The 70,556-nt window shown below is 40.8% G+C and overlaps 5 protein-coding genes across 5 annotated transcripts in view; 4 read left to right on the top strand and 1 right to left on the bottom strand.

The window, feature by feature from the left end:
• The window catches only part of col10a1a (collagen, type X, alpha 1a), a 5,587-nt gene extending 4,611 nt beyond the window's left edge, over window positions 1-976 (top strand). The window contains exon 3 of the mRNA XM_063007452.1: window positions 1-976. This exon is cut by the window's left edge and continues 1,268 nt beyond it. Within this exon, the coding sequence (XP_062863522.1) occupies window positions 1-576 (576 nt within the window). The 3' untranslated portion in view covers window positions 577-976.
• A 6,921-nt stretch (window positions 977-7,897) lies between these two features.
• On the bottom strand, window positions 7,898-11,344 carry marcksb (myristoylated alanine-rich protein kinase C substrate b). The gene is made up of 2 exons (XM_063007522.1): window positions 11,100-11,344; window positions 7,898-9,319 (listed from the first exon to the last, which is right to left on the bottom strand). The coding sequence occupies exons 1-2, from the start codon at window positions 11,163-11,165 to the stop codon at window positions 8,738-8,740; spliced, it is 648 nt and encodes a 215-aa protein (XP_062863592.1). The 5' UTR covers window positions 11,166-11,344; the 3' UTR covers window positions 7,898-8,737.
• Window positions 11,345-16,640: 5,296 nt separating this feature from the next.
• On the top strand, window positions 16,641-29,889 carry fyna (FYN proto-oncogene, Src family tyrosine kinase a). The gene is made up of 13 exons (XM_063006714.1): window positions 16,641-16,823; window positions 20,404-20,511; window positions 20,721-20,977; window positions 21,988-22,084; window positions 23,493-23,591; window positions 24,135-24,238; window positions 25,488-25,637; window positions 25,732-25,896; window positions 25,986-26,165; window positions 26,978-27,054; window positions 27,303-27,456; window positions 28,573-28,704; window positions 29,070-29,889. Exons 3-13 carry the CDS (start codon window positions 20,731-20,733, stop codon window positions 29,276-29,278), a joined length of 1,614 nt encoding a protein of 537 aa, XP_062862784.1. The 5' UTR covers window positions 16,641-16,823; window positions 20,404-20,511; window positions 20,721-20,730; the 3' UTR covers window positions 29,279-29,889.
• A 3,724-nt stretch (window positions 29,890-33,613) lies between these two features.
• On the top strand, window positions 33,614-68,824 carry si:ch211-266g18.10 (titin). The gene is made up of 87 exons (XM_063007866.1): window positions 33,614-33,852; window positions 35,290-35,484; window positions 35,615-35,719; window positions 36,197-36,289; window positions 36,837-36,941; window positions 37,038-37,157; window positions 37,243-37,362; window positions 37,444-37,563; window positions 37,962-37,991; window positions 38,081-38,107; window positions 39,825-42,077; window positions 43,624-43,689; window positions 43,770-43,913; window positions 44,651-44,698; window positions 44,803-44,844; window positions 44,954-45,001; window positions 45,137-45,220; window positions 45,296-45,343; window positions 45,455-45,538; window positions 45,645-45,692; window positions 45,796-45,882; window positions 47,409-47,495; window positions 47,605-47,691; window positions 47,972-48,019; window positions 48,095-48,142; window positions 48,258-48,344; window positions 48,444-48,530; window positions 48,689-48,736; window positions 48,840-48,926; window positions 49,030-49,077; window positions 49,190-49,237; window positions 49,313-49,357; window positions 49,482-49,529; window positions 49,634-49,684; window positions 49,787-49,831; window positions 49,916-49,960; window positions 50,115-50,165; window positions 50,279-50,368; window positions 50,460-50,570; window positions 50,685-50,726; window positions 50,815-50,862; window positions 50,950-51,000; window positions 51,104-51,214; window positions 51,561-51,617; window positions 52,037-52,090; window positions 52,176-52,232; window positions 52,377-52,478; window positions 52,564-52,620; window positions 52,759-52,815; window positions 52,908-52,961; window positions 53,047-53,103; window positions 53,256-53,312; window positions 53,392-53,445; window positions 53,583-53,639; window positions 53,807-53,860; window positions 53,952-54,005; window positions 54,140-54,196; window positions 54,347-54,403; window positions 54,482-54,535; window positions 54,621-54,677; window positions 54,830-54,886; window positions 54,978-55,031; window positions 55,117-55,173; window positions 55,284-55,340; window positions 56,965-57,018; window positions 58,345-58,401; window positions 58,497-58,550; window positions 60,085-60,141; window positions 60,237-60,290; window positions 61,825-61,881; window positions 61,977-62,030; window positions 62,116-62,172; window positions 62,311-62,409; window positions 62,495-62,551; window positions 62,704-62,760; window positions 62,910-63,011; window positions 63,294-63,344; window positions 63,476-63,628; window positions 63,706-63,753; window positions 63,849-63,896; window positions 64,272-64,319; window positions 64,399-64,443; window positions 64,631-64,678; window positions 64,866-64,901; window positions 65,114-65,155; window positions 65,251-65,289; window positions 65,805-68,824. The coding sequence occupies exons 1-87, from the start codon at window positions 33,834-33,836 to the stop codon at window positions 65,888-65,890; spliced, it is 7,923 nt and encodes a 2,640-aa protein (XP_062863936.1). The 5' UTR covers window positions 33,614-33,833; the 3' UTR covers window positions 65,891-68,824.
• On the top strand, window positions 55,382-56,459 carry LOC134325006 (protein TonB-like). The gene is made up of 5 exons (XM_063006990.1): window positions 55,382-55,418; window positions 55,575-55,631; window positions 55,767-55,868; window positions 56,239-56,292; window positions 56,377-56,459. The coding sequence occupies exons 1-5, from the start codon at window positions 55,382-55,384 to the stop codon at window positions 56,457-56,459; spliced, it is 333 nt and encodes a 110-aa protein (XP_062863060.1).
• Window positions 68,825-70,556: the final 1,732 nt, after the last annotated feature.

The following is a 70,556-nucleotide window of genomic DNA, read 5'->3' as shown; positions in this document are numbered from 1 at the left end:
GCTGGTCTTGCTGCTAAGGGAGTTGCTGGACCTCAAGGTCCTCATGGACTTCCCGGTGCTGATGGTGCTCCCGGTGAAACTGGCCCATCCGGTCCCCCAGGCCCACCCGGTCCTCCCGGTGAGGTTGTTTTTGCAAAGGCAGAGGAGACATTCAAGGGGGAGCCATCTTTCATCAAGACCCCAATGTCTGCCTTTACCGCCCTAACTACATCACCCTACCCCCCAGCTGGTAGCCCTATTAAGTTTGAGCAGATTGTTTACAATGCGGAGAATCACTACGATCCCGAGTCCGGCGTCTTCACCTGCCAGGTTCCTGGCGTCTATTACTTCTCGTACAGCATGCACGTGAACGGGGCTAACGCCTTGGTGGCACTCTATAAGAACGAGGAGCCGATTATGTTCACCTACGATGAGTACAACAAGGGCTTTCTGGACCAGATGTCCGGCAGCGCTGTCCTTCAGCTCAACGAGCAGGACACCGTTTACCTTCAGATCCCCGATGACGAGGCTAACGGCATCTTTGCCGCCGATAACGTCCACTGCTCCTTCAGTGGCTTCCTGATCGCCTCAACGTGATAGGTCAGTAAAGTCGTACGCCAACTTCCGAACCCTCTTGCTATTTCTCAACGAGAAAAAAATTAGTTCAGTTAATAAACAGGTTCTTCGGTTTTTGAGAAATAGGAGCATCTTGACTTGAAATTTTACCAGACAGTAGGTGCTAAAGGAAGGACATAACTTACGTAACAGGTTATCAGGGCTTTGGTGGGGTGGACAAATGGTGTGGAGTTCTGTGGTGTCCTGACCATTTCTTGTGTCTTTTGTTATATTTTTCTGATCTCAGAGGGTGACTTTTATTTTGTCTGGTTTTCTGTTTTTTAAACCTTGTTATTGGACTGTTTTTCCTCACATTTCTGCATCTGACTTGAATATCGTGAAAAGGTCAAATCGATCACGACAAAACGTTCAAAACAAATCCAAAGCAACTTCAAAAATGTTCAAATGTTTTATGCATAAAAAGTAACTGTGCTTTGTAAACCGTAACAACAAATAAACTGTCTTTAAAAATTACCTTGTTGTGTCTCTGACTTGCTTTAGGAATTGTTTAACTTGGTTGGGGTCACAGTAGGTTTAGAGGCTAGCCTAGGAACACAACTCGGACCAGGAGTCAGTCTATAACAGGGGACAAAGGTGACCGAAACAGTTGAAACAGAACTGGTGCAAATGTTGGGTTCCAACCAAGAAGAGTAGCCAATCACCCAATCATCATGGTTTTAGAAGTGTAACCCAAAGGTAACCCAAAAGGAAGCATCCAGACAATGTGGTGCTAATTGAACCTAGATCCCAACCTACCTGGTGGCCACCTTGCCAACTTGCATACACTTCTTCTAGGGGTAGCACAGTGGCACATCAGCAAAGAGCTTGGACCACCAGGTGTCAAGAGTTACGCTTGTTTAAGCCCTGATGTTGAGTAAACAGGGGACAAAGGTGACCGAAACATTTGAGAACTCGTGCAAACATCCTCTAGAGGCAGCCAGTCCTTCACTGAGGACAATTAAGAGTAGCTGACCACCCAACCATCGTGGTTTTAGAAGTGTAACCCAAAGGTAACCTAAAAGAAAGCATCCAGACACAAATTCCAGACAATGTGGTGCTAATTGAACCTAGATCCCAACCTAACCGGTGGCCACCTTGCCAACTTACTTGTGCTACACCTCCTCTAGGGGTGGCACGGTGGCACATCAGTAAAGAGCTTGGACCACCGGGTGTCAGGAGTTATGCTTGTTTTCCACGCATCCATGTGGGTGTCCTTCAGATGTTCAGGCCAACCATACTTCACTACCGTGGTCATAGGCCGTGAGGAAGTGAGTAAATGTGGTGTCCTGGGATGTATTGGCACCCTGACTAGGGTGTATTCTTGTCTTCTGCTCAGTTTTTCCAGGATGCACTTCTCCACAGACACAGACATAAATGCACCCAACCGCAAGTCTAGAGAGCCAAGGGTGCTTGTTTCTTTGGGTCCCAAGTAGGCAAAGATCCCGGAGATCCTAGGGGTGTAAAGGAGCCCCTGCGGAGAGTCTAAGATGCTCTGAGATGCTCGTACTTGTTGTTCTTGGAACAGTTTAAGTGAAGAAAGCCAAAAGCCACCGCGGTTTGGCGATGGTATTTCTTGCTCTACTCTGAGCGCATGTAAATAGTCTAAATATTTGGGGCGGGGTGAGGAGTGTCCCTCGGTGAGCATGTTAAGTTTGTCTCATCGAGGTTTCGTTTGGTCAAACAGTGGAACAGAAGCCGCAGGGTGGAGTGTGGAGTTTAATCGAGGAAGTAGTGGCCACAAGCCACAGGCAGTTCAAGGCACTGCCATCATGTGGTGCATTTAAAGGACCCGGGGAGGGGGGTGGGGGCTGTTCCTGTCTTAGCAAGGTGAAACCACCAGTGCACTAACTTAGGAGAGGAATCCTGGGTGAAAACACGCCCGTCTTGTGGCCGCTGGAGTAAATGAAGGATAAATCTGGCCGAGCAGAAAACGTCTGGGTATAAATTTGGCTGCGTTAGACCCAAAACACCTCGGCGTCCTCTGCTGTCACTGAATTTATTCCTTCTGGATTAGGATACGCTTCCATCTTTTGATAAAATATACCATTCTTTTTCTCTAAGCACCTCTGATGGTCAGATTAGTTTGCCACAATCTAAAACCAGTGGGTGCAGGGCAGTGGACAGTGGTCTCCATCTTCAGTCTCTGGTCATTGGTTTATTTATTCATCTATTTTTTTTTTTTATTAACAGCTTTATTCTGGTCAAGGCTGCTTGGGGTCCAGGATCCCACAAACACAGGGCGCGAGGCAGGAGGTCCTTCCGGACTGGGTGCCAATCCACCACAGGGAATCCTTATTAAATAATATTTTGGGTATTTTTAAGAGCAGCAGTTTATCAGAGGACAGATTTTTGACCGGGGTGACCACTCGGAAAACCAGAATGGACAAAAGTATTGGGACACCCTGTTTTATATCTGAATTCATGTGTTTCAGCCATGGCAACTGCTAACAGGTGTAATAGATCAATTATATAACTGAAAATTTATGTTTCCAACTTTACCGCAACAGTTTAGGGAAGGCCCTTCATGTTCCACCCCCTGTGCATGAAGAAAAGCTCAGTGCCCAGCCATACAACCATACAAATGCTGTCATCTTTTGACTGAATGTGCACAAATTCCCACACACAGACGTAAGCGGCTGTTCTAGCTGACATAGAGGTCTGTTTTAATTTTCATTTTTTTTAAACGAAACGTCCAACAAGCTAATGATCAGGTGTCCACATACTTTTGGCTGTATGATGTACACATCCGTTACATGTGTATGTAAACTAATCCAGCACAAAGACAGACAGCACTGCCCAGTTAAACCAGCAGCGGCTGATCAGTACTGGGCAGCAGAAACCAGTTCATACTGACGTGCAGTAACTCATTTACGCCACACGGTGTCGCTGCAGGTCACTCACAATCCCGCTGTATAACATAAAATTGATGTTTTACCATAAAAATATGCGGCCAAAACTATATGGACACCTAACCATGAGCTTGTTTGTTATCTTATTCCAAATCCATATACATCAGTATAGGGGTTGCCCCCTTTTTGCAGCTAGAACAGCCTCCACTCTCCACTCCTCCACTATCGATCTAATCTATCTATCTGTCAAGGCTTACTGCACGATTTTGGACCACGTCTGTGGTAATTTGTGCCCGTTTAGTAACAAATAGTGTTTGTGTGATTAAGTCCTGATATTAAACTTAAGGTCCAGGCATCCCGCTCCATACAAACAATTTAGTGTGACGTGCAGTAATAAAAGGGTGCAGAAACCTTCTTGTCCCACTAAATCCGTCTCTTATTTTTGTAGAAGTGCTTCCACTGTACGCATCACTGCTGAATCAGCGCCACAGCTCTGGTGTGGGACTCCAGGACAGGACAGGAGGATAAATCCAATCAATGTGACGCTCTGACACTGAAACCTTCATTTAGGTGCCAGTTTGACTGACGTGGATCAAATCTAGTCTGAGACTACATCACAAAGCGGAACACATCTGCTGTAACCTAGAAAAATAATCGACCCTGGATGCTTAGACGACTCTGCGGTCTGATATACACAGGATAAGAATCTGTGGGGCTTTCTTCTTGCATGGTAGACTCTAGGGTAATTCCAGTGGCTTGGTGGGTAGCACCGTCACCTCACAGCAAGAAGGTCCTGGGTTTGATTCCCAGGTAAAGCAACTTGGGTTCTTTCTGTGTGGATTTGCATGTTCTCACAATGTCTGTGTGGGTTTCCTCCAGGTGCTTTGGTATAGCACCAGTTTATCAGAGGACAAATTTCTGACTGGGGGTAAAAATTTGTGCTTTTTAATAATTCCAACTATTCAGTCAAAAAACACTGTCCAAAGACTGGTGTGTAAGTGTGTGTGTTTGCTCTGTGATATACTAGCGACCTGTCCAAAATGTTTCCTACCTTTCGTCCAGTAAATGGCTCCCACCAAGATCCTGACCAGGATAAAGTGGCAATAAAACAGGCAATGAATAAATGAATGCATGTAGAATCTACTTTCATTACTGCAAACATGAATGTCTAGACTAATCACCATCTAATTAGCAGAGAAATAAAATTTGGATGTCTTAAGAGGACAGAGGTGTGCAGCATAGTATTTATACATCTGTAGTGATGCACCCGGGTCAAATTCAATGCATAAATTTACTATATTTAATAGTACGATATTTAATTTGTTTATTTGCTGAAACACAGAAACAATTAAGTAAATATTAAAAGCACCAAAATCTTTGCACATTTGTTTTAATATTAGACGTGCACACCAACTTGTCCAGGAGTGTCGAAACCTCTTCTTCCACACAAGACTGCAGATTATAAATGATAAATTATTATAAATGATAATTATAAATGATTAGAAATTTAAATTTCAGTAAAGAAATGGACCAGAGAGGCTAAACTAGAACTACAGGACTGTTTTGAACACACGGATTGGTCTGTTTTTGAAACTGCAGCTGCAAACCTGGATGAACTGACGGACACTGTAACATCTTACATCAGTTTCTGTGAAGAGGTGTGTGTGCAAACTAAAACCTTCTGCACATACAGCAAGAACAAACCATGGTTTACACCCAAACTCAAACAACTGCGTCGGGTCAAGGCGGACGCCTACAGGAGTGGAGATAGGGCCCTGTACAACAAGGCAAGAAACACACTAACCAGGGAGATCAGTATGGCTAAAAGAAACTACACTGAAAAGCTGAAAAAACGTTTTTCAGCCAACGACCCTGCTACAGTGTGGAGAGGCCTTGGAGAAATCACCAGTTACAGGAAACCTCCCCCACCCATAGATGCAAATAAAGACCTTGCAGACGACCTCAACGACTACTTTTGTAGGTTTGAAAGTGACCACTTCACACCCATCAATCTACCCACCTCATCTGCATCTGTTATTTCATCTCTGACACCACCACCACCTTCCCCCCCAGTCACCCAGGCTACACTTGAGATAGGTGTGAAAGATGTCAGCCAGCTCTTCCGGAGACAAAAGACCAGGAAATCGTCAGGCCCGGACAACATCTCTCCCTCCTGTCTCAAAGCCTGCGCTGACCAACTGGCTCCAATTTTTACACGTATCTTCAACAGATCCCTGGAACTGTCTGTTGTTCCCTCCTGTTTCAAATGCTCCACCATCATCCCGATCCCCAAAAAACCCTCCATAACTGGACTGAATGACTACAGACCGGTAGCATTGACATCAGTAGTCATGAAGTCATTTGAACGATTGGTGCTAGCCCATCTGAAGGAAACCACTGGACACCTACTGGACCCACTGCAGTTTGCATATAGGGCTAACAGGTCAGTGGATGATGCAATCAACATGGGCCTTCACTACGTCCTGAAACACCTCGACTGCCCTGGGACTTATGTAAGGATCCTGTTTGTGGACTTCAGCTCGGCTTTCAACACCGTCAACCCTGGAATTCTCTCCTACAAACTCTCCCAGCTCACTTTGCCCCCTGCCATGTGTCAATGGATTACCAGCTTCCTGACAGGCAGAACACAGCAGGTGAAGCTAGGAGAAGTCACTTCTCACACTCGGACAGTCAGTACTGGTACTCCTCAGGGAAGTGTTATCTCACCACTGCTCTTTTCACTCTACACCAATGACTGCATCTCCAGTGACCCATCTGTGAAACTCTTGAAGTTTGCAGATGATACTACAATCATTGGTCTGATTCGCGACGGAGATGAATCTGCTTACCGGCGAGAGGTCGACCAGCTGGTGCACTGGTGCAGTCAGAACAACCTGGAGCTTAACACGCTCAAGACTGTAGAGATGACAGTGGACTTCAGAAAACACTCACCAGCACGGCTCCCACTCACAATTTTAGGCAGTCCTGTTTCAACTGTGGAGTCCTTCAAGTTTTTGGGCACTATCATTTCCCAGGACCTGAAGTGGGAGTATAACATCAACTCCACCATCAAGAAAACGCAACAGAGAATGTTCTTTCTGCGGAAAATGCGAAAGCTGGGACTGCCACAGGAGCTGCTAAGACAATTCTACACTGCGGCCATCGAATCAGTTCTGAGCACTTCCATCACAGTCTGGTTTGGTGCAGCCACAACACAACAAAGGAACAGACTGCAGCGACAGGTGAAGTCAGCTGAAAAAATCATTGGTGCTCCTCTCCCCTCTCTCCAGGACTTGTATACTTCAAGAACCAAGAAACGGGCAGAGAAAATGATCACTGACTCCTCACACCCTGGACATTACTTTATCCAACCCCTCCCCTCCGGCAGGCGCTATAGATCCATCCACATTAAAACCACCAGATTTAAAAGCAGTTTCTTCCCACAGGCGATCTCCCTACTAAATAAATAAATGACTAATAATACATAACACGTAAGCGTAAAAATATTCATCTGCTGCCAAATTGACTACACTGTAGTACTCATCCTACATGTTGTGCACTTTACTGTTTTGTAAATATTTCAGATGCTGCTAAATTACATATCTGTATATTGTGTGTATATAATCTTATAGTTTGGATAATTTTTGTGATTTTGTGTTTAATGTTTAATGTATACGTTGCTTGTACACTGTATCGTACCATTACTAGAGAGATACCATCAGCCGGAAACAAATTCCTTGTGTGTATCCACATACCTGGCCAATAAATCTGATTCTGATTCTGATATAATGCATATACACTGATCAGCCATAACATTAAAACCACCTTTCTTCCATTTTATCAGCTCCACTTACCATATAGAAGCACTTTGTAGTTCTACAATTACTGACTGTAGCCTGCTTTCACCCTGTTCTTCAATGGTCAGGACCCCCACAGAGCAGGTATTATTTAGGTGGTGGATGATTCTCAGCACTGCAGTGACACTGACATGGTGGTGGTGTGTTAGTGTGTGTTGTGCTGGTATGAGTGGATCAGACAGAGCAGCGCTGCTGGAGTTTTTAAAATACTGTGTCCACTCACTGTCCACTCTATTAGACACTCCTACCTAGTCGGTCCACCTTGTAGATGTAAAGTCAGAGACGATCGCTCATCTATTGCTGCTGTTTGAGTCGGTCATCTTCTAGACCTTCATCAGTAGTCACAGGACGCTGCCCACGGGGCACTGTTGGCTGGATATTTTTGGTTGGTGGATGATTCTCAGTCCAGCAGTGACAGTGAGGTGTTTAAAAACTCCAGCAGCACCAGCACAACACACACTAACACACCACCACCATGTCCGTGTCACTGCAGTGCTAAGAATCATCCAGCACCTAAATAATACCTGCTCTGTGGAGGTCCTGTAAGAGTCCTGACAGTGAGTATAATTATAAACACACCAGACGAGAAGCAGACGGTTCTTTTACACCCTTTATTTTTGTGCCTGTTGAAATCGAGACGTATGCAAAGTTACATTCCATTTAAAAACCAGGTCTGAATATTTACAGAAAACAGGAATCTATTGGATTGCACTAAAGGATTTCTGGATTTACTTGCACAGTATGATCGAGGGGAACAAATCTAGCTGCATTAGTTATCACAGGTCTGGTATTATTTTGTTCTACACGATCGTTAGAAAAGGGAGTGGAACGTTACCTACGGGACTGAAAAAAGTTTAAAAAGACGTGACGAAAGCCTATACAAGCACACAGTGCTGCCCGACCGGAGAGCGGCGCTGCTGGTGAATCGCACGAGCACCTGAACGACCCCGATGAGGCACGCCGACGCCGTTCGCTTTGTTTTCTTTGTTGTTTTTGTTGTTTTTTGTAGCACCGCTTTCTGAGCATGCACTGTCAAAACCTAAATCATACGGCACCATCTAACATCGCAACTTCCTAAAACAATGTACATGTATTAAGGTATAAAAAAAAAAAGAGACGCATTAAAAATAAAAAACGAAATACTGCATCACAATCACACGTCCACACGCAATACTGTAACAAACACGGTCGAGGGATTGAAGCACGGTGCCCTTCATGCTACAATCACGGATCCTTCCTTGTTCGGAGCGCCACGGAGACACACTGGATGGATGGAAGATGAACGGATGGATGACTGGATGGATGGATGAGTGAGTGAGTGGTCACAGGAAATAAAAACAGCTTTAAAAGGTCAGTGGGTTTTGTACAGAGAAAAGTCTCAGTGGTTTCGCTCCTTATTACTTCATTTAAATTCTCCTTCTCCTCCTCAGAACCCCGTTACTCCTCGGCAGCCGGCGGGGCCTCCGTACTCTCGGCGGGCGCTTCGGCGGCCGCTTCAGCTGGTTTCTCCTCCGTCGACTCTTCAGGTTTCTTCTCCTCGCTCGGGCTCGTTTTCTGCTCCTCCGCCGCGCTCGCTTCCTCTGCGGCGGGTTTCTGCTCCTCTGATTGAGCTTCTCCTTCGGCCGCTTCAGGCTTGGCCTCGTCCGTTCCGGCCTCCTCTGCTTTCTTCTCGCCTTCCTCGGACGTACCGGCCGCCTCCTGGGCGTCGGCCTCCTTCTTGGCGGACTTCTTGAAGGAGAAGCCACTCAGCTTGAACGGTTTCTTGAAGGAGAAGCGCTTCTTCTGCTTGACCGGCTCGGCGCTCCCCGAGGCCGAACCGTTCTCGTCGGGTTTGCTCGCGTCTTCGCCGTTGGCCACCGGGGCGCTCTCGACCTCGCCTTCCGCTTCGTTTTTTTCGGCCGCCCCTTCTTCTGGTTTCACCTCGCCATCGGCGGCGTGCTTTCCGTTGGCCTGGACCTCCTCGGCGGCGCCCTCTGCTGTCGGGGAGGCATTTCCGTTGGTCTTAGCGTGGCCGTTTTCCTAACAGGAAAGGAAAACAATACGATTGAGTTCTTCAAACTGGCGTCAAACATTTTTCTGGTTGGACAGCCACCAGAAGGCTCTTCAAGGGTTCTTATTGATACTGGACATTTAAAGAGGTCTACATGAAGAATTTTGGATGGCAGAGCCACTTTAGGAGAATACATTTAGCACTATAAAGATCTTTAAGTTTAGACATCTTTGGGTTTTTGAATGCTGTGTTGAGAAACACTGAGGTGGTCCATCTCAAGATGGGTTCTTGAGAGCCCATTTTGGCCACTTTACACCTCAAAATGGTTTTGAACGATGGTGGGTGGATGGTATGAAAGCTGTAGAAGCAATATCAAGACCAGCGACTGGCCCTGATGACTAGTAGGTGCGAATGGCTTCTCAAAAATGCCCCCCAAAAATGTCTGGATGGCAATGGGTCTTGGGTAGAACCATTAATACCAAAGCGACCCATCTGAAAGAGGTTTTCTGCCACTTCAGAAGAATCACTGCATCTTAAATTGCTCTTCAAATCACATTTATACAAACAGTGGAAATGTCTGAAATGGTTCTTTGTGGAACTATTTCCACCCAAATCAGGGGTGCAAGAAGCATGGGGGGGGCAGGGGGGGGCCATCCATAATACAGATACAGGCTTCATCTAGCAAAGAAATGGTCCTACTGAAGACTTAGTCATCTAGAGATTTTGTAGGCGTGTTTTGAGAAGCCGTTTGCACCTATAGTCATCAGGGCCATCAAGAACGTTCTAACCAGTACTGAAGTCAACCACACCAATGGGAATTTGCACCTTAAATTGGATTGACTTGGATAAAAACACCCCATAAAGAAGAAATTAAATGCACCTTTAAATGGAACCCTGTCTAGAGAGTTAAAATCACTGAACTAGGCTGGACTCCAGACATGTAGGACCACACATGGGCTCCACTCCAATGCAAAGCAATCAGAAGATAAGTTCTATTAAAATTTGCGCAAAAACTGAGCAGAACCGCAGATGGAAGGCAGCAGATTCATCCCAGTGTTCCCAGCTCGCCACGTGTGTGAAGCAGAACATGTTGGGTGTCTGGATGGACCCCCATGATGTCTGGTTGGGGGAATGCAAGATGGAGGCTGAAGCCACAGTAAACGCCGCCGTTTCACCAAATTGCTTTAAATGACCCCAAAACGATCCGGTCTTTGGAGCAACACAAAATCTAATGCACTGATGCAAACACACCCGCTGCACTTAATAAAAAACAGTAATAAAGAGACTTATTTGGAGATGGGGTTTGGGATTGAGATGGATCAAGGCGTGGTACTTTTCTTTGCACGACGCCAAACGGATCGAACAAAGCTGCCGAGATGATCCAGCTCACAAATCCTACATTTATACACATTTAAATCCTAAAAATGCATGTGCACAAAAAGAGCAAAAGTTGTTTGGATTTGGAGAATGCACAGCTTATTAAAGATGAAACAAACTGGGGGATAGGATGCAACAATGCGAGTTGAAATCCACGCCACGGCGGAGCGCAAAAAGCGCACATTTTGGAACAATCCGCAAAATGAGGTTAAATTGCATCCAAAGGCAAAATGCACCCAATGTTTGGTATTAAAATCATTTAAAACATTTAATCTGGTTAAATGATCAGACTGAGCGTCTCTCGTTCTGTGAAGATGATTCCATTGTTCTTTAGGATCCACTAGATGCTCCAATACTCCCAACACACACATTTACATATACACATATTTATATATTTTATATGAAACTTAATCTATAAGTAAGTATTATTACCTGTCCGTTTGCTTTTTCTGCCGCAACTTCCTCTTTTGCGCCGTTTTTGGCCACTTGCGCTCCCATGATTTCACCAAATTCAGCCGCAACAAAGAAACGCGAATGAATGAACGAACAAAGAGCGTCGGACCGCCGGCTCCGTCCCCACCGCGTTTCACTCAATTACACCCAAATTACCGCCCAAACCACAAAACAATTCACCCGGCCCGAGAGTTCACAGCTGAGGGAGAATAAATAAATATTTCCGTTTGTAATTACAGAGCAGGAGATGAGAATAAAAGCTGTAATGAAATCGCTGCTTTTGTTAATGAGATGCGCTGAACAACGCCCGAAATTCCGTCAGCGCACAGAAAAGCGCTGTGGACCAATCAGAAGTCTGGGATTCAAAACTGGGCGGGGTTTTGGAGCATAGTGGGCGGGAAAATCCTGCACAGCAACTAGTGATAAAAGCCTGAAAATATATATAGTTTATTTTTTATATTTTTATACTCTAATAATAATAATAATCTAGAATTATAATATAATAAATTGACCACACATAAAAGTGGTAGCTCAGAGACTCTTAAGGTACTGGACTGCCACCGTTGGACCCCTGAGCGAGGCCCTTATCCCTCAACTGCTCACACTGCATCCTGTCATAATTGTAAGTCCCTTTGGATAAACGTATGTAAAATGTAAAAAAAAAGTTAATCAAACAAGAAAAATACAACAATACATTAAAATAATTTAACCACCATCGCTTTATCCTGGTCAGGGTGGCGGTGGGTACAGTTTACCAGGCGAAAGTTAGGAAACACCCTGGATATTTTTGTTTGTTTGTTTGTTTATTAGGATTTTAACGTCATGTTTTACACTTTGGTTACATTCATGACAGGAACGGTAGCTACTCATTACACAAGATTCATCATTTACAAGTTTATATTAAACACAGTTGTGGACAATTTAGTGTCTCAAATTCACCTCACTTGCACGTCCTTGGACTGTTGGAAGAAACCGAAGCACCCGGAGTAAACCCACGCAGACACGGGGAGAACATGCAAACTCCACACAGATAGGACCCGGACCGCGCCACCTGGGGATCGAACCCAGGACCTTCTTGCTGTGAGGCGACAGTGCTACCCACTTAGCCACCGTGCCGCCCGGATATTTTTGTAATCAAAATATAATGAAATCACCACTCATATAAAATGTTAGCTCAGCAACAGTGGACTAGTAATCTGAAGGTTGCCGGTTCAAGCCCCACCACAGCCAAACTGCCACAGCCAAACAGTTTCCCTCCTGAATGATAAATGATAAAATCTGATCAGTAGTGTTGGGTCAACATTCAGGACATATCTATAAATATCCCAAGTGGAACCAGGGGTGGGTACTAGGACCATAAAAATCTTGATATTGCAATAAAGTAACATGAACAGCTATTTATTAAACTGTTTTAATAATTTAAAGAACCATTTCTATCTTTCAAGTGGTAAAAATGCTGGTTACAGTGCTCAAACTAGGGCACTACTGGATTAGTAGTCAAAAGGTTGCTAGTTCAAGCCCCACCACTACCAGGTTGCCACTGTTGGGCCCTTGAGCAAGACCCTTAACCCTCAATTGCGTAGAAAATATGTACTTCGGATAAAAGTGTCCGCTAAATGTTGAAACTGTAAATGTAAACACCTGATTATGATACCATTTGAGAAGTTTCCTCCCAAGACTGTGGGAATCTGTGTCCGTTTGGTCAAAACATGACGCCATTTTTACGACCATCAGGTCATTCCAGAGCTGTCGAGTGGGACTGAGGTCACTACAATTTTTCCTACTTAAAAAGTCCACAATCCAGACCTCGGTTAGCACCTACATTTTAAAGTTCTTAAAGCAGAAACTAACCCTATGTAGGAGTGTTCTCCAAAATAAAAGCTTCTCTAAAGGGTACAGATCCAGGGCCTAGTCTGTTCAACACGTGGGCTGCCTGACTGGCATTGCTCCTGATGATAAATGATGAAATCTGATCAGTAGTGTTGGGTCAACATTCAGGACATATCTATAAATATCCCAAGTCCAAAACCCCCCACTGGCATCCTAAATACACACTCCTCAGACGTACTATTTAGTGAGGAAGTTTGTGGTTTGAGACATAGCCAGCGCTCTATTTGAATGCTTTTGTAGTATTTAAGTCTAACATAAAAACATATTAAATGAATTAATGATCTTTTGCACTTTATTTAAGCAAACAATCATCACACCTAATACAGTGCAGTGGTTTCTTCTCAACTGTCAGTTATGCCAATTAAATTTGGCATTTGAATCTCATACTGGGGGCCAAAAATTAGCAACTTGCAGTTTTGTCCATATACAATTATACAATCTGAGCATTTAAGGGTTAAAGGTTTTGCTCAATTGCTAGCTCACTACCACTGAGATTCAGGGATCCGGGGTTTGAATCTCAGCAGTGCTATTGGCCTTTGGGAGTTGCAATTGTCAGTGCGCTCTCAGTGCAGGTCCCAAGCCTGAATAGAAATAGGAGGGTTGCGTCTGGAAGGGCATCCAGAGTAAACACTGTGCCAAGTCTGAGCCAAGTATGCAGACCAGATCCACTGTGGAGGCCCCTATGACTAAAGTAGCCAAAAAACACAGTCATCAGTCATTTCTATGCATGTTAGACTACATACCCCCAGTGTGAGGTCCTATATTCAAAAAATAATAATAATAATAATAATTATATATATATATATATATATATATATATATATATATATAAGCTAAAACATGTAATATACACGTTCTGTGATAAAGACGGTACATACTAATGATCATGTAGTGTAGAACTGGTAATTATTTAAATAAACACTAAATTTATCCCACATCTTTAACCAAACCCCTCAAGGAGCCAGAAGGGAACCAAGTGGTAATGAGCAGTGGACCTGAAGCTTGAGGAATTGAATCCTTGGTCCACCAAGCAGCCACTGTTGGGCCCTTGGGAGAAGAAAACACTTAACAATGCCCGACCCCAGCTTGTTTAAAACCAATAATTTATTTCTTCTAAATATATTGTATATATAACAATAAATTTTCATCTTTTTCTGTTCGATTTTGATCAAATCACACAATTTAATACAGCACCGGCACGTTAGTAAATCGTTTCTCTACAATAACACAAGGGCTCTTATTTTTCAGCATCAGCACAAGACAAGCCTTGTCTGTTTTTCAACAGCACTTCATCCAGACTTCGACATTAGCATGCGTAATGAGCCCAGGGAATCGATTCCCAAGAGTCGACTCCCAGTTGACTAGTCTTAAAGAATGAATCGGGTCCAAAGCTTTTGAATCGATTTCTCATTAGTGGGTTTGTCAACATAGAAGGTGTAGATTTAATGCCACATAAAATGCCACATAAATACCAACAAATACAGTTAGTACTGGTTATTTTATTCAATTTAAATCAAACAAAAGCACTTCAGATCATCAAAGCTCTCAAATGTCTAGTTTGCATGCAAATGATTCCTAATTCATCCCAAAGCAAAAACCCAGCAGCAAAAACATACGTTTACTTTATACAAAAGAGTTTACACATGAACAAAATCTATTATAATAAACAATTGTGTCTATAAATTATTCATTTATTTTGGCACACGGACACAACGGTCTGAATTAACTGCAGCGTGGCACATTCACTTACTTATTCACCAGTTCACTTACTTACACACGCAAAAAAAACCTAGGCTAGGATCGATGCTATGCTGTTCTCATGTCTTTTAGTTTGCTTACCATGTGCTTCAGTTTTAGGGTGTGGGTGTTGTAATACGTGGACCTGGGTTCAGTCCTGGCCTTTGGTCACTGTCTGTAAAGAGTTTGGAATGTTTTCCATCTGCCTGCATGGATTAACTTCCAAAAAAACATACAGAAGGTGTATTGGCGGTTCTAAATTGTTCCCCAAGCGAGCGAGCGAGCGTCGCACTGTATATGATGCTTTTATCCAATTTATTTGTGGCACTTTGAGTGAGTGAGTGAGCTTAGAGGTTAAGGTATCAGATGGTTGTCGATTCAAGTCCCACCACCACAAAGCTGCCACTGTTGGGCCCCTGAACAACCCTCACTTGCTAAATTTTAGATGACAGGATCTGCTAAATGCTGCAAATGTGAATGATGCTTTATTTCCAGAGAGAGCTCCAGACCCACAGTGACCCTGATCAGGATGAATAAGTTATGTAAGATTATGTATTTTTTATTACATTAAGTCAAGTCAAGTCAACTTTATTTATATAGCGCTTTTTACAATAGACATTGTCTCAAAGCAACTTTACAAAATCCAGGACCAACAGATACAAAAACCCCTGTTGAGCAAGCCGAGGGCGACTGTGGCAAGGAAAAACTCCCTGAAAATTACAGGAAGAAACCTTGAGAGGAACCAGACTCAGCAGGGCCCATCCTTCATGGGTGGCCTGGAGGATACTTTAAATAAATACACGATTTACACAAATCATACAAACACAGAATTAAATGATCTAAAAGTCATAACTGGTAATAAATAGATAAATAAACAATTAAATAATAATAGAGTTGTTATCCGCTCTAGTCTTCAATAAAGTCTGTAGTGATTTCTTGTCGTTGCAATTACTCCAGACCCGTCACATCTGACAGGAGCAGCATCGTTGTCCCGGCAGTCTCGACTTTAATCCTTAACCTCGGCGGGTAAACAGGTTTCCATCAGAATGCCCTCGGGGTAAAACAACAGAGAATGTAGTTAATAATGTACAATGCTAGTTGACAAACAGTTTTACAGAGAGTTTTAGACTCCGGCAGCCCTAATTATTACAGCATAACTAAAAGGGAGAGCGAGCAGGTAACAAGGTCATGAAGGCTTTCACAGGACATCAGCGCCCATCTCCCCACCGTCACCAAACCTGAGTGATCGGACAAGAGAGGCAGAACGACAGCAACCCAACATCCCTGATCACCACAAGTTTCTATGACCAAGAACCCCCAAGCTCTGCGCCTTTGTCTATACTAATCAAAAGCCTGAGAAAATAAATATGTTTTCAATGTTTTCATTAGTATTTATTGTCTCTGTCAGGTTGCTGCTGTTGGGCCCTTTAGCAAGGCCCTTAATCCTCAACTGCTTAGACAATATACGGTCACAATATGTAGGTCACTTTGGATAAAAGCGTCCACTAAATGCTGAAAATGTAAATGTAATGCTCTATTCAGGGTGTGTGCACTGCACCCAGTGTTCCCTCAGAGAGCTCCAGACCCACAGTGACCCTGATCAGGATGAAGAAGTTATGTAAGATGAATTAATAATAAATAAGTCATTCATACTTTTATTTTGTTTCTTTTTTGTTTCGATCTTTGGAACTGACAAGAAACGTTGGGAATCGACTCCAAGATTCAACTCTCTTTACGTCCATTGTTTACAACAAGGAGTCGACTCTTGGATTTGTGGAATCGAACAGCCCTGACGGCCGGGGCTGGGAGCAGACGACGAGGGGCGGGACAGAGCGGAATCTGTCGCGTTCTGATTGGCCGAGCGCTCCGTCGATCAGAGCCTAGCCGCCTCGCCGAGGTCTAGTTCGATTTTAGCGACGGTCGGGAGCAGCCCAAATCCGTCCGGGGCTGTTGATATTTTCCGTGGATCCACACCGGGGGAATAATAGAAAACAAAGCCGCGGATGTGAGCTCGGTGCGTGGTTTTTTTTTGGGGTAGCGGCGGAATTCGGATCGTTTCGGGCTCCTTTTCGCGAGGTAAGCGTGATTTTGCTCGGTTTTAGCGCACTTGGCGCAGTCGGTGCGTCTTTCATTGAAAAGCTGTTGAATTAAAAGACTCGGAATGATGCGAGATTGCACGTTCGGGACCGGCACGATTTCACGATCGCCATCGCGGTGGGGTGGATGTGGGGTGTAAATGAGGAAAATGGTGCTCGCTGGAGGAGATGCTCGGTTCTCTTGCGGCACGGATTGATGCGCAATGGTGTCAGACAATCGCCAAGAAAAAAAGGCCTCTGTGCCCGCCTGCATGGTACTGACCGACTTAATGAGATCCAGCCGATCATACAGAGGCATTATAACGCTGCAGAATGTGGCTTTTTCCTTTATTAATGAGGGCTTTATGTGTGGATGTGCGTGTGGGATCGGCTGGCCTGTATGCGAACGCATTGTGAGCTGGTGTGTGTGTGTGTGTGTGTGTGTGTGTGTGTGTGTGTGTGTGTGTGTGTGAGAGAGAGAGAGATGACAGGTTACTTTGTGTCTGTGTGAGAACAGAGTGTGATTATTAACTGAATAGCTGATTGAGCACTGGTGATCTGTGCGTGTTTTAATCACATGCAGCCCTGCAGCTTTGCATTATGTGGATGTTGCATAATTGAAGGGCCTGCTGGTGATGGTGCGACTGCAAAACACGGGTCCTTTCTTAGTAAACAAGGTTCCTCTGAGGGTCTAGATGGAACCAAGGGTGGGTACTAGGACCATAATAATCTTGATATTGCAATATAGTAACATGAACAGCTATTTATTAATTTATTTCTATCTTTTAGGTGGTAAAAATGCTGGTTACAGTGGATAAACTAGGGCAGTACTGGATTAGTAGTCAAAAGGTTGCTGGTTCAAGCCCCACGACTGCCAGGTTGCCACTCTTGGGCCCTTGAGCAACACTCAATTGCTTAGACAATGTACTGTCACAGTACTTTAGATAAAGGCGTCTCCTAAATGCCAAAAATGTAAATGTAACAAACAATAAGACAAAAACACACAACACCTCGCAGTTGTAGCCCGGTATTTAAGGTACTGGATTAGTAATCGAAAGCTCAATGGTTCAAGCCCCACCACTGCCAGGTTGCCACTGTTGGGCCCTTGAGCCAGGCCCTTAACCCTCAATTGCGGAGACAATATACAGTATACTGTCACCGTACTGTAAGTCGCTTTGGATAACATCGTTCCATCTCAAAGACCCAACAGTGATCATTTCTGCTAGAACAACAGCCGCTCTCTTCTGATAAGCTTTCTCACAGGACTGTGGGAATCTGTGCCCGTTTGGTCAAAACATGACGCCATTTGTACGCCATCCAGGTCATTCCAGAGCTGTCGAGTGGGACTGAGGTCACTACAATTTTTCCTAACCATAATATATAGTATATATAGTATAGTATATATACATAGTATAATAAGCTGGTTTCTTTGGACATCAGATGTTCAGACCTCGGTTAGCGCCTACATTTTAAAGTTCTTAAAGCAGAAACTAACCCCATGTAGGAGTGTTCTCCAAAATAAAAGCTTCCCTAAAGGGTACAGATCCAGGGCCTAGTCTGTCCAACACGTGGGCTGGCTGACTGGCGTGGCGTCCGGCCCCCAACCCGTTATTTTGCAGATGTGGAGCCTACATGACGGTGCCACATCATAAGAAACTTCTAAAAGATACAATATTTGTGCCAAAAGTATGTGGACACCCCTCCAAATCAAAGCTTTTCTCCTTTAGCATGATCACACCCCTGAGCCCTGGTGAACACTCAACCCAACTCAACACCTTTGGGATGAATTGAACTCTAGACTGTGAGCCAGGCCTCCTTCTCTCTTCTCTTCCAGCATCACTGTCAGATCTGACTGAGTCTGTTGACTAAACGGGCAAATATTCCCACAGACACATTCCCTCCAAAGGCTTCCCTAAAGACCGGTTCTTTGGACATCAGATGTCCTAACAAGGAAGAACCCCTACATTTTAAAGTTCTAAAAGCAGAAACTAACCCCATGTAGGAGTGTTCTCCAAAATAAAAGCTTCCCTAAAAGGTACAGATCCAGGGCCTAGTCTGTCCAACACGTGGGCTGCCTGACTGGCATCGCACCCGTCCCCCAACTCGTTATTTTGAAGACGTTGATCCCACATGACGGTGCCACATCATACTTGATTTTACTTGAGGAAACGTCTAAAAGATACAATACTGTGCCAAAAGTATGTGGACGCCCCTTCTAACGATTGCATTTAGTGATTTTTAGTGACTCGACTCAACTCTACACCTTTGGGATGAATTGAACTCAGACTGTGAGCAGGGTGTTCTCTTGTCTTTCAACATCAGTGCCTAATCTGGCTGACGCTATTGACTAAACGGGCACAAATTCCCACACACATCGCCTCAAAAAGCTTCTCTAAAGACAGGATGATATTAAAGCTACAAAAGACAGCCAATGGATTTGGAACGGGGTGTTTAATTAAAAATACTTTTGGCACTATAGTGCAGGTACTTTAATTCCCTCCCACATGGCAAAACATGCAGAAGGGAGATTGGCAGGACAGAATTCTCCCAGGTGTGTGAGCTTGTGGTGCCCACCAAACCCTTAAATGAAAGAATGAAGGGTAAGTTCATACTGAAAGGTTCTGCTTCGAACCCGTGACGGTTCCCCCCAGCATGAACGGACTGATCGTGCCCTACACAAACATTCTCAGTAATGTTTATACGTGTGTATATTTATATTTATGTTTATATTTTCTAAACCCGCTTCATGTTTTGTGTAGAAGATTATAGGCGTGTAGGAACAAAACTCGACTGCACTGATGTGTAAAAAAAGCTCATAACCCTTTAAAACAATCTAAATTAAATGGGAGTCTTTTTATAAGATGAAGAAGTGTGTCACGGGGAGGGTGATCTGGCTCGCTCGAGTGCAAATTAAAGTTTCTCCCTCCCTGCGTGCTGTAATTTAGCTACACAGAGCGAGCGTATAGTTATACCATCCGTTATTCCTGGCAAACCTCATCAACTCGTATTCTTAGATTCTGCTCTGAAAACCACACGATGAAACGTCCGCTAGTATACATGACGCCGTGTTCCACCGAAAAGAGGGACAATATGGGCCAACCTTTGGTCAGAACATGTTTTGTTGTGTCTGAAATGGAAGATCTGGCGGGAATTTGTGCTGCTGAGTAAACAAGCTGCTTGGTAAATCGAACTGGGACTGAGCCGTAATGCACGTGTGTACAGAGCAGTAATGCACATGTGTGTACAGAGCAGTAATGCACATGTGTGTACAGAGCAGTAATGCACATGTGTGTACAGAGCAGTAATGCACATGTGTGTACAGAGCAGTAATGCACATGTGTGTACAGACTGAACCGTAATGCACATGTGTGTACAGAGCAGTAATGCACGTGTGTACAGACAGAGCCGTAATATTAGTAATAAATAATTATAGATTTCATTTTTTATGTTAAATTCCTTTAGTTTATAAACAATAATATTAATAGAATAAATCTTTGATTGCGCCTCCCAGCACTGTGATAAATTCTATTCTAGTATCAGTGTGAAGAATAAAGTTTTCCTCTCTGTGTGTCTCTCCACAGGCGTGTTGGTTGATTTTTTTCCGGAGGAGCCGACCGTAGATGTTTTCACTCCATCTTTAATTGAATGGAATGCAGATACTGGGCTGTGGTGCCCCAGTGCTCGCCGTGGTACGTCCCATACACACATCTGTTTGCGTTTGCCTGCTGTGTGCACGTGTGTCACTTTTCCACCCTCAGCCTGAACCGTCGCTGGAGTGACTCAGAGACGCTGCCGTTTTCATTGTTTTTCGTCGTGTTTTCATCGTCCTGCAGCTTCAGCATCATTTTACTGTATTAACGTTGTACTAATATGACCATTACTCGTTGTCCGTTTGCAGAATCTAGATAATGGGCTGTGTACAATGTAAGGACAAAGAGGCGACCAAACTGACGGATGAGAGGGAGACGAGCGCGTCCCAGCACCCCGGGTACCGATATGGGGCCAACCCCACGCCCCAGCACTACCCCAGCTTCGGGGTCACCGCCATCCCCAACTACAACAACTTCCATGCGCCCGTCAGTCAGGGGGTGGCCGTGTTCGGCGGGGTCAACAGCTCCTCGCACTCTGGAACGCTGCGCTCGCGGGGTGGAACAGGTGACCTTCATTATTTATAACTATTATAATAATAATAATAGAAATAATAATAATCATAAGATAAATAATAATAATAATTATATAAATAATCATAATAATAGCAAAAATAATAATAATAATATTAATAATAAAAGTAATAATAATAATAATAAAAAAATAATAGAAATAATAAAAATAATAATAGAAATAATAATAATAATAATAGAAATAATAATAGAAATAATACTACTACTAATAATAATAATAGAAATAATAATAATAATAATAAAAGTAACAATAGTAATAGAAATAATAATAATAATAATAGAAATAATAATAATAATAATAATAGAAATAATAATAGAAATAATAATAATAATAACAATAATAATACCTGACCATGAGATTGTTGGACGTCCAATTTCAATTTCTGACCCAACTCCCATCAGTTCCACTCCAATCAGCCAAAAACAGAGACATGAGTGTACAGTGAGCACAGGGTCACTGATAGTGTGACCAGTGCACTTCAGTGGGTTGTCCAGTCACCAGATCTGAATCCAGATGAACACCAAACCTGTCAACCAATCACACGATGGACCAAAGCACCACAAATTTGACGTAAAATTTCATCAGAGCGACCGTACTTGTGCTCTGTCGCGTTGTGGTGTTCCTAATAAAGTGGCCAGTGGGTGCATGTTACTCCTGTATATCTAAAAGCCAAAAAAAGGAACCCTTACAAGTCCCCCCTGTGTTGTGTTCCGAATGATACAGATTTTATTATGGGGTAACTGAATAGTGGCCTGAATCACAAGCTCTCTCTCCAGATGGAACGTATGATCAGCGTGGTCGCTGTAGAACGTAAACAATAACGGCTCTGTGTGCCGACACGCCACGAGAAACCGAGTCTGGAGGAAGCTCACATAAAGATCAAAATAATGCTGCATTCACTAACCCTAGAGATTCTAAATGTAGCTGTTTATAATTCTGGTTCATTTCTGAGTCGTAACTTGTATTTTTTTGGGCCTGTGCAGGAGTCACGCTGTTTGTAGCGCTTTACGATTACGAGGCGAGGACGGAGGACGACCTGAGCTTCAGGAAAGGAGAGAAATTCCAGATTCTGAACAGCACGTGAGTATTTGCTGATCCTGATCCTGACGCTTCTGTTTCTCCACGTCTGATAAATACAAAATCAAAATGAATAAAGCTGTAAATATTTTAGATGTTTAATAACACTCTGGATTGCAGTACTATATGGCCAGAAGTATGTGGACGCCCCTTTTAATGATTGGTAGTTATTTCTGCCACATCCATCACTAACGACATTAATCTGTTCCAGAAGGTTGGTTAGAAATGTAATTCATTTGTTCTACAGGAATTTATGTAACCTGGATTAATCCGTTCCAGACTCCCAAAATTACTCATTTTAACCTTTTTTTAACCTTTCTTTGGGTCCTGTGGTGGCTTATTTAATAAGTTTATTAAAAAAAACACTGACTGAAAGACACGGGCAAACTGACCAATCAAAACTTGGTCAGGAGCCAAGACATTTTTTGTCAAAAAATATAGTAGAGAATTGAATTGTTCGATATGAGAGACATTTGAGAACCAAGGTTCCACTTTATGGGGTAAATGATACGCTTCTAACATTGTAGCAACAGTTTAGGGAAGTCCCGATTCTCTTTTGGCATGATTACATGCTACCCATCCTGGTGAACACTCAACCCAACTCAGACTGTGAGCCAGACCTCCTCTTTCTCACCGACTCTGTTAACCTAACAGGCACAAATTCCCACACACACATTCCCTCCAAAGTCTTGTAGAAAGCTCACGGTCAGGCGTCCCAATACTTTTCTCCCTTTAGTGTATTAAAAGGGATGTAAGAGGAACAGTCACATTTGGATATTTCTGAAAAGCATCAATGGGACAAAAAACTAGAAACCAGTTCGTCATTACTGGTTATCAGACGGTCCTGGAATACAACTCGCCTCCTGTAGCCACGTTTACTCAGAGCGATTCTCCGATTTTATCACACTGTAGGACATTCTTCCAAAATATACTGTGGCCAAAAGTATTTGGACACCTGACTTATTTTTGGATTTGTATCCATTACTGCCAGCATCCAGGGTTCGAATCTCAGCGGCACTATTGGGTGGGTGGCTGAAAGTGCCTATCAAGTGCACTTCTGAGGTGCACTCGTCAGCCGCTCTCAGTGCCGGTCCCAAACCCGGATAGAAATAGGGGGGTTGTGCCAGGAAGGGCATCCGGCGTTAAACCTGTGATCTATTGTGGCGAACCCAAAGTGGCACGAGCACCATGTTGGGTAGCCGATCGTCATCAACACCTAGTGTCTTTATAAATTAAATTAAAAACAGAACACCGACAGGTACGTGTTAACTGTAGTAAATCTTTACTTTGCCGAACAGCCTGGCATAGTCGGCATCTGTGCCCCGAGTCCGTCCAGCGCGTGGTCGGAGCGTCTCGTGTCCGTACCGGGTTTGTTTACACCGCAGTGCGTGTTTTATTTTCTGTGTCGCAGGGAAGGAGACTGGTGGGAGGCTCGGTCCCTCACGACAGGTGGAACCGGGTACATACCCAGCAATTACGTGGCACCGGTGGATTCCATCCAGGCCGAAGAGTGAGTTCACCAACACAAAACAAAAGACAACCAGAAACCAGTAAACGTTCCAAACACAGTAACAGGGCGGGACCTCGAACCCAAAATAAACGTGTTGTGTAAACAGTGGGGAAGTAATTCTGGAACTGAGGACACTAAGGTTTCTAATAGGAGACAGATCTGGACTGCAGGCAGGCCAGTCAAGCACACGCACACTCTGTCTACAAAGCCACGCCGTTATCAGCTTGGTGTCGGCTCGTGGACTTGATGGCAGCACGTGTGTCTCTAAAATCACAACAGAGGGCACTGTCGCAAGTGACAACGGTTTTCCGAAGTTTTCCTGAGCCAATATAGCTAAATTTATCACAGTAGCTTGACGGTTTCTCATGCGTTGACGTCTGAGAGCCCATGAATTTGATGTCATCCAAATTCAACCGTGGACTTTTCCAGAGAGTCTTTCAATGTTTTCACAATATTATGTACAGTAGATGGTAAAAGGAATCATAGCTCAGTAGTTTACGTGCGGCATGTTATGAAAACGAATCCTCTGTGTTTTTTTTGCAGCTGGTATTTCGGAAAACTCGGCCGTAAGGATGCGGAGAGGCAGCTGCTGTCCAACGGGAATTCTCGAGGGACTTTCCTCATCAGGGAGAGTGAAACCACTAAAGGTGAGCGGCATTTCAGACTCACGGTTTTCACCAGCATTCCGACATTCCAGCCTTATGGTTTTTATTGGCATTCTGACATTCCAGCCTCATTCCAGCCTCAGTTTTCACCGGCATTCTGACATTCCAGCCTCACAGTTTTCACCGGCATTCTGACATTCCAGCCTCACAGTTTTCACCAGCATTTCAGCCTCATGGTTTTTATTGGCATTCTGACATTCCAGCCTAATTCAGCCTCAGTTTTCACCAGCATTCCGACATTCCAGCCTCATGGTTTTCACCGACATTCCAGCCTCACAGTTTTTACCAGAATTCCGACCTTACAGTTTTCCACCGGCATTCCAGCCACATGGTTTCAATCTCGGTACGCTGAGTAAAACCCCCTTTGGGTTAAACGATCCGGTTACAGAACCGGTTTGGCGTGTTTTCGCCGCGGTATGTAGAGTTAGCATAACAGAAACCTGGATTAAGGAGCCGGCGTGGGGGGTTGGGCGCGGCTTCGAACTCACCAGTCATAGAACAGAATGGAACGGAGCGCTTTTGTTCTGTCCCGGCTTGTTTTGGAAGTCTGGGGTCGGAGCGCCCGGAGCCGAGAGGGTGAAGCACGGTCGAGCCGGGATTCAAGCCCACAACCTTTAGATTGATAGCCTGAAGCTCTACCGCTTATTTAGATTAAATTCTAATAAAAATTAATTAATCAAATTAAAGCAGAATTCAGATTTATGATGAAGTGTTTATATTTTATATTTCAATTTAATACAAGCTAAAAATGACACCTGGACCCACTGTGACCCTGGCCAACATCACCCAGGCTGACCCACTATAGAGCCACGCTAAGCTTCACGTGACCCCCCCTCCCACTCCCCTATCTCACCTGGAGCGGAAAGAGACCCCCTCTGACCGCTCCCCCCTCAGACACGCCCAATTAGGGGATTATAAGGGGGGGGGATTATATCAAAAGTATAAGGACGGCTTACCTTGATATCGTTGGACATACGGTTGTTTTTGCAGTTGTAACAGCCTCCACTCTTCTGGGAGGGCTTTCTAAAACATTGCGTAGTGTGTCTGTGGGGATTTGTGAGCAAAAAACAACAACCTGTTTGTGTCCTGACTGGCAGTCAGTGCCCCAATTCGTCCCAAAAGTAATAACTTAAAAATGATTCGAGATCGGACTGTGTTAACAGGCCTGGCTCTGTGCACGGGAACAGGAAAGGGGGTCTTCCCTAAACTGATCACCTGCTGTGTCTTTCAGGGGCGTACTCCCTGTCCATACAGGACTGGGACGAGGTGAAGGGCGACCATGTGAAGCACTACAAAATCCGGAAGCTGGACAACGGCGGCTATTACATCACCACCCGCGCCCAGTTCGAGACCCTGCAGCAGCTCGTGCACCATTATTCGGGTAAATCGGAGTCCAGGGGGTCGACGGGGGGCATTTTGGTCACACCAGGAGGATTTTTCTAACAGTGTGTGTGTGTGTGTGTGTGTGAGAACAGCGAGGGCGGCGGGGCTGTGCTGCAGACTGATAGTCCCCTGCCACAAGGGCATGCCACGCCTGGCCGATCTGTCCGTCAAAACCAAAGACGTGTGGGAGATCCCGCGCGAGTCGCTCCAGCTCATCAAGCGCCTGGGGAACGGCCAGTTCGGGGAGGTCTGGATGGGTGCGTATCCGTTTCACCGCCTCCTAATCCGGCGCCCGCTCGACCCCCGAGCCGTGGTTATAATCCCCTGTGGTTTTTTACTCGCCCAGGTACCTGGAACGGAACCACCAAGGTGGCGGTGAAGACCCTGAAGCCGGGCACCATGTCGCCGGAGTCGTTCCTGGAGGAGGCGCAGATCATGAAGAAGCTGAGGCACGATAAGCTGGTGCAGCTGTACGCCGTGGTGTCCGAGGAGCCCATCTACATCGTCACCGAGTACATGGGCAAAGGTGAGGGTCCCAAATCCCGTCAGCATGTTTTACCACCTGTTAAACCTGGTCAGGGTGGCGGTGGGTCCATCGTGAAGCCTCTGTCTTTCCCCTTCCTACTTTTTAGACACAGACGATCACGTCTGTATGTAGACCCCTCCTTGGGATTTGAACCTGGATCCCTGGAGTTGTGGACTACCAGAATTTATCGCAAGCTTAAGGGCCTTGCTCAGGGGCCCAACAGTGGCAGCTTGGTGGTGGTGGGGCTTGAACCGGCAGCTTTCTGATTACTAGTTCAGCATCTTAACGGCTAACTTTGAAGGGCAGATGTAGCTCAATGGTTAAGGTACTGGACTAGTAATCAGAACGTTGCTGGTTCTAGACAAGTTAACAATCTCGGGCCCCTGAGCGAGTCCCCTGACTCTCAAATGCTCAAATTGTATCCAGACAATCATACAAATAATAGCCTTAAAATATAGCTGATCATGTCTGTATGTAGATGCCTGACCGGCTGATAGGGATTCGAACCTAGATCCCTGCAGTTGTGGACTAGCAGAATTCTAGCAATTGAGGGTTAAGCGCCTCGCTCAGGGGCCCAACAGTGGCAGCTTGGCAAGTCCTGGAGGTAGGGCTTGAATCAGCAACCTACTAAATACCACTAAGCTCAGTGGTTAGGGTACCGGACTAGTAATCAGAGGGTTGCTGGTTCAAGCTACTGAGCTACTAAATTTACCACTGTTGGGCCCCTGAGCGAGGCCCCTGACTCTCAAGAGCTCAAATTGTATCCAGATTGTCAGTGCAGACGTCTGACCTTCCGTTTTAACCCCTTTCAGGAAGCCTGTTGGACTTTCTGAAGGACGGAGAAGGACGGGGACTCAAACTGCCGAACCTGGTGGACATGGCGGCTCAGGTGAGGAACGGGGTGCAGGCGGAGGCGACGCCCAAATCTGCTCCTAGAATGGAGCGGTGGAGCAGAACAGGGTCGCAAAGAAAAATAATAACGATTAAACAAACTGGCACATAAACATGGAATAAACTTGTACACAAGCGCCCCCTTGTGGAGGCTTTGCGCCTCACCCTGTAAACCACAGTGCGACCAGATACGTTTAGTTAATTTTGCGTTTCGTTTTGATGCATCGTTTATTCGTGCTGTTCCAGGTGGCCGCCGGCATGGCGTACATCGAGAGGATGAACTACATCCACAGAGACCTGCGGTCCGCCAACATCCTGGTGGGCGACAGCCTGGTGTGCAAGATCGCGGATTTCGGCCTGGCCCGGCTGATCGAGGATAACGAGTACACCGCTCGGCAGGGTGAGTACGGCGACGCCGTCGGGCGGAGTTCATGGCAGCGACATCTCGAGCAACTGCATATACACTGTTTGACCAGAAGTATCTGGACACCTTTTGTAAGGACTGCATTCAGTTGTTTCCGCCACATCCGTTGTTAACACGTATAAAAATAATAGAAGGTAAAGGATAAGGATTCCTGCTGAGGGTTCGAACCTAGATCCCTGAGGTTGTGGAGCAGTGGAATTTACCCCTGCGCTCCTCGTTTATGCATTTACATTTACAGTACATTACATTAAGACTGAATACAATTCCAGCGATTGAGGGTTAAGGGCCTTGCTCAGGGGCCTAGCAGTGGCAGCGGTGGGTCTTGAACCAGCAACCTTTCGATTACTAGTCCAGTACCTTAATGGCTGAGCTACGGAGTGATATAAGTGTATAAAAATGATATAAGGGAAATTACATGCTTTTAACACTGTGCCAACAGTTTAGGGAAGTCCCGGTTCTCTTTCAGCATGAGTCCTGATTCTTGCGGGAATTTGTGCCCATTTAGTGCCCATGTGAATAAACAGGCCTGGCTCACAGTGGACATTCCAACTCATCCCAAAGGTTCAAAAGGGTTTAATGAGGTCGGAACACTTCGGCCAAACTCATGTCTCTCAGGGCAGTGTTAGCTCAGTGGTTAAGGTACTGGACTAGTCTCAGGACCCCACCACTGCCAAGTAGCCACTGTTGGGCCCCTAAGCAAAACCCTTGACCCACAATTGCTTATATTGTATTCAGTCATTATTGTAAACCACAAATGTAAACGTCAGACCTCGGTTTGTGCCCAGTTAGGAGGGTGTGTGAAGTACGTTACTGGCATGCTGACCGCCAGTGCTAATAAGGACAATAACACAAAAACTGACCCTTTGACCTTTCAAAAAATGTATAGAACTTTTTATCTCACCAGCTGAGAAACATTTTATTCCTGATATTTACTTAATAATTAATTGATAATAAATTACAGGTGGCGCCTAAGATCGTTTCCTAAAATTAAGCGGTTTAGATCAGAATTTATTTATTTATTATTATTTATTTATTTATGAATAAAAACCTCGTCTGTAATAAAATCCTAAACTCTTTCCCTCTGTTTTACAGGTGCCAAGTTCCCCATCAAGTGGACGGCGCCCGAGGCGGCTCTGTACGGGCGGTTCACCATCAAATCCGACGTGTGGTCGTTCGGGATCCTGCTCACCGAACTGGTCACCAAGGGGCGCGTGCCGTATCCAGGTGGGTTGTCAAATAAATGCATTTAAATATTTTCAAGAGGCTCCGGCGTCCTGCAGAGCCCTGACCTCAGCCGTACAAATGCGGGCACAAATTCCCACAGACGAGCCTTCTCAGAATTAGAAGATAGAAGCTTGTGGCTGTATAGTGCATGTTGGCTCAGATTTCTCCCTCTGGGAAGGTTTTCGGAGTGCGTCTGTGGGAACTTGTGCCTCTGAGGACATCAGGTCCGGCACTAAGGCTGGACTGGCTAGGTTACAGCATTTCAATACACCACAGAGCGTCGTCCTAGCGGTGAAGGTACTTGACTAGTAATCAGAAGGTCTCTGGTTCTAGACCCACTAATTATTCTGTGCTGATTATTTTAGGGATGAATAACCGGGAGGTGCTGGAGCAGGTGGAGCGCGGGTACCGGATGCCGTGCCCTCAGGACTGCCCCATCTCGCTGCACGAGCTCATGCTGCAGTGCTGGAAGAGAGACCCCGAGGAGCGGCCCACCTTCGAGTACCTGCAGGCCTTTTTGGAGGACTACTTCACAGCCACCGAGCCCCAGTACCAGCCGGGGGACAACCTCTAAACCTGCCCGGGGGGCCGGGGCGGACGGATCCGTGCTCTGAACCTCGCCCGGATCCGGACGCCTTGACCTGCAGGAAGCTACGGGACCGGACCGGACCGGACCGGACGGGTAGAGGCTGAGGGAACCGCATCTAAAGCTTCCGTGTATTTAGTATCCGACTCCTTACATCTTCCATTGAAGGGACGCGTCACCCGTAATGTGTTCACCGAAGCCAAAAAAAGTTCGGACGCACCATCGGTGGTCATCAAGCGATTGGAATAAAAGAAGGATGGATAGTGATGGAGAGATGGTGAAGAATTGTATGTAGTGTAAATATGATCGTGTTTACTCACACCCTCATGTGTTTTAGGCTTTGTTACCTTTTATAATGCTGATTTATTTCATTCTGTTATTATTATTAATGTTTTCGTTTCTTAAAAGCGCATGAACGCTCCGGCCAACACGACCCATCCTGGAAAACGTCCTTTATTTTCTTTTTCATTTTGTTCGATTATTTATTCCGTTCCTGCACACACGTAGCTTTCCCGACTCCGCTCAGCCTTATTATAATAATATACACTGATCAGCCATAACATTAAAACCACCTCCTTGTTTCCATGTTATCAGCTCCACTTACCACATAGAAGCACTTTGTAGTTCTACAATTACTGACTGTAGTCCATCTGTTTCTTTACATGCTTTGTTACCCCCTTTTACCCTGTTCTTCAATGGTCAGGACCCCCACAGGACCACCACAGAGCAGGTATTATTTAGGTGGTGGATGATTCTCAGCACTGCAGTGACACTGACATGGTGGTGGTGTGTTAGTGTGTGTTGTGATGGTATGAGTGGATCAGACACAGCAGTGCTGCTGGAGTTTTTAAACACCTCACTGTCACTGCTGGACTGAGAATCATCCACCAACCAAAAATATCCAGCCAACAGCACCCCGTGGGCAGCGTCCTGTGACCACTGATGAAGGTCTAGAAGATGAGCGACTCAAACAGCAGCAATAGATGAGCGATCGTCTCTGACTTTACATCTACAAGGTGGACCGACTAGGTAGGAGAGTCTAATAAAAACTCCAGCAGCACTGCTGTGTCTGATCCACTCATACCAGCACAACACACACTAACACACCACCACCATGTCAGTGTCACTGCAGTGCTGAGACTCATCCACCACCTAAATAATACCTGCTCTGTGGGGGTCCTGACCATTGAAGAACAGGGTGAAAGGGGGTAACAAAGCATTCAGAGAAACAGATGGACTACAGTCAGTAATTGTAGAACTACAAAGTGCTTCTGTATGGTAAGTGGAGCTGATAAAATGGACAAGGAGGTGGTTTTAATGTTATGGCTGATCGGTGTAATTTCCACCTGCTTTTACCTTAGCAGAAGCTCATCCACCCTCGTTTTTATTATTTAATATTTTTATTTTCCTCGCTAGTTAATCGAGCACATTTCTATTTCTATTCCGTCACTTTGGATTAACGATAGAATAATAATAATAATAATAATAATGCATTAATATAGTAATCGGGCTGCGTGGGCGTTATGCTTGACTATTCCTGCATCTCTAGCGAAAACAAAAACAAGAAAAAACAAATAAAAATTAAGATGGATTAAAATCACCGGCTAACATTGTTCCTGTTGTAATAATGAGGTGTATAAGCGAAGCATTTTAACGTTCTCAACGTAATATCATAGTAAACAAATAAATAAACAAACCCGGGGGAGGAATTGCTAACACAACTCTGAGCTGAGCTTCTCATATAAGCCGAATTTAAACCCTCGTTTCTTTATTTTGGGGTCGACTCTCGCTCCCTGGACTCTGATCCCGAATCGGTTCCACTCTGTAATAACGAGACGTGACCACGCCTTTCTGTCCTTTTCTTTCCTTCGTCCCGACCTTCCTACGACGTTCAGTGAGGGTTCAGTGACCTCCGACCTCGTCGCCTTCGCCTCGTTTACGTTCGCCCTCGTCGCCGGTCGGGATTAGTTTATAGACATGGTGTTTTATTTAACACTTTGGTTTGAGTTCTGCACACACACACACACACACACACACACACACACACTTGTAGAATAAATACTCGTCCCCAAGCTCGTCTCTTCGTTTTCTTTCTCCTTCCTGAACAGTTCATCTGAATCAGGGGTGTCCAAACTTCAGATGAAAATAGCTTGAACTGTTTGAACTCTGGGTGGCGCTGTCACAACATGAAACGGATCTAAAACGCCCCCCGTGTTACGTCACACCTACACGGACGCTCATCAGTCTTTGGAGAAACGAAAACTAGACGAACAAGCTGAGAATGAAGGAGGAAAGTGGGTATGTTTAAACTGGTGAGTCCATCAGAACCCCGATAGGAAAAGTTTGGACGCCCCTGACCTAGACATCAAACACAATATAAAAATGTAAATGAGAACGTGTTTAAAGCATGTGTAGATAATTTATATGTTATTAAGTCATTTCGTTTGCAAACGGCCCGTCGGGCACCTACACAGACGACGTCCGGGAGGAGGGAGGATCATAACTGCTGCGATTACGACCTCTGCTGGCCGAGCGACGGCGCTGCACAGAGGCGGGGGATAACGGGGATCTGTTTGTGATTCTACAATCAGGAGCAGTACAGGTCGGGTACGACTAGACTGGGAGGAAAATAGATAGATAGGCGGATGGAGGAGGCGGAGCTTGACTAAATGTCTGACTAAAATGGGACGGTGGACTAAACTGGTGGATTAAGAAGGGTTTAGTTACACGCTGTAGTACGCTGGATGTGGTTTGAGACGCGACCTGATAATCACCATGTGTGTCCCACAAATACAATAAACAAAATGCATCAAACGTACATCCGAGCACTGAGACTCCTCAGAAAGAACTGAATCAAACGGTAAGTTTATTTCTAAAACCCAGTGTTCAGGAGGTGGAACAATGGTGACGGGAAATAAAAGCAGTGGCCGAAATAACAGAAGCCAACAACGTAACCAGAGTTGTCAAAGTACAGCAGGCTGCTGGGAGTGCCGGGCGGAAAAGGGTCGTCGGGGCACCTCTGGGGCAGCCGGCATCATACGACAAATCTACGCATAAGGAAGAAACCGCGCGCAGTAGAAACACGTCCACCAGGAGCAATTTATCCCTGAACGATGAGCGTCATCTGCACCTCCGTGCCCCCTCTGCTGGCCAGATTTGGCAAGACCCAGACCCATACTTTTGCCCCCTGTGGTGTGTTTACCGCACGCTGCTACGATCTCAGTTCATGTTTTCGATAAAACTGAGTGACGTCTGTTATCCTTTCAGCTTCCCGTGAGACTTAAGTATGTCTGTGGGAATTTGTGCCCATTTAAACGTTCCGGTTCATTCCGGAGCTGTTCGGAAGGGGCTGAGGTCAGGACTGGAGATCCTTTCATTTAAATCGAACTTTATAGAGCTCGCTTGGCGCACTAAGGGGAACGCGGTCACGCCGGAGGAGGAGAGGGCCTTCCCTAAACTGTTGCTGTATACTTTCCTGTATACGACTGATTATTACGCCTCCTATTTAGGAGATGCTTTTATCCAAAGGGACTTAGAGTACTGTGACAGTATATTATCTAAGCAAAAGGGTTAAGGGCCTTGCTCAAGGGCCCAACAGTGGCAACCTGGCAGTGGTGGGTCTTGAACCAGCGACCTTCTGATTACTAGTCCAGTACCTTAAACACAAGGCTACAACTGCGCATTGACTGTAAACTGTAGTAAAATGTTGGGACACCCAATTCTAATCTTTGCAAAAAACTATTGCTTCAAGTAATACGTCCATCGTGGAAAGGAAATGTGCTTCCAACTTCACAGCAGCAGTTTAAGGAAGGTCCTTTCCTGTTCCAAAATAGCTCCGAGAAGCTCGATTTAGAGAAACTCCAGCCCAGCTCTGGAATGAACCGGAACACCGACTGAGGCTTTCTTGACCAAAAGCAAGCGTCCACATACTTTCGGCACGCCGCGCCGATCTCAGTTCATCACGGCTGGATGAAAATAGGACGATCTGTGCTACGAAATGCCAGATGAAAGCGAATCCTCGGAGATCTGAGAACCAAACGTGCTGTAAATAGAACCCTGGAGGTCTCGGGGGGTTCGGGTTCCACGTCATGCATTAGCATCAACACAGTAACCCGGGGAGTCACAGATCTAATGATCCAGCCCACGTCGGCCCTCCGTCAGTCCTGGCGGGATCTGACCCCCGTCCGGCAGCCTAAAAAGGCCAGACTGGGAGCAGCTGCTGGACGGGACACGGGCTAAGAATAACCCCGGGCTGGGGCGGATTGGGTTACCGTGAGGCTCCGCCGCGTGTTTTCTTGCCCTATTGCGACGTGAGGCACCACTTACACGGCTAAAATTATTAGCAGGAGCGCTCGCAGCCCTCGCTAGTTCGCCTTCGCCCTCCGCCATGCCGAGTGAGCGGGTGCTGTGAGGAGTTTTCACCTGTGGATCGTATGGCGGGCGTTTCCTCAGAGGGCACCAACAAGGACCGGGCGGAACCGTTCCAGTAGGGCTGCACCACCCACACCAGATCCACTGCCAGGTCCAGCGACGTAACCGCGACATGGCTAAAGGAACTGAAGGTACGACTTATATACGTGTGCAAAAGTATGTGGACGCTTGGTTTACGCTGGTTGGCCGGACGCTGAGCTGTTGAGTCAGGGCTCTGAGCTCTTCTTCATACTGGAGCAGGAAAGGACCTTCCCTAAACTGTTTCTTTAAAGTCGGACTAGTAATTAGAAAGTTGCTGGTTCCAGCCCACTTCCGCCAAGTAGCCACTGTTGGGCCCCTGATCAAGGCCCTTAAATCACATTTGCTTGCACTGCATTCGTGACTGTGAGTTGCTTTGTATAAACAGCGTCTGCTAAATGCCACAAATGTAAATGTAAACAACGGGTGTCCCAATACTTTTGTACGTATGTTTATTATAAACCCTGTCCAGGTCCTTCCCTAAACTGTTTCCACAAAGTCTGAGGCATATAATCGGCTTTATATTATGGATTATTTATTACCTGTTAGCATTTGTTGGCGATAAAATGTAGTTGTGGCTAAAACAGATGAATTCAAGAATTAGAACTGGGTGTCCCGATACTTTTGTATGTATGTTTAGGTCCTTCCCTAAACTGTTGCCATACATTTGGAAGCACATTATCGCCTTTATATAATGGATTATTTATTACCTGTTAGCCTTTGTTAGCAATTGTTGTGGCTAAAACGCATGAATTCAACAATTAGAAGGGGTGTCCCAATACTTTTGTATGTATGTTTATTATAAGCACTGTCGGGGGCCTTCCCTAAACTGTTTCTGTAAAGTCTGAGACATATAATCGGCTTTATATCATGGATTATTTATTACCTGTTAGCATTTGTTAGCGATGAAACGTAGTTGTGGCTGAAACACATACATTCAAAAATGACAGGGGGCGTCCCAATACTTTTGTATGTATTTTTATTATAAGCCCTGTCCAGGTCCTTCCCTAAACTGTTACTGCTGAGCTAGCGCTGCTCTCTGACTGCAATGTAACTTTATGGGTGTAGAAATCGAGCTCATTAACAAGTACAGTATGTAAAAGCTAAGCTAATCACTGTAGTGACTGTACAGTGACTGTTGTGATGCTAATATCCAGCAATGCTAGCAGTAGCACAGCGAGGTGTTTAGCTAGCTGTGTAGCCGTATAGCTGCAGTATTTATTCTTGTGCTAAGAAGGACAGAAGCTCGTCGTCATGCTACAGAATCAGGTTCACCGCTGGGTTTGTTAAAAATAAGGTTAATTACTGTCAAATTCTGACAGTTAGCATCATGCTAAATTGTTTCACACAGAGTGCAGATAGCGTTACTGTGTAGCCAGTGCTAACATCACCGGGACAGTTTAAGCGTTTTCTGTACACGGAGGGAGACATTAGCCGGCGTGCTAGCGTCAGTTTGAACGCCCTGAGGCTAACTGTGTAAGCTAAAAGTAGAGCGTCTAAATAATCTGCCGTACGAGCTCCATGTTGATTAGAATCGTCTCTACCTGCAGAATCCACATCTCACGCCGCCACGGACGGACGGAACGCGGAGGTGACGCGTCCGACCCGCGCGGAGGTCCTGAACCACGGCTTCATGAGGGTCCTGACACGCCCGGCGCAGTGGCTGATCCTCGTCGTTCTCCTGATCTCCTGGTCGGCGGCTGGAATCTTCATGTTCGACTTCGTGACGGACGAGCAGCTGACGAGTGAGTGACGTTACGTAAGAATAAGGGACCCAATACTTTAGTTCATAGATTAAATCAGATTATTAGAAACACGTTTATATTTAATAAAATAAATTTTTTATTTCTGTTGTATCTCGGTGGTGTTCTACAGATCTACAGCGCATCGGTTCTGATCCCGTCACGGCTGTTAATGAAGCTGTCGAGGATTTTACAGACAAACTGAATCACATGAATGAGATTTTAACCAACCCTCAAGGTAGAGCTCATTCATTCACTCACTCATTCATTCATTCATCCATTTATTCGGTTATTCATTCATCTTTTTATCTGTTTATTCATTCATTCATTTAATTATTTATTCATTCATTCATTCATTCATTCATTCTTTCATTCTGTCTGTCATTTATTCATTCATTTAGTCTTTTTTTCTTTTTCATTAATTTATTCTCTCATTCATTTGTTTATTTTTTCTCTCTTTGTTTAATTCTTTTTTTCTTCTTTCATTTATTTATTAATCAATTTATTTATTCATTCATTTAATTATTCATTTATTCTTCCATTCATTCAGTCATTCATTCTTTCTGTCTTCTTTATATTTTCTTTTTCTCTTTTATTCATTCATTTATTCATTTTGTCTGTCATTCATTCATCTATCTATCTATCTATTCATTCATTCATTCATTCATTCATTCATCACAGAAATTAAAAACTATTATTATTATTTTATTTACAGAATATGTTCCCACTATAATCTCTGACCCGACGGCGACTCTGAACCAGTGGACGGATGCATCAGTGACGCTTCTGTCTGAAGTCCTTGGTGACGGTGTGTAACAAACTTAGTGATTATTATTATTTACTTTTCAATATGTGCTGTGGCCTCATCATTTTGGTCCATTTTTATGTTTTTTATTTATTTTTATTTTTTTTATTAATGAGTTCAATTAAAAATTCCCTTTTTTTTCACCCAGTTCAGTTTTATCCAACTGGTGCTTTGTCTCATCTGATGGATGCTGTCAGCCACCGACCGCTTCTTTTCACCTGCTAGGGTCGGGGTCTTACAATAGTTAAATCAAAGATGCCCAGGTGGTGTAGCTGCTATCGCACCAGTGCTGGGATTCTGAGCTCTCCTAGCGGGCACGATCAGCTAGTCCGCTAGTCTGCTGGGTGGGAAAAGGTGGGACTAAAAAGTGGGTGGGGTCTTTGACGCTGTGTAAGGACCCTGGTTAGCAGCCTGAGGCACCTGTACAGAAGCGTAGAGCTCAGTGTGTGACTCTCCCTGCGCGAGACTGACCTCACTCGCCGATCGTGTCAGGAGAATATACCCTCCTCGTACACCATCGGCAGTGATATGGACGTCTTTCTCTCTGCAGGACGTGAAGGAGTCGCCGCTGTACTGAAACTCAGCACTGATGTTCTGGACGACGTGAACGGCTGGATCAGAAGTCCGGTTGAGTTTCTCTTCCACGTGTTTGAAGGTATTTAATCAAATTTTTGTGCTATTTAAATTTTGATCGTGCTACAGTCCCAATATTTCTGTCCCTAAAGCGTTTGTTCCTCTGTGTCCTGTGCAGACCTTCTTGACCTGGTCGTCCTCAGTCCTCTGGAGATAGCGGGTGACGTAGCGGTGTATATTTTAAGCACGGTGAAGACCATCGTAAGCTCCGCCCTGGGCGTCTTCACGGGCATCAAGGGTGAGTCCAAAAAAAAAAAAAAAACAGCACTTTTAGAATTAACGATTCTTATTTATACTAATCAATTCTACACTTTTATTTCCAGTCTGGATCCCTAAATTGAACACGAGTCCGATGGAACTAGCCAGCGACGTCCTGGAGGGAGCCGGAGACCTGAAGACCTCCGTGGTGACCCGAGTGTCCAGCCTGTTCTACGGCGAAGAAGGTGTGAAGACGCGGGTTTTAAATAATCCACCTTGAATACATTTACAGCTACGTGTAGCTGATTTCTTTCTCTGTCCACAAGGTGGCGTTCCTGACCTCAAGTTCGACCCCATGAAGGTGGTCACCGACACCGTGGAGGAGATCTCCGACAGGAGGGACATGTTCCTGGCGTATCTCTCCAGCGTCCTGATGGACGATAAAGGCGAGTCACATTTTATCGTACAACACGTGTGCAAAACAGACCGGGTTTATACAGAGATCCGTATCGCGCACAGAGAGTCCGCACTGATCTCCGTAATCCCCGTCTCTGTGCAGCACTTCGATCCGCCAGCAGAGGTCATAATCGCAGCAGTTATGGCGATTGCCTATGACCCTCCCTCCCCCGGACGGGCCAATCATGTCTGTATAGGTGCCCGGTCGGCCAATAGCAGTGCAACAATCCCTGTTATCCCCGTCTCTGTGCAGCGCCTTGATCGGCCAGCAGAGGTCATAATCGCAGCATTAATGGCGATGTATCATGGCACTTATGGTGTAAACTGTATTACTTCATGTTGCAAAACAATCGAACGTTTTCTTACGAATTTACGGACTTATTTTTAGATGAAGCGCCGTACGTGATCCGAAGAAAAGGTGAGTACATGTTTATACATGTTTTATATATCAATATAAGTTGATAAAATTAGATGTGTGAATGTTAATTTTTATTAATGTGTTAACAGGAGAATTTTTGCCACCTATGGAAAAAGGTATGTAACCTATAAACGTTACAGTCACGAAAACAAACGAATGGTTGCCCGTCCTCTACGATATGAGGCTGCACTGACAAATGAGCATGAATAACAGACGCATGATGTGTAATAACTAAACTCCGTCTCTCCAATGGTCTGTCTGAAATCCTAGTGACCCGCCCTACCTGATCAGCTGCCTCAGTAGCTACTTATACAGCGGTTACTAAGCTAACACAGTTAGCCTCAGGTGGCACAACCCTCTATCACGCCAGCTAACGTCTCCCTCCGTGTACCGAAAACGCTTAAATTGTCCCTGACGCCCTAATTTACAAATAAACGACACTCGTGTAAATACACCTTTATACAGATTAAACATCAATGAGAATTTATTTACATTTAAAAGGAACTCCATTGGTTGCTCCGCATCGATTCGCCCGCCACGTTTGCCATTTTTTGTGAGAGAAAAGTTTGTAATGCCGCACTGAATGCTGACGCTCCCTCGTTATTCAGTCAGATCATCACTCAGAATTAAGGCGCCTCAGTAGGAGCATTTTAAGGGAAGCTAAGGATTTAGACACGCCCTCTTCTCGGGTGTGTAGGATGACGTAAAATGTGTGAGCGCTAGGTTTTCAGACAGATCCAAAGTGTGTAAATTCTGCACAACAAAGTTTATAAATAAAAATAAAGGTGAATTTTTTTCACTGAATAGTTTATAGACCTGATGTGTTCTTAATCTCTAATAAAGTGCATATCTGTACACATTACCTGACTGTTCTGTATGCAATTTCTTCCGTAACAAGTCTGCATTGTTCAACTCTGTCCGCACTTTCTACATTCCGAAAAGATTCACACGTGTGACGCCGGATGATGGTATCTAATATTTCTTTGGATTGGTTCACGGGCTGCATGAGAAACTGACCGGATGTAAATAAACGCGCTTACGTGGGACGTTCTCCTGTACTGATTTACATTCTCTCACGTTAGGTTTCGTAGAAATGCAAACCCAATCTCACGATGGCAAATCTGTAAGAGCTGACACGAGTCGGCACCTCGCCTCGCCACTGAGCACCTGCGTGCACTGAACACGAACCCAACTGCAGGATGTTTAACCAAGGTAGAACGATACAACAGGACAAAATAACAGAAACGTCTACTGCCACAACGGAGAACGTGGACAGAACAGGGAAAGAGCAGAAATGAATCCCAACCCAATTTTAGACAGAACAGTAAAGAAAGGGAACCCAGAACAAGCCAGGGGCGGCAATGAACGAGTGCCATCCCATATCACCAACTGGCACAGACCAGTCCAGATGCGGGGCCCTGCTCTGTAAAAGAGTTCCCAGAAACACGTAAAGTATGCTGGCATCATGCGCCAACAGAATCCCACCTAGATTGAGCCTGGCATTACGTGTTCAAATCTGTGAGGAAGAAACCATGATCGGTAGAAACACTTCCACCTGGAGCGAATTAACACTGAAAGGGGGGGGAGGGGTCAATTTGCACTTCAATCAATCATGCCCCCTTTGCCAGCATATTCGGCGAGGCAGGAGGATGCGATTCCATAAGCGAGCCCCCAGTCGCTGGAGTTCCCTCAAACGTCGTGTGAGATTGGGTTGCATTTCCATATCGTTTGTTAAAATTCAAACAACTCGTGCATGAGACTTGGTTGGACTTAACACCAACACTTCAATTAAAGTAAAAGTTTATATTCACACCAAACGGCTTCATGGAACAGTTGCAGAAATAATGGGCAAGAAGCAGGATGATGCCTATCTTGCCATGAAGAGCAAACTCTTGAAGGCAGCCATGGCTAAACGAGACGCGAAGGATGCCAAGACTAGCAAAAAAGAGGCGAAGGCACACAAAGCCGCCAGCATGGAAGATTTCACTGAAACTGTGGAAACTGTGGAAGATTTTGTTGATGTCATTGATGAGGAACCATTTGAAGATCAGTTACCTGAGGATATTTTTGGTACAAGTGAAGCGGTAGTCGACTCACCCTATGAAAACGTCAACGCTCTTCACCTTGATGAAGAGGAACCATTGATATTTACTGAAACTCTCAAGAGAGACGTGGATGAGGATGAAACCTCAACAGATTCTACCCTCTTGGAAACCACTGACTTCTCGAAGGCAAAGGATGAGGAGCAGCCAATGAAGTTATCTGAACCTGCTACAGAGGACACGGATGAAGAAAAACTTGGAATTTTAGAAGTTAACGTTGAAGACGACTCGGTTGAAACGATTGAAACCTCTGAAGTTGACGAGGAGGAACCAGCAAAAATGACCAAAGATGCTAAAAAGGACGCCAGTGTAGACCAAACTGAAGCTGGTACAACAATCTCAGAAATTCTTGATGTTTTAGATATCGAGGAGCAACCAGGAAGATCAGCTGAACCTGCTACAACAGATACAAATGAAGACCAAGCCAACCTTGAAATCTATGATCTTCCTGAAGTCACTGATGATGAGACGACTTCTCCGCAAGGCACCAAGCTCCAAGAAGAATTGGTCTCAACTGTTTCTCAAGCAATCGAAGACGAGGACCACAAGGAGACTGGAGCCCCTGTCTTGAAGACTCATGCTGATCAGGAATCAGACGGAAGTCTCGATCTTTCTATCAATGATAAAGAAGAATCAAGAGAACCAACTGACACCAACACAGATGAAGACCAAACTGAAGACAAATCAACTGATTCCACAGTTTCTGCTCCAGACGTTGATGGTGAACCAATACGATTAGTAGCATTGGAGAGCCCTGACAAAGATGAAGCCAAACTTGAGGCTCCTGTTAAGCAGGAATCGGGCACAATTCTTAATGTCTCGTTCCTTGTAGACGAAGAGGAACTAAAGGACACAGATGAAGACCAAACTGAGACTGGCGCTCCTTTCCTGGAGGCGCCTGCTGATCAGGAATCAAAGGGAAGTCTTGATCTTTCTATTGTTGATAAAGACGAACCAAGAGAACCAACTGACACCAACACAGAAGGAGACCAAACTAAAGTGAACGTCACGTCACATAAATCAGTCGAGTCTGCTGTTTCTGCTTCAGACGTTGATGTTGAACCCATACAATCAGCAGATGAAACCAAACTTGAGGCTCCTGTTAAGCAGGAATCGGGCACAACTCTGAACATCTCTTTCCTTGTGGACGAAGAGGAACAAAAGGACACAGATGAAGACCAAACTGAGACTGGTGCTCCTTTCCTGGAGGCTCCTGCTGAGCAGGAATCAACGGGAAGTCTTGATCTTTCTATCGTTGATAAAGATGAACCAGGAGAACAAACTGACATCAACAGTGATGAAGACCAAACTGAAGTGAACGTCACTTCAGATAAATCAGTCGAGTATACAGTTTCCACTCCAGACGTTGAGGACCATGGCGAAGATGAAGCCAAACTCGAGGCTCCTGTTAAGCAGGAATCGGGCACGACTCTCAACGACTCTTTCCTTGTTGATGAAGAAGAACAAAAGGCCACAGATGAAGACCAAACTGAGACTGCTGAGACCTTCTCAGCCGAGTCTGTCGAACCCAAAGCTACGACTGGTGCTTTTTCAGCTGGCAATGAGGCAACAAACTCTACCATGGGCACCAATGAAATGCAAACCGAAGCGGGTGCTTTTCTAGACGTCTCCGCTGAGGAAACTCTTGGTGGAGATGATGGTAAAACAGATGCTGTACATGGTACGGAGGATGAAATGGAGGTTAAACATGAACAGACGGTGCAAGCGAAGGTAGAGCAAGTTGGCGCAGTGATGAAGGAAGAACAAGGCGACGACACCCAACATGGATTGACGTCTGCTGAAGGAGGACTAGAAACGGATGCTCAGCAGGAGTCTACTCTGCTTCTCTTGGAGGACAATGGTGATCTGGATGACGTTGATAGTGACGACAACAACAACAACGGCAGAAAAGGACAGACGATCATGAGAAGTCTTTCCAAGGAACGCAAGAGTCAAGAAGATCTTTCTCAAGAGAGAGTAAAAGGTATTAAGATGTTTACTTATCCAAAGTTCATGATCATAACTTGGTTTGGATTTTATAATCAATGCTCTACCTTTATTTGGAGACTGTTAAGGCCCTAGCAACTACTTAGTGACCCCCTCGTGCGCCGTGAATAGGGGCAACCCAATCGTGAACCCTTTTCCTCTTGTAATTTTGCCCCAAATCAAGGTCAGTTGGGTCGGATTGGCATTTTCGGGCAGAATATGGCACAGGATATAAGCATTGGCACTTTTTTTGTAAGACTTCTCTAGTTATATACACAAGGGGCCAAAAAAATGTAGACACACATTAATAGATGATCCCACCACGTTCTCCCCCTGGATTTAACACCCCTGGACTCCTACCTATGGGGACTCCTACCTACCTACCTACCCTAGAAAAAGTGGCTACACTGGCGGCACTTTGAGGACAAATGTTCTTTTATTGAAGTGTGTCTACATTTATTTGCCCCCCCCCCCCCACCAACACAAGTATGTAGTTTGAAACACAGTTGTTGTACGTCTGTCTGCTCCCGACGTCACCGGATCCATCGTTCACGTTGGTCTCGCACCCTACGGACTACCAAACACAATGAAGTGTGCAGCAATCTGGTCCCACTGTAGTTTACAAGGTGTAACGTAAAGCCTCCACAAGGGGGTGCTGGTGTACAAGTATAATTCTTTTTTTTTGGCTAGTTTGAAAACCCCTGATATAAACTAAACTATACTTTGCTTAATGTACCTGCTATACGCAACGGCTGCTGATGCATCGCTGTGTCCGCGCGGCGCTCGTTAGCTTCCCTGTTTCGTGGCGCATTTGCAGCTTATATTTATAACACGCTTTGCTGGCACTGCTGACGAGCGCTTCATAACATGAGGTGTGGACACCCAGCATGGTGGTGCAGCGTGGGTTCTGACCGAGGACCTGATCCTGATCCTGATCCTCGTCTTCCATGTCTTAAACGGACAGAAGTATTGGGACACCTTTTTCATTCCTGATTTCGTGTGCTTCAGACACAACAGTTGCTAACAGGCATAGTAGTAAATGCTTTCATCAGTTTAGGGAAGGCCATTTCCTGTTCCAGCACAAATGGAATGCATTGAAACACCAACGTCTGCGCCCAGCCATACGAATGCTGTCTTATTTTACCAGAACGGGCACAAATTCCCATACACAGACACACTTCAAAGTCTTGTAAGAGTGGATGTTGTTCTACCTGAAAAAAAATCTATTTTAATAGCATTTCTTTTTAAAACTGGACGTTTTATGACACAACGTCATGGTCAGGTGTCCAAATACTTTTAGCTCCATAGTGTATAAGCGTGTGGTGACATGAAATAGACCAAAGTTTGGTTCCTGCCCTGCGGTCAGTGTTTGCCAGCGCAATCCTGTCCAAATACAGTCATAAAATAAAAATACTGTAAATATTATGACGGTATTTTTCAGCATCACGGCCTGTGAGAACAAAAAAATATTAAAATTTCAATAAAGCATCTTTTTAAGCATCTAAAAACGCCACTTTCTGGATTTTTTTCTGTCTGAATTTCAGTTCTAGAGCAAGAAAGAATAGCCAAGGAGAAGAAAGCTCGTGAGGAGGTGTTCAAAGCCCTTCAAGGTACCTTGTTTAATTCACACCGGGGAGTAAATTCCACGATTCTGGACGTTTAAAACACACCGGCGCATCTGTTCTTACAGAAATGCGAGCTGAAAAGGCGGCGGAACACTTACACAGGGACGTTCGGGTTGAAAAAGAGAAACGGAAAGAAGAAACGATGAAGGAAGCGCCTGAAGTGAAGGAAAAGCTGAAGGAGATCAGAAGTGTGGTTCCAGAAACCAAAGGTAAGAATCATATAATCTCACAGTAGGTCTGATTCAAGCTTAATATCAAGCTTGCTTGACTGTGGACAGTGTGGTTTGTGTTTAAGCTGCTTAGAATAGATGGCAGGACCTGTTTTTGGTGGTTCATGGAATAGACGTGACCATTCAAATCCAAATCCAAATCCGAATCTGAATTTACTCAATTTACTCAGTCCAATTTACGCATAAGTGGACAGTGGAGTTTTTTATTGACCTTGACAAGAAACCACTGTTCTAACTAGAAGGGGCCAGTTTGCATTTTCTGCTTTGCCATTTTTGGCCGGCAGAGGGGGTACGGAGGCGCAGATGATTGATAATCGCTGCAGGTGGGAGTTTTTCTGTACGTCACGGTTTCTCCCTCTCTGACTTGGCAGCTCCTTTGTTGGCAAATCTACTTTTCTCTGAAAATGATGCCAGGCTGCTCGGCTTTACCCGGCCCGGCCCGGCCCGGTTTACCACTAGCGTGTGATGCCACGCTACACACCCGGTCGGTGTTTTGGTGTCTTTGGTCTTCATGACAGAACCACCCCAGGAGAGCAGATTTCCCCAGAAGCAGCGCTATATACTGTATATGATATATATTCTCAGTTCTGCACTGTCCCCTTTCTGTACAGCTTCTCCTCGTGGACTGTGGATGTTTTTACTTTTACTTTTCTTTCTTGTTTCTGTTATTTTGGCCACCTTGCTTCACTCGTCGTATTTGTCTTTACTTTGTTTAGAAGATAAAGATATTAAGGAGAAAGTAAAACCGGCTCCTAAACAGAAAGGTACCGTGTCTGTATCTGTACTCAGTGTTTTAAATTCTGTAGTTAAAGTTTATTGTGAAAGTTAAAATTAATTTTATTCAATTTCATTATTTGTGTCATTTTAGAGGCAGAAAAAATAGAAGCGAAAGCTAAACCAGCTCTAAAAGGTACCTAAGCATGTCCAAGTGGCTTCTAGCATTACTCCACATAACAGGAGAGAGATCAGAGCTTGTCTGTGTGTATTTCTACATTTATTTTTATTTTTATTTTATTTAGAGCTCAAAGACATGAAGGAGAAAGTAAAAGCAGCTCCTGAAGTAAAAGGTACTGCTACTCTGTGTTATTACTGATATATACAGTGTGACTGGGATATGACTAACAAGCTTAAAGGGAAGAAAAACATAAAACTCTTCTTTTAAATGTATTATTTTCTTTTTTTGCTTTGTTTTATTTGCCCAGATGCTCAAAAAATAAAAGATAAAGTAACAAAACCAACTAAACCACCAACTAAACCACTAACTAAACCAGCTCCAGTGAAGAAAGGTACGTAAAATAAATCATTATTGTTGTTATGAGATGTTTAAAATCAGTCATTTTTAATTCATTATTAATTTTCAGAGGCAGAAGTTCTGAAGGAGAAGGTCGAACCTGCTGCTCTGAAGAAAGGTACGTCACTCTCATACTATACGATCTTTTCTCTTTTCTTATACACACACTATATGGACAAAAGTATTGGGACACCTGACCATGAGCTTGTTATTATTTGTATTATTTTAGAGGTTAAAGCTGTAAAGAAAGAAGCTAAACCAGCTCAGGAGCCAGAGGTTCTGAAGAAGGTTGAACCTGCTGCTCTGAAGAAAGGTACGTCACTTCTGTACTATAAAGTCCTTACTGTGTCTGTTTTTGTTTATCTTTATACATATACACACATTATATGGAAAAAAGTATTATTATTTTATTATTTTAGAGGTTAAAGCTGTAAAGGAGGAAGCTAAACCAGCTCCAGTGAAGAAAGGTACATCACTTCTGTACTATAAGATCTTTTCTCTTATACACACATTATATGGACAAAGTATTGGGACACCTGACCATGGTTGTTATTATTTGTATTATTTTAGAGGTTAAAGGTGTAAAGAAGGAAGCCAAACCAGCTCAGGAGCCAAAAGTTCTGAAGAAGAAGGTTGAACCTGCTGCTCTTAAGAAGGGTACGTCACTCTCGTACTATAAGATCTTTTCTCTGCCTATTTTTGTTTAGCTTTATACATGTACACACATTACTGTATTTGGACACCAGTATTAATATTTTTTTATTATTATTATTATTTTAGAGGTTAAAGCAGTGAAGGAGGCTAAACCAGCTCCAGTGAAGAAAGGTACAGGGGTTGGACAAAATAACTGAAACACCTGGTTTTAGACCACAATAATTTATTAGTATGGTGTAGGGCCTCCTTTTGCGGCCAATACAGCGTCAATTCGTCTTGGAAATGACATATACAAGTCCTGCACAGTGGTCAGAGGGATTTTAAGCCATTCTTCTTGCAGGATAGTGGCCAGGTCACTACGTGATGCTGGTGGAGGAAAACGTTTCCTGACTCGCTTCTCCAAAACACCCCAAAGTGGCTCAATAATATTTAGATCTGGTGACTGTGCAGGCCATGGGAGATGTTCAACTTCACTTTCATGTTCATCAAACCAATCTTTCACCAGTCTTGCTGTGTGTATTGGTGCATTGTCATCCTGATACACAGCACCGCCATTGGATGCACATGGTCCTCCAGAATGGTTCGGTAGTCCTTGGCAGTGACGCGCCCATCTAGCACAAGTATTGGGCCAAGGGAATGCCATGATATGGCAGCCCAAACCATCACTGATCCACCCCCATGCTTCACTCTGGGCATGCAACAGTCTGGGTGGTACGCTTCTTTGGGGCTTCTCCACACCGTAACTCTCCCGGATGTGGGGAAAACAGTAAAGGTGGACTCATCAGAGAACAATACATGTTTCACATTGTCCACAGCCCAAGATTTGCGCTCCTTGCACCATTGAAACCGACGTTTGGCATCGGCACGAGTGACCAAAGGTTTGGCTATAGCAGCCCGGCCGTGTATATTGACCCTGTGGAGCTGCCGACGGACAGTTCTGGTGGAAACAGGAGAGTTGAGGTGCACATTTAATTCTGCCGTGATTTGGGCAGCCGTGGTTTTATGTTTTTTGGATACAATCCGGGTTAGCACCCGAACATCCCTTTCAGACAGCTTCCTCTTGCGTCCACAGTTAATCCTGTTGGATGTGGTTTGTCCTTCTTGGTGGTATGCTGACATTACCCTGGATACCGTGGCTCTTGATACATCACAAAGACTTGCTGTCTTGGTCACAGATGCGCCAGCAAGACGTGCACCAACAATTTGTCCTCTTTTGAACTCTGGTATGTCACCCATAATGTTGTGTGCATTGCAATATTTTGAGCAAAACTGTGCTCTTACCCTGCTAATTGAACCTTCACACTCTGCTCTTACTGGTGCAATGTGCAATTAATGAAGATTGGCCACCAGACTGGTCCAATTTAGCCATGAAACCTCCCACACTAAAATGACAGGTGTTTCAGTTATTTTGTCCAACCCCTGTATGTCCCTCTTGTACTATAAGATCTTTTCTCTTTCCTTATACACATACTATATGGACAAAATATTGGGACACCTGACCATGGTTGTTATTATTTGTATTATTTTAGAGGTTAAAGCTGTAGGGAAAGAAGCCAAACCAGCTCAGGAGCCAGAAGTTCTGAAGGAGAAGGTGGAACCTGCTGCTCTGAAGAAAGGTACGTCACTCTCGTACTATAAGATCTTTTCTCTTTTCTTATACACACATTATATGGACAAAAGTATTGGGACACCTGACCATGGTTGTTATTATTTGTATTATTTTAGAGGTTAAAGCTGTAAAGAAAGAATCTAAACCAGCTCAGGAGCCAAAAGTTCTGAAGAAGAAGGTTGAACCTGCACCTCAGAAGAAAGGTACGTCACTTCTGTACTTTAAGATCTTTTCTCTGCCTGTGTTTGATTAGCTTTATACGTATACACACACTATATATGGACACCAGTATTATTTTTATAATTTTAGAAGTTAAAGCTGTAAAGGAGGAAGCTAAACCTGCTGGTTTTGCAAGCATTTTCTTATATATACGTATATACTGTATATATATATATATGGATATTTGGAAGTTCATGGTTCCTCTATTCTGGCCTACGTTTAATATTACAATCTTTAACGTAACATGATTTGTGTCCATTATAGAAGTTAAAGCTGTAAGGAAAGAAGTTAAACCTGCTCCAGTGAAGAAAGGTACGTAAAATAAATCATTATTATTGTTATGAGATGTTTAAAATCAGTCATTTTTAATTCATTAATAATTTTTAGAGGCAGAAGTTCTGAAGGAGAAGGTCAAACCTGCTGCTCTGAAGAAAGGTACGTCACTCTCGTACTATAAGATCTTTTCTCTTTTCTTATACACACATTATATGGACAAAAGTATTGGGACACCTGAACATGAGCTTGTTGGACATTACTATTATTATTTTAGAGGTTAAAGCTGTAGAGAAGGAAGCTAAACCAGCTCTGGAGGCAGAAGTTCTGAAGGAGAAGGTCGAACCTGCTTCAGTGAAGAAAGGTACGTCACTCTCGTACTATAAGATCTTTACTTATACATACATTATATGGACAAAAGTATTGGGACACCTGACCATGGTTATTATTTTTATTATTTTAGAGGTGAAAGCTGTAGAGAAGGAAGCCAAACCAGCTCAGGAGCCAAAAGTTCTGAAGGAGAAGGTCGAACCTGCTTCAGTGAAGAAAGGTACGTCACTCTCGTACTATAAGATCTTTTCTCTGCCTGTTTAAACAATAGTTGTAATGTGTTTTTAAGATCTTTGACAAAACAGCTTTAAAAATGTTTAACAGGTTCTTCCAAATTCTCAGATTTAATAAAGCGTAATAATTATTTTATTATTTTAGAGGTTAAAGCTGTAAAGGAGGAAGCTAAACCAGCTCCAGTGAAGAAAGGTACGTCACTTCTGTACTATAAGATCTTTTCTCTTATACACACATTATATGGACAAAGTATTGGGACACCTGACCATGGTTGTTATTATTTTTATTATTTTAGAGGTTAAAGCTGTAAAGAAAGAAGCCAAACCAGCTCAGGAGCCAAAAGTTCTGAAGAAGAAGGTTGAACCTGCTGCTCTGAAGAAAGGTACGTCACTCTCGTACTATAAAGTCCTTACTCTGTTTTTGTTTATCTTTATACATATACAAACACTATATGGACAAAAATATTATTATTATTATTATTTTAGAGGTTAAAGCTGTAACAGAGGAAGCTAAACCAGCTCCAGTGAAGAAAGGTAGGTCAGCTTTGAGTAAAAAACAGAATAAAAAATGTTTAACAGGTTCTTCCAAATTCTGCTCGTCTCAGATTTAATACAGCATAAATATTATTATTATTTATTATTTTAGAAGTTAAAGCTGTAAAGGAGGAAGTTAAACCTGCTCCAGTGAAGAAAGGTAAATAAAATAAATCATTATTGTTGTTATGAGATGTTTAAAATCAGTCATTTTTAATTTATTATTATTTTTCAGAGGCAGAAGTTCTGAAGAAGATCGAACCTGCTGCTCTGAAGAAAGGTACGTCACTTCTGTACTATAAGATCTTTTCTCTTCCATAAATTCTATATGAACTATATATAAAATATAAAATATATATAAAATAAACAAAAGCATGATTTCATTTTTATTTTTATTATTTTAGAGGTTAAAGCTGTAAAGGAGGAAGCTAAACCTGCTCCAAAGAGAACAGGTAAGATTCGCACTGATGTTTATGATGTTATCCTCTAATCTTAAATAATATTTATATATAGAATTATTCAGTTTTTCCTGAGTAGAACCACTTGTGTTTTCTAGAACCTTCAGCTTTAAAAGAAAAACCAAAACCTGCACCAACACCAAAGAAAGGTCATTTAGAATTAATTTTAGTTTATTGTTGTTGAGCTTTTTTTATTATTTTCTTTATAACCATAAAACCTGAAGGAAAACGGTTTAATATTTATATTACAGAGACTGAAGTGGCTAAAGAAAAGCCTAAACCAGAACCAGTGAAAGGTATCATTGTGTCTTCATAACAATAAAATAAAAAATACTAATGAATAAGAATTTTTATATCTTTAAATATGTTTAATATTTCAGAAGCTGAAGCTGTTAAGAAAACAAAACCAGAACCAGTGAAAAAAGGTACGAGTGCAGACACAGACGTAGACTTTTGTTGTCGTTACACTGGTTATATCTCTCCTTACATATATCATGTTTAAATATTCAAGGTAGCTTAAGTAATGGACTGGATATTATGAAAAAGCTTTTTCCTGAGTAGAACATCGATGTTTTTCAGAACCCACACTTGTGAAAGAAAAGGCAAAACCTGCACCTACACCAAAGAAAGGTAATTTAAAATTAAAATAATAGTTTAGTCCAGTGTTTTCCTGAAATTATTTTCTTCATATAAGTGAAAGTAAAGGTCAATAAAATAAAACACAATTAATATTTATATTACAGAGACAGAAGTAGCCAAAGAAAAGACCAAACCAGTTCCAGTGAAGACAAAACCAGTAATCGAGAAGATTCGACCTGCTCCATCCAAACAAGGTTTTAGTTTAATCCAAGCGCACGTTTCTTATTTTACATCTTCAGGAGAGTTTATGAGGTTCATTTACTCTCGAACTTTGTGACCTTTAAGATGTTGCAGTTCCTAAGAAAAAGACAAAACCAGAATCAGTAAAAGCTGAAGTTTCCAAAAAAGTAAAACCAGAAGCTGTGAAGGAAAAAACTAAACCAGAACCAGTGAAAGGTATCACAGAGTAACAATAACATTCAACAGAGAAAAAAAAGAAATGAAAAATGATTTTTAATATTAGAATTATAAATAATAATTATTTTATTATTATTATTATTATTATTTTAGAGGCTGAAGTTCCCAAGACTAAAGAAGTTCCAGTACAGAAAGGTACGAGTCTGTGTACAAACTGTCAAAAACAAAAACTCACAACCTGAAGAGTCTAATAATAAAAAAGCACTTTCTTCTATTTTTGTAGAACCGGTTGCCATCAAAAAGAAAATTCAACCAGTTTCATCCAAAAAAGGTTTTTATTAAACACGTTTCCTTTATAGAATCTAGAACTAATATTTAATTAAAAGTTTTCCTGAGTAGAACCATTTGTGTTTTCTAGAACCTTCAGCTTTAAAAGAAAAGCCAAAACCTGCACCAACACCGAAAAAAGGTCATTTAGAATTAAATCTAGTTTATTATTGTTGAGTTTTTTCATTATATTTTTTATATCCATAAAACATGAAGGTAAAAAAGGTTTAATATTTATATTACAGAGACTGAAGTGGCTAAAGAAAAACCTGAACCAGAATCAGTAAAAGCTGAAGTTTCCAAGAAAGTGAAACCAGAAGCTGTGAAGGAAAAAACTAAACCAGAACCAGTAAAAGGTATCACAGAGTAATAATAAATCTAAACAGCTTATGCATTGTGGGTTAAGGGGCCTTGCTCAGGGGTCCAACAGTGGTAACTTGGTGATGGTGAATCCAGCACCTTAACCAAGAATATAAACTTAAACCAGTAAATAAAAATTAATAAAGCTGTAATATTTTACAGAACTTAAACCTGCTGTGAAGGAAACATATTACACATATTACACATTTATTACAAAAATTAAATTTTGAAAACTTGAATCAATAAATGGTTAATAATTAAAAAAACTTATAGTTGTATAGTTGATAATGAAGAAAGTTACAGTTCATCTATTAATAATAAAGTACAACACTAATTTTACAGAACCTGAAGCTGCTCTGAAAGAAAAGCCAACAACTAAACCTGCTCCAAAGATTAAAGGTACTTTTATTTGTATTAAATGTTAGAATTTATTTCAGTAGAAGGTTGTTTCTAAGCAGCTTTACAGAAATCAACGTCCAAAAGTCTTAATGAGCAAACCCTAATGTAACTGTAGCAAAAAAATCCTTTAAATGTTCTCCAAAATGATCAAGAATTTCTCATTTTGTGGCCTAAACAATATTTGTATGAATGAATAGTTAATAATTCAGTAAGTTATAGTCCATATATGTATTAATTTATGTATTAAAAATAAAACACAACCTTAATATTTTACAGAACCTGAAGCTGCTCTGAAAGAAAAACCTAAACCTAAACCTGCTCCAAAGATTAAAGGTACTTATAAAAATGATCTATAAAATGATTTTATATAGAAGTTTAATAATCAGAAACTTAAAGCAGAACATTTGATTGTGTTTCAGAAGCAGAACTGGTACCAAAAGATAAAACTAAACCGGATCTTCCTCTAAAGAAAGGTACAATATTAATTTATCGTTTTATTTTAACAGAAGAAGCTTTATAGTAACCACGACCTTAAAGAACAACGTTCATATTTTACAGAACCTGAAGCTGCTCTGAAAGAAAAACCAAAACCTAAACCTGCACTAAAGATTAAAGGTACTTCTGTTCTCCTTTAAATGTTTTGGCAAAAAAAACTTCAACAGTATCAAGAATTTTTCATTTGGCCCAAACAATATTTCCAATAATCATCATTGTAATAGAAGAATTTTTATCTTAAAACACAAAATTTATATTTAGCAGAACTTGAAGCTGTTCTAAAAGAAAAGCCAAAACCTAAAGAAGCACCAAAGAAAGAACCGGTACCAAAAGAAAAGATAAAACTGGATCTTCCTCTAAAGAAAGGTACAATATTAACCTCTTGTTTTATTTTAATACACGTAGCTTTATAGTAACCACGACCTTAAAGTACAACGTTCATATTTTACAGAACCTCAAACTGCTCTGAAAGAAAAACCAAAACCTAAACCTGCTCCAAAGATTAAAGGTACTTCTGTTCTTATTAAATGTTAGAATTCGTTGTGTAGAGTTTTACAGTAGATTATTGTATACAAGCAGCTTTACAGGCCTAAACACGGTGTATATCTGTTATAGTCTATATATGTATTAATAATATATTCCACAGAACCTGAAGCTGCTCTGAAACAAAAGCCAAAACCTAAACCACCAGTTCAGAAGAAAGGTATTTAAGGTTCCATAAAATAGTTTTAATTCTAACTGATGACCGAGTTTAATAATCAGAACCTTAAAGCAGGACATCTAATTGTGTTTCAGAAGCAGAATCAGTACCAAAAGATAAAACTAAACCGGATCTTCCTCTAAAGAAAGGTACAACATTAACATATCATTTTATTTTAATACACAAAGCTTTACAGTAACCACGACCTTAAAGAACAACGTTTATATTTTACAGAACCTGAAGCTGCTCTGAAAGAAAAACCAAAACCTAAACCTGCTCCAAAGATTAAAGGTACTTCTGTTCTTATTAAACGTTAGAATTCATAGATAAAGTAGATTATTGTATACAAGCAGCTTTACAGGCCTAAACACAGTGTATATCTGTTATATATGTTATAGTCTATTTATGTATTAACAATAAAGTACAACATTAATATTTTACAGAACCTGAAGCTGCTCTGAAACAAAAGCCAACAGCTAAACCACCAGTTCAGAAGAAAGGTATTTAAGGTTCCATGAAATAGTTTCATTCTAACCAACGATCGAGGAGTTTAAAGCAGAACGTCTGATTGTGTTTCAGAAGCAGAACCGGTACCAAAAGATAAAACTAAACCAGATCTTCCTCTAAAGAAAGGTACAATATTAACTTATCATTTTATTTAAGCATTCTAACAATGGCCTAAACAATATTTGCATCAATAACTAGTTAATAATTAAAAAAACTTATAGTTTATACATCTATTCATGATAAACAACATTAATATTTTACAGAACCTGAAGCTGCTCTGAAGGAAAAACCAACAACTAAACCTGCTCCAAAGATTAAAGGTACTTCTGTTTTTATTTAATGTTAGAATTCGTTGTGTTGAGTTTTACAGTAGATTATTGTATACAAACAGCTTTACAGGCCTAAACACAGTGTATATATGTTATATCTGTTATATCTGTTATCTGTCTGTCTATTAATAATAAAGTACAACATTAATATTTTACAGAACCTGAAGCTGATCTGAAACAAAAACCAAAACCTAAACCTGCTCCAAAAAAAGGTATTTACTTAAGTCCAGAAACGGTTTCATTCTTACTGGTGACCGAGTTTAATAATCAGAACTTTAATCAGAACGTCTAATTGTGTTTCAGAAGCAGAACCGGTACCAAAAGATAAAACTAAACCGGATCTTCCTCTAAAGAAAGGTACAATATTAATTTATCATTTTATTTAAGCATTCTAAAATGGCCTAAACAATATTTGCATGAATAAATAGTTAATAATTAAAAAAATATAGTTTATACATCTATTAATGATAAAGAATGACAATATTTTACAGATTCTGAAGCTGCTCTGAAAGTAAAACCAACAACTAAACCTGCTCCAAAGATTAAAGGTACTTCTGTTAGAATGTTAGCATTCGTTGTGTTGAGTTTTATTGTTGTTCTATAGTAAAATGTTGTTTCTAAGGTCCAAAAGTCTTGATGAGCTGAACCTATAGTTCATAGATGTATTAATAATAAAGAACTACACCAATATTTTACAGAACCTAAAGCTGTTTTAAAAGAAAAACTAAAACATAAACCTGCTCCAAAGATTAAAGGTATAAATGTTTTAATTCTAACTGATGATCAAGTTTAATAATCAGAACTTTAAAGCAGAACGTCTGATTGTGTTTCAGAAGCAGAACCGGTACCAAAAGATAAAACTAAACCGGATCTTCCTCTAAAGAAAGGTACAATATTAACCTCTCGTTTTATTTTAATACACGTAGCTTTATAGTAACCACGACCTTAAAGTACAACGTTTATATTTTACAGAACCTGAAACTGCTCTGAAAGAAAAACCAAAACCTAAACCTGCTCCAAAGATTAAAGGTACTTCTGTTTTTATTAAATGTTAGAATTCGTAGATAAAGTAGATTATTGTATACAAGCCGCTTTACAGGCCTAAACACAGTGTATATCTGTTATATATGTTATAGTCTATTTATGTATTAACAATAAAGTACAACATTAATATTCCACAGAACCTGAAGCTGCTCTGAAAGAAAAACCAACAACTAAACCACCAGTTCAGAAGAAAGGTATTTAAGGTTCCATTAAATAGTTTCATTCTAACCAACGATTGAGTTTAATAATCAGAACCTTAAAGCAGAACGTCTGATTGTGTTTCAGAAGCAGAACCGGTACCAAAAGATAAAACTAAACCGGATCTTCCTCTAAAGAAAGGTACAATATTAACCTCTTGTTTTATTTTAATACACGTAGCTTTATAGTAACCACGACCTTAAAGTACAACGTTCATATTTTACAGAACCTGAAGCTGTTCTGAAAGAAAAACCAAAACCTAAACCTGCTCTAAAGATTAAAGGTACTTCTGTTCTTATTAAATGTAGATTATTCTATACTAGCAGCTTTACAGGCCTAAACACGGTGTATATGTGTTATAGTCTGTCAATGTATTAATAATATATTCCACAGAACCTGAAGCTGCTTTGAAAGAAAAGCCAAAACCTAAACCACCAGTTCAGAAGAAAGGTATTTAAGAAAGTTTCCATGAAATAGTTTAATTCTAACCGATGGCCGAGTTTAATAATCAGAACCTTAAAGCAGAACGTCTGATTGTGTTTCAGAAGCAGAACCGGTACCAAAAGATAAAACTAAACTGGATCTTCCTCTAAAGAAAGGTACAGCATTAACCTCTTGTTTTATTTTAATTATTAAAGCTTTATAGTAACCACGACCTTAAAGAACAACGTTTATATTTTACAGAACCTGAAGCTGCTCTGAAAGAAAAACCAAAACCTAAACCTGCTCCAAAGATTAAAGGTACTTCTGTTCACCTTCAAATGTTTTGGTTAAAAAAACCTTTAACAGTATTAAGAATTTTTTATTTGGTGGTCCAAACTAAATTTTCAATAATCAGAAGAATTTTTTATCTTAAAACACAATGTTTATATTTAGCAGAACCTGCAGTTCTAAAAGAAAAGCCAAAACCTAAAGAAGCACCAAAGAAAGAACCGGTACCAAAAGAAAAGATAAAACTGGATCTTCCTCTAAAGAAAGGTACAATATTAACCTCTTGTTTTATTTTAATACACAAAGCTTCATAGTAACCACGACCTTAAAGTACAACGTTCATATTTTACACAACCTGAAGCTGCTCTGAAAGAAAAACCAAAACCTAAACCTGCTCCAAAGATTAAAGGTACTTCTGTTCTTATTAAACATTAGAATTCATAGATAAAGTAGATTATTTTATACAAGCAGCTTTACAGGCCTAAACACAGTGTATATCTGTTATATATGTATTAATAATAAGAAAAACCAACAACTAAACCTGCTCCAAAGATTAAAGGTATAAATGTTTTAATTCTAACTGATGATCAAGTTTAATAATCAGAACCTTAAAGCAGAACATTTGATTGTGTTTCAGAAGCAGAACCGGTACCAAAAGATAAAACTAAACTGGATCTTCCTCTAAAGAAAGGTACAATATTAATCTCTCGTTTTATTTTAATACAAAAGCTTTATAGTAACCACGACCTTAAAGAACAACGTTCATATTTTACAGAACCTAAAGCTGCTCTGAAAGAAAAACCAACAACTAAACCTGCTCCAAAGATTAAAGGTACTTCTGTTTTTATTAAATGTTAGAATTCCTTGTGTAGAGTTTTGCAGTAGAATTTTGTATCTAAGCAGTTTTACAGGCCTAAACACAGTCCATATATGTTTTATATGTTATATATGTTATAGTCTATCTATGTATTAATAATAAAGAACAACGTTCATATTTTACAGAACCTGAAGCTGCTCTGAAAGAAAAACCAAAACCTAAACCTGCTCCAAAGATTAAAGGTACTTCTGTTTTTATTAAATGTTAGAATTCATAGATAAAGTAGATTATTTTATACAAGCAGCTTTACAGGCCTAAACACAGTGTATATCTGTTATATATGTTATAGTCTATTTATGTATTAACAATAAAGTACAACATTAATTTTCCACAGAACCTGAAGCTGCTCCGAAACAAAAGCCAACAGCTAAACCACCAGTTCAGAAGAAAGGTATTTAAGAAAGTTTCCATGAAATAGTTTAATTCTAACCGATGGCCGAGTTTAATAATCAGAACCTTAAAGCAGAACGTCTGATTGTGTTTCAGAAGCAGAACCGGTACCAAAAGATAAAACTAAACCGGATCTTCCTCTAAAGAAAGGTACAACATTAACCTCTTGTTTTATTTTAATTATTAAAGCTTTATAGTAACCACGACCTTAAAGAACAACGTTTATATTTTACAGAACCTGAAGCTGCTCTGAAAGAAACACCAAAACCTAAACCTGCTCCAAAGATTAAAGGTACTTCTGTTCACCTTTAAATGTTTTTGTTAAAAAAAACCTTTAACAGTATTAAGAATTTTTTATTTGGTGGTCCAAACAAAATTTTCAATAATCAGAAGAATTTTTTATCTTAAAACACAATGTTTATATTTAGCAGAACCTGCAGTTCTAAAAGAAAAGCCAAAACCTAAAGAAGCACCAAAGAAAGAATCGGTACCAAAAGAAAAGATAAAACTGGATCTTCCTCTAAAGAAAGGTACAATATTAACCTCTTGTTTTATTTTAATACACAAAGCTTCATAGTAACCACGACCTTAAAGTACAACGTTCATATTTTACAGAACCTGAAGCTGCTCTGAAAGAAAAACCAAAACCTAAACCTGCTCCAAAGATTAAAGGTACTTCTGTTCTTATTAAACATTAGAATTCATAGATAAAGTAGATTATTTTATACAAGCAGCTTTACAGGCCTAAACACAGTGTATATCTGTTATATATGTATTAATAATAAGAAAAACCAACAACTAAACCTGCTCCAAAGATTAAAGGTATAAATGTTTTAATTCTAACTGATGATCAAGTTTAATAATCAGAACCTTAAAGCAGAACGTCTGATTGTGTTTCAGAAGCAGAACTGGTACCAAAAGATAAAACTAAACTGGATCTTCCTCTAAAGAAAGGTACAATATTAATCTCTCGTTTTATTTTAATACAACAAAGCTTTATAGTAACCACGACCTTAAAGAACAACGTTCATATTTTACAGAACCTAAAGCTGCTCTGAAAGAAAAACCAACAACTAAACCTGCTCCAAAGATTAAAGGTACTTCTGTTTTTATTAAATGTTAGAATTCCTTGTGTAGAGTTTTGCAGTAGAATTTTGTATCTAAGCAGTTTTACAGGCCTAAACACAGTCCATATATGTTTTATATGTTATATATGTTATAGTCTATCTATGTATTAATAATAAAGAACAACGTTTATATTTTACAGAACCTGAAGCTGCTCTGAAAGAAAAACCAAAACCTAAACCTGCTCCAAAGATTAAAGGTACTTCTGTTTTTATTAAACATTAGAATTCATAGATAAAGTAGATTATTTTATACAAGCAGCTTTACAGGCCTAAACACAGTGTATATCTGTTATATATGTTATAGTCTATTTATGTATTAACAATAAAGTACAACATTAATTTTCCACAGAACCTGAAGCTGCTCCGAAACAAAAGCCAACAGCTAAACCACCAGTTCAGAAGAAAGGTATTTAAGAAAGTTTCCATGAAATAGTTTAATTCTAACCGATGGCCGAGTTTAATAATCAGAACCTTAAAGCAGAACGTCTGATTGTGTTTCAGAAGCAGAACCGGTACCAAAAGATAAAACTAAACCGGATCTTCCTCTAAAGAAAGGTACAACATTAACCTCTTGTTTTATTTTAATTATTAAAGCTTTATAGTAACCACGACCTTAAAGAACAACGTTTATATTTTACAGAACCTGAAGCTGCTCTGAAAGAAACACCAAAACCTAAACCTGCTCCAAAGATTAAAGGTACTTCTGTTCACCTTTAAATGTTTTTGTTAAAAAAACCTTTAACAGTATTAAGAATTTTTTATTTGGTGGTCCAAACAAAATTTTCAATAATCAGAAGAATTTTTTATCTTAAAACACAATGTTTATATTTAGCAGAACCTGCAGTTCTAAAAGAAAAGCCAAAACCTAAAGAAGCACCAAAGAAAGAATCGGTACCAAAAGAAAAGATAAAACTGGATCTTCCTCTAAAGAAAGGTACAATATTAACCTCTTGTTTTATTTTAATACACAAAGCTTCATAGTAACCACGACCTTAAAGTACAACGTTCATATTTTACAGAACCTGAAGCTGCTCTGAAAGAAAAACCAAAACCTAAACCTGCTCCAAAGATTAAAGGTACTTCTGTTCTTATTAAACATTAGAATTCATAGATAAAGTAGATTATTTTATACAAGCAGCTTTACAGGCCTAAACACAGTGTATATCTGTTATATATGTTATAGTCTATTTATGTATTAACTATAAAGTACAACATTAATTTTCCACAGAACCTGAAGCTGCTCTGAAAGAGAAACCAAAACCTAAACCTGCTCCAAAGATTAAAGGTACTTCTGTTCTTATTAAACATTAGAATTCATAGATAAAGTAGATTATTTTATACAAGCAGCTTTACAGGCCTAAACACAGTGTATATCTGTTATATATGTATTAATAATAAGAAAAACCAACAACTAAACCTGCTCCAAAGATTAAAGGTATAAATGTTTTAATTCTAACTGATGATCAAGTTTAATAATCAGAACCTTAAAGCAGAACGTCTGATTGTGTTTCAGAAGCAGAACTGGTACCAAAAGATAAAACTAAACTGGATCTTCCTCTAAAGAAAGGTACAATATTAATCTCTCGTTTTATTTTAATACAACAAAGCTTTATAGTAACCACGACCTTAAAGAACAACGTTCATATTTTACAGAACCTAAAGCTGCTCTGAAAGAAAAACCAACAACTAAACCTGCTCCAAAGATTAAAGGTACTTCTGTTTTTATTAAATGTTAGAATTCCTTGTGTAGAGTTTTGCAGTAGAATTTTGTATCTAAGCAGTTTTACAGGCCTAAACACAGTCCATATATGTTTTATATGTTATATATGTTATAGTCTATCTATGTATTAATAATAAAGAACAACGTTTATATTTTACAGAACCTGAAGCTGCTCTGAAAGAAAAACCAAAACCTAAACCTGCTCCAAAGATTAAAGGTACTTCTGTTTTTATTAAACATTAGAATTCATAGATAAAGTAGATTATTTTATACAAGCAGCTTTACAGGCCTAAACACAGTGTATATCTGTTATATATGTTATAGTCTATTTATGTATTAACAATAAAGTACAACATTAATTTTCCACAGAACCTGAAGCTGCTCCGAAACAAAAGCCAACAGCTAAACCACCAGTTCAGAAGAAAGGTATTTAAGAAAGTTTCCATGAAATAGTTTAATTCTAACCGATGGCCGAGTTTAATAATCAGAACCTTAAAGCAGAACGTCTGATTGTGTTTCAGAAGCAGAACCGGTACCAAAAGATAAAACTAAACCGGATCTTCCTCTAAAGAAAGGTACAACATTAACCTCTTGTTTTATTTTAATTATTAAAGCTTTATAGTAACCACGACCTTAAAGAACAACGTTTATATTTTACAGAACCTGAAGCTGCTCTGAAAGAAACACCAAAACCTAAACCTGCTCCAAAGATTAAAGGTACTTCTGTTCACCTTTAAATGTTTTTGTTAAAAAAACCTTTAACAGTATTAAGAATTTTTTATTTGGTGGTCCAAACAAAATTTTCAATAATCAGAAGAATTTTTTATCTTAAAACACAATGTTTATATTTAGCAGAACCTGCAGTTCTAAAAGAAAAGCCAAAACCTAAAGAAGCACCAAAGAAAGAATCGGTACCAAAAGAAAAGATAAAACTGGATCTTCCTCTAAAGAAAGGTACAATATTAACCTCTTGTTTTATTTTAATACACAAAGCTTCATAGTAACCACGACCTTAAAGTACAACGTTCATATTTTACAGAACCTGAAGCTGCTCTGAAAGAAAAACCAAAACCTAAACCTGCTCCAAAGATTAAAGGTACTTCTGTTCTTATTAAACATTAGAATTCATAGATAAAGTAGATTATTTTATACAAGCAGCTTTACAGGCCTAAACACAGTGTATATCTGTTATATATGTTATAGTCTATTTATGTATTAACTATAAAGTACAACATTAATTTTCCACAGAACCTGAAGCTGCTCTGAAAGAGAAACCAAAACCTAAACCTGCTCCAAAGATTAAAGGTACTTCTGTTCTTATTAAACATTAGAATTCATAGATAAAGTAGATTATTTTATACAAGCAGCTTTACAGGCCTAAACACAGTGTATATCTGTTATATATGTATTAATAATAAGAAAAACCAACAACTAAACCTGCTCCAAAGATTAAAGGTATAAATGTTTTAATTCTAACTGATGATCAAGTTTAATAATCAGAACCTTAAAGCAGAACGTCTGATTGTGTTTCAGAAGCAGAACTGGTACCAAAAGATAAAACTAAACTGGATCTTCCTCTAAAGAAAGGTACAATATTAATCTCTCGTTTTATTTTAATACAACAAAGCTTTATAGTAACCACGACCTTAAAGAACAACGTTCATATTTTACAGAACCTAAAGCTGCTCTGAAAGAAAAACCAACAACTAAACCTGCTCCAAAGATTAAAGGTACTTCTGTTTTTATTAAATGTTAGAATTCCTTGTGTAGAGTTTTGCAGTAGAATTTTGTATCTAAGCAGTTTTACAGGCCTAAACACAGTCCATATATGTTTTATATGTTATATATGTTATAGTCTATCTATGTATTAATAATAAAGAACAACGTTTATATTTTACAGAACCTGAAGCTGCTCTGAAAGAAAAACCAAAACCTAAACCTGCTCCAAAGATTAAAGGTACTTCTGTTTTTATTAAACATTAGAATTCATAGATAAAGTAGATTATTTTATACAAGCAGCTTTACAGGCCTAAACACAGTGTATATCTGTTATATATGTTATAGTCTATTTATGTATTAACAATAAAGTACAACATTAATTTTCCACAGAACCTGAAGCTGCTCCGAAACAAAAGCCAACAGCTAAACCACCAGTTCAGAAGAAAGGTATTTAAGAAAGTTTCCATGAAATAGTTTAATTCTAACCGATGGCCGAGTTTAATAATCAGAACCTTAAAGCAGAACGTCTGATTGTGTTTCAGAAGCAGAACCGGTACCAAAAGATAAAACTAAACCGGATCTTCCTCTAAAGAAAGGTACAATATTAACCTCTTGTTTTATTTTAATTATTAAAGCTTTATAGTAACCACGACCTTAAAGAACAACGTTTATATTTTACAGAACCTGAAGCTGCTCTGAAAGAAACACCAAAACCTAAACCTGCTCCAAAGATTAAAGGTACTTCTGTTCACCTTTAAATGTTTTAGTTAAAAAAAACTTTAACAGTATTAAGAATTTTTTATTTGGTGGTCCAAACAAAATTTTCAATAATCAGAAGAATTTTTTATCTTAAAACACAATGTTTATATTTAGCAGAACCTGCAGTTCTAAAAGAAAAGCCAAAACCTAAAGAAGCACCAAAGAAAGAACCGGTACCAAAAGAAAAGATAAAACTGGATCTTCCTCTAAAGAAAGGTACAATATTAACCTCTTGTTTTATTTTAATACACAAAGCTTCATAGTAACCACGACCTTAAAGTACAACGTTCATATTTTACAGAACCTAAAGCTGCTCTGAAAGAAAAACCAAAACCTAAACCTGCTCCAAAGATTAAAGGTACTTCTGTTCTTATTAAACATTAGAATTCATAGATAAAGTAGATTATTTTATACAAGCAGCTTTACAGGCCTAAACACAGTGTATATCTGTTATATATGTTATAGTCTATTTATGTATTAACTATAAAGTACAACATTAATTTTCCACAGAACCTGAAGCTGCTCTGAAAGAGAAACCAAAACCTAAACCTGCTCCAAAGATTAAAGGTACTTCTGTTCTTATTAAATGTTCTGGTAAAAAAAAAACAGTATCAAGAATTTTTCTTTTGGCCCAAACAATATTTCCAATATTCATCATTTTAGTAGAAGAATTTTTATCTTAAAACACAATTATAATATAATATAATATTTAGCAGAACCTGAAGCTGTTCTAAAAGAAATGCCAAAATCTAAAGAAGCACCAAAGAAAGAACCAGTACCAAAAGAAAAGATAAAACTGGATCTTCCTCTAAAGAAAGGTACAATATTAATCTCTTGTTAAATTTTAATAATTAAAGCTTTATAGTAACCACGACCTTAAAGTACAACGTTCATATTTTACAGAACCCTTAACTCTAAACTCCAACCCTAACCTAAACCCTAAACCCAACTCTAACCTTAACACTTAACCTAACCCTTATCAACCTCAACCCCATCCCTAAACACCAACCCTAACCCTTTAAATTTGGGAGAACTGGTTGACAATCTACACAAAATATTAATAATTATTACAATAAATTAATATTGTTGTTCTCTGACAGAGCCCGTTGTCTCTAAAGAACCTCTTGCTGTGGTGTATCCAAGCGCTAAAGGTACTTTTTGTGTTTCTATAACAATAAGACCCTAACTCTAACCCCTAACCATAACCCCAATCCTTAACCCTAACCCTATTCCTGAACCTTAACCCTAAACCTTAACCCTGACCCTTTTTCTCTGTATGCAGATGTTGCGATGGAGGTGGAGCTTCTGAAAGCCATCAACCAAAAACTCTCCATCCTGGATCTGCTGAGGAAGGACATCGGTGAGATCAGAACCGACCTGGAGTCCACGCAGAGCCGAATCGATCAACTGAAGATGGACAATCGAACCCTCAAAGGTATTGAGGCTCCACAGTGAACATAAACGTATTTTGTACGACTGAATTAATTAAATCCTCATTGTTTTTTATCACAGAGCCGAGGGAGGTGAAGGAGAAAGTAAAACCTGCACTGATAAAGAAAGGTTTGTTATAATTTGCACCCCAGGTGGATAAAATATAAGAAAATATCTTATATTGTCTTTTATTTACAATAAAACTGCTTTATTTTTTTGGACAGGACCTGGACTCTCAAAAGAGAAGCTCAAAATATCCACAGTAGTAAAAAGTACTTCAGCCACACACAAACACATCCATTAATATGGAAATGAATAGAGCAAATAAACCCTAAACCCAAACCCTTTCTGTAACCCTAACCCTAACTGTAACCCTAACCTTAAACCCTAAACCTATCTGTAACCCTAACCCCCAACCCCTCCTTAACCCTAACTCTAAACCCAAACCCTATCTGTAACCCTAACCCCCAACCCCTCCTTAACCCTAACTCTAAACCCCAACCCTATCTGTAACCCTAACCCTAAACCCTAACCCTAACTGTAACCCTAACCTTAAACCCTAACCCTAAACCCCAACCCTATCTGTAACCCCAACCCTGAACCCTAACCTCATTTAATTCTGTGTTTGTATTTTCTTTCTCTTTCAGGACGAGAGGCTCTGAAAAACATCACTAAACAAGCAGCTATTAAACAAGGTATAAATATGAAATAAAACCTAATAAATCAGAATAAATACAGACGAACTAAACCGACCGTGTTTTTATTTCCACACAGAGCGACTACTGAAGAACCAAACCAAACCCCTGCTCAGAAAAACAGGTATCGTTTATCATTTCATTATGTTTTACATGATTTATTTATGTTTTGTTTTAATCAGGTACCAGAGACACTGAATTGATTTATTTATTTAAGTAAGATTTGAAGGTGATGTCTTCTGATTATACCTTCATGTCCTGAAATTCTAGTGCAGTTTATTTTATTTTATCTATTGTGTTTTTTCCTGTAGAAGACCAGACTCCTAAAGAAGAGGTCCCTCCTAAACCTAAAGAGGAAGGTAAATAAAAACCTCACTTCACAACAAATAAATCATTCAGACGCTGTATCTTATATCTTACTGTATTTTATATTTTTACTGTATTTTATATTTTTGCTGTATTTTATATCTTACTGTATTTTATATTTTTGCTGTATTTAATATTTTATCAGTCAAATGATTGTAAATCTTATTTTTATTTAAAAAGAAATCGTCGCCCCAGTGGAGACACTTCCAGTAAAAGGTATTTTAATTTTATACACATTAATTACACTAAAAATACTAAAAAAAATACTAAAAAATCTTTTTATTTAAAAAAAAAAGACAAAATCCAAGAGGAAGGTAAATAAAACAAAACAATCTACTACATTTCTATAAAAATTTGTAAATAAAAATATAAATAAATTATATACAAATATATAAATAATAATATAAAATAAAACTGCTTCCTCTCAGAAACACCCACTGAGTCACTGACCGAGGAGAAGAAAATACAAGGTAAATCACTCAATCGTAATTAATTTAATTCTTATTTACACTTATAACATCATGGTACATTAATTTGCTGCATTTATTTTTTTTTTTTTTATTAGAAGAGCCAGAGGTGACCAAGGAAGCGGAACCATTAGAAGGTAAACCACAAGTCTTTTATTATTATTAATATTATTATTATTACTTTTATTATTTGTTATTATTATTAGTAGTAGTAGTAATAGTAGTAATTATATTACTATTATATTATTATTATTGTTGTTATATGTTTTTAGTTTTTAAATTTAAAAACGAATAATAATTATTATTATAATGATTGTTATTATTACTATTCTTATTCTTATTTATATTATTAATGGTATTATGGTTGTTATTATTACTTTTTTCTTATTTTTTCTTATTTTTTTCGTATTTTTAATATTTTGTTATTATTATTATTATTATTATTTATTTTTAATTATCATTTTTATTATTATTAGTAGTAGTAGTAGTAGTATTCATTATATTATTATTATTATTATTCTCATTATTATTATTATTATTAGGTCAGGGTCAGGTTGGTAATATCTATTTTTGTTTATCAGAGATGCACTTTTTTTTGTTAAAACTTGAAGCGTACCTCTAAGTCATCCTCGTTCTCTCTGTCCTGTTTCAGACGAGGTTCCGTATTTCCAGTGTTTCTACGTGGATGAGTACGACATGCAGTACCCCTTCTTCCCCTTCTCACCACCCTACTTATGATGATCTGATGTCAGCTGACAAGATTAAATCATCACGAGTCTAAGTGATGACATGATACATGATATACGATGTGATCTCATAACCTTCAGGGGTTACGGAGACACTCTCGGTCCTCAATGGTTAAATCACCGAGGGCTGAAGGACAGAAACACATTTTGATTGTTGACGAGCTTTGAAATGAACGACACGGCCGATTCCTCGAACCTTTACTCGTTTAAGTGTGTGTATGATGATGATGTTCCTGTAAACGTTCCAGTCCGTGATTTTTCTGTGTTCTAGACGTTCCAAAATTGATCAAATAACCAGTGAAAATTGTGTTAAACTCTAATATGAAGCACATTTACTTAAATAACAGGATTAAACCTGTAGGTGCTGAGCAGACCTGCTGTTCATTTCCTTTATTGTTTTGATTACAAATATCACAAGACTGTGACACTTTAATGCCACGTGTCTTTTAATTAGGAACGTCTGGATCAACCTTCTTCTCCTGATGGAACACACTCACTCTTTCTGTTTATGTCTTTATACTTCCTGTGTAATGTCTTAAAAGGAACCGAGGATCCGTGGAAGCTCTGACGGACGATGACGAAACAAACTGCTCGTCTGACCACAGAAAACGTCCTGCTGTGGTGAACGACGAGTCTGTAACGATGAAACTCGAGGTTCAGAACCTCAATCAGAACCTCGATTAATAAAAAACTCCAGCCTCATTTTGATGGGGTGCTGATTTAAAGCATTCCACCGTTTCCCATCAAAATGATGAAAAATGACGACTAAAGCATTAAATTCAGCAGCTGACGGGAGAGTTGTTTATTACAGGCATCCCAATTCCACTCAGTCTGCTGTAGAGATAATGTTTTATTATTATTATTATTATTATTATTATTGTTATTATTATTATTATTAATATTATTATTATAGAAGCAGACAGAAAATAAAAAGCAATGTAGGAGACTGTGGAATATACCGTATATGCACTATATGGACAAAAGTATTGGGACGCCACTTCTAATTTTTTAATCCATGTCATTACTAGCATGGGTAATAAATCAACTATATAAAGAAAATGTTACACGTCTAACTTTGCAGCTACTTTGCACAGAGCTCTGATCTCTGCCCTGCTGAACAGCTCTGGGACGAACCGGTGACCAGTCAGCTGTCATCTTTTTTCTGGACCGGCACAAATTCCCACACACAGATGCACTTCAAAGTCTTGTGAGAAGCTTCTCTATTTTGATAGAGTTTGTTTTTGGGACTGTGTGTCCGCCAAGCTCACGGTCAGGCGTCCGGATATTTTTGGCCACATGGTGCATTAATTATTTTTGATACTAGTGGACGCTGTGCCATATGGATCCCACATGGTGCCAGCGTGTTTATGTTTTTCCGCTTGTGCTTATACGGTGACCTACAGATGGGCGACAGATATGATCTTTTTAATCTGACGCCCGTTTATACGCGTTTACTGTACAGCATAACACGATCACAGACTGATTTAACACGTCAGGTGAAGACTTTAGCGTCTACGTTTCTGTGCACCCCGGTTCGGTTTGGATGAACGTCGGGGGTCACAGAGAGACGACGATCAGACGTACAGAACGAGAGCGAGGGCACAGTAGAGGACGTTTATGACTGTATATAAATATATATTTATTTGTTAACATGTTAAAAATGCAGCTGTTTAAATACGACTGTTAGTCAAAGTGAAATACAGAACACAGATGTTTACAGAAACTGAGAAACTAAGGGGGCCTCAGTGAGCCGAGACGGGGATTTTTTTAACACAAGGGATCTAAGAGGGAAAAAGGCTGAGAACTGATGTTTTAGTCGACAGTACAAGATTTTTTACTCGACTTGCGTGCATATAGTCCACTTTAACTCAGACAGTGTTTAATCCAGAGAGTCCCGTTTACCCTGGATAGGACCTGAAAGCACCTGATAGGACCTGAAAGCACCTGATAGGACCTGATAGGACCTGAAAGCACCTGATAGGACCTGATAGGACCTGATAGAACCTGATAGGACCTGATAGGACCTGATGGCACCTGATAGGACCTGACACTTGCTAAGACTTCAATTTTTCTTACACTTTACGTGAATCATTTACGCCGTGATTGGTTTCCGGTGCGGTATCTGTGTAATACCACGTGACGCCGGCAGGAAGTGATATCATGTAAAGCCTGTTTATTTAAAAGACATACGTGTGATATGATTTTAGGTTAGTTTGACGGTTTTGTTGTTTTATGTAATAAATGTTCAAAGTAAAATTTACTGCATGATTTGAAACACTCATTTGGCATGATGGTTATTCGGCGTGGTGAGTCTCTCCCATGTGCTACTTTTTTTGCTATACAGAAACAAAACTTTCACACCACTAGCATCAATTCTTTGTAGATTATATAGAAAATCATGAGTACTATGAGACACTATACAGCCGAACGTATGTTCAGCACCCTCCTAATTATTGACCTCATCCATGAATGAATTGATCTCATATTTAGGCCACCCGAGGAGGACGGAGGTCCCTGTTGATTCTGCTTCCTCTCACGGTTTCTTCCTTTTAATATTGAAGATATTTAGAGTTTTTTTCTTGCTTTGTTTCCTCTGCTGCTCATCAGGGGTATTTTGGTCCTGCTTTGGGACAATGTGCACTGTAAAAATTGCTGTCCAAATTAATTTGACTTGACAGACTTAAATAAAATGCTATGAGATACCTGTTCTGTACAGGTGTACGTACACTTTTGACTGTACCTGCTTACAGGTAATTATTAATTTATCAACTGCTGATTGTGTATATAAAAGATTATTAATGTATCTGACTTGTAAAATGTTTTGAAATTTGGCAGCATCTGTATTATTAGGTAAAATTAATTAAAACTAATTAAAAATGTCAGAGACCAAAGGTCTAAATAAAGATTTAACTTGTGTGAAATTTAATTCATCTTGTTGTTTAACTTTGTCTCATTTTTATTCAGAAACAAAAACCCTCAATAATATTTGTATTAATATGTAGAAATTCTTTAAGGGATGTAGGCCGGTCTTTCTCAACCAGGGGGCCACAGTTCACTAGTACCACTTTTCCACCAACGTGGATCCGGCTCTGTTCTGGTTTGCGAACATGATTTTGAACCGGCCGAGGGTCGCGGATGACAAACACATCTACGTCTTCTTATCACCGATAGCTGATCGATGCTTTTTGCGTGAAAACGAACATCTGTAACAACAGCACAAATCCCCACAGATAACCTACACGCTCCACCATCATGTTACTCTTTACTTTCGTTGTGTAACGCCGACCGTTGATGACTGACGCAGGCTTGGTTCCCAAAAACTGGTGGAAACGCGGGTCGGTTCTCTACAAAACACCTGAACAGAATCGGTTCAAGAACCAGAGTTCTTTCGGTGGAAAAGCGCTATAGGGGACCTCAGTGAGCCCAGAAGGGGGTCTGGTTGCATTTTATTGAAAAGAGTGAAAATAATCACACGTGATGAGAGATTAAAATCATTTTAGGAAGATATTTTATGCTACCTATAGCCTAGGCTGGGTCTTTTGTCATAATTGCTAAAAGCGTGAGAATAATATCACAACCCGTGTCAACGAGGGTCAGCATAGTGGCGCAGCAGTTACCGCCGTCACCTCACAGCAACAAGGGCCTGTCCAATAACATTTATTACATTTTATAACAAAGAAGCACAGATCTGAAAACCATACAGGACTTGTGGAAGAACAAGCTGGACTGACACGACATGGACAGCATTATCAGGAGCTAGTCTGCTACGAGCAACCGAGACAGGGCATCGGTGAAAGCTGACCCATATGTGCGGCCAACCATCACAAAGCCATAGTGTGACGCATCACAGCTAAGTTTAATCTAAGCTTGGGTAGCAAACTGGGACCAACTGTCTCTCTAAGTTTGGTTGCTTTGATGTAACATCAAGTATAAAGAGTTGGAACAATGCAGAAAGTCATTTAGAAGACCTCCAAACAAAGTGGCTTTTGGTTTGACCGAAATAAAGTGAAATTGTAAGCTTTATAGACCAAATTCAAGCGATGCGGATGAATATTAGCCACTTGTAATTACACCGCATCACCACTAGGCGGCAGTAAAAGACCGCATGCTCAAAACGTAACGCGTCTATTTTTAAGGGATTTCAAATGTTTTCCGTGTTCGTGTGGGTTTCCTGTAGGTAGTCCAGTTTCCTCAGACATGCCCTGCTCTGGACCCACCGTGACCCTGACCATACAAAGCGGTAAGTGACTGTAATGAATATTGAACTCTTTTTGGTGGACCATTTTCTGAAAGCTGCAGGTATTCATGTCACCAGAAGGTGGCGGCATTGCGCAACATGTGCAGGCTCAGGGTGACAATTGTTCTTTTATAAATCAAAACATGGATTAAAGTATAAGTTTACATTTTTAAGGTTTTTTATTTGTTTTTATTTGTTTTAACGAATTAAACCTTTTAAATTAAGGTCCTTAATTAATTAAGGTCTGTCTGTTCTTTTACCTCTGTGCGTTTTGTTTTCTTTTGTTTACGTTTCCGTTATTTTGTCCACTGATTATTTTACTTATTTATTTCTATTTCATCCTATTTTTCTTTGTGGCTCTTAAGTCACGGATTTATTTAGAGTTTATACATTAAAACTTCACATGTGCTGGGCTTTATCT

This window comes from Trichomycterus rosablanca, chromosome 13 (genome assembly GCF_030014385.1).
Source record: "Trichomycterus rosablanca isolate fTriRos1 chromosome 13, fTriRos1.hap1, whole genome shotgun sequence".
NCBI classification, from domain to species: Eukaryota; Metazoa; Chordata; class Actinopteri; order Siluriformes; family Trichomycteridae; genus Trichomycterus; species Trichomycterus rosablanca.
This window is presented reverse-complemented; position numbering and strand designations above follow the sequence as displayed.

Excerpts from the sequence above, each read along its gene's own strand:
- marcksb (XM_063007522.1), bottom strand. The coding sequence starts at position 11,165 with ATGGGAGCGCAAGTGGCCAAAAACGGCGCAAAAGAGGAAGTTGCGGCA. Across the intron at positions 9,320-11,099 it reads CAGAAAAAGCAAACGGACAG|GAAAACGGCCACGCTAAGAC; the intron begins GTAATAATACTT and ends CTTTCCTGTTAG.
- fyna (XM_063006714.1), top strand. The coding sequence starts at position 20,731 with ATGGGCTGTGTACAATGTAAGGACAAAGAGGCGACCAAACTGACGGAT. Across the intron at positions 25,897-25,985 it reads GTTCGGGGAGGTCTGGATGG|GTACCTGGAACGGAACCACC; the intron begins GTGCGTATCCGT and ends TTACTCGCCCAG. Across the intron at positions 27,055-27,302 it reads TGGTGGACATGGCGGCTCAG|GTGGCCGCCGGCATGGCGTA; the intron begins GTGAGGAACGGG and ends GTGCTGTTCCAG.
- si:ch211-266g18.10 (XM_063007866.1), top strand. Across the intron at positions 52,962-53,046 it reads GGATCTTCCTCTAAAGAAAG|AACCTGAAGCTGCTCTGAAA; the intron begins GTACAACATTAA and ends TATATTTTACAG. Across the intron at positions 54,006-54,139 it reads GGATCTTCCTCTAAAGAAAG|ATTCTGAAGCTGCTCTGAAA; the intron begins GTACAATATTAA and ends AATATTTTACAG.
- LOC134325006 (XM_063006990.1), top strand. The coding sequence starts at position 55,382 with ATGGCCGAGTTTAATAATCAGAACCTTAAAGCAGAAC. Across the intron at positions 55,419-55,574 it reads TCAGAACCTTAAAGCAGAAC|AACCTGAAGCTGCTCTGAAA; the intron begins GTCTGATTGTGT and ends TATATTTTACAG. Across the intron at positions 55,869-56,238 it reads GGATCTTCCTCTAAAGAAAG|AAGCAGAACCGGTACCAAAA; the intron begins GTACAATATTAA and ends ATTGTGTTTCAG.